The sequence below is a fragment of the Petromyzon marinus genome, chromosome 83 (assembly GCF_048934315.1).
Source record: "Petromyzon marinus isolate PM22_M1 ecotype Great Lakes invasive population chromosome 83, UKy_Petmar_22M1.pri1.0, whole genome shotgun sequence".
Lineage (NCBI taxonomy): Eukaryota > Metazoa > Chordata > Hyperoartia > Petromyzontiformes > Petromyzontidae > Petromyzon > Petromyzon marinus.
In genome coordinates this window covers 5,979,425-6,051,513 of record NC_133748.1, presented here as the reverse complement: position 1 = coordinate 6,051,513, position 72,089 = coordinate 5,979,425, and the positions used below count along the sequence as shown (strand labels likewise).

At 48.7% G+C, this 72,089-nt stretch overlaps 1 protein-coding gene across 1 annotated transcript; it reads left to right on the top strand.

The window, feature by feature from the left end:
• Window positions 1-31,951: 31,951 nt before the first annotated feature.
• LOC142907794 (tripartite motif-containing protein 14-like) lies at window positions 31,952-60,676 on the top strand. Its single transcript, XM_076057598.1, has 7 exons — window positions 31,952-34,053; window positions 39,505-39,727; window positions 49,033-49,128; window positions 50,913-51,146; window positions 52,211-52,233; window positions 53,299-53,435; window positions 55,418-60,676. Exons 1-7 carry the CDS (start codon window positions 33,701-33,703, stop codon window positions 56,023-56,025), a joined length of 1,674 nt encoding a protein of 557 aa, XP_075913713.1. The 5' UTR covers window positions 31,952-33,700; the 3' UTR covers window positions 56,026-60,676.
• Window positions 60,677-72,089: the final 11,413 nt, after the last annotated feature.

Sequence of the window (72,089 nt, the reverse complement as noted above, 5' to 3'; positions counted from 1 at the left end):
ACACTATATAATTTCACACAAACACACACTATAATTTATCCTCTCCGCGCTCCGCCAACTCGAACACTCGAATTCCCCTCAGCACCGTCCGCTCATACTCCTTGTCTCCCCACACAATCTCTTCTTCTCTCACCGCACACACAGTGGTTCTATCTCTATCTCCTCACACACAGGCACTTGTCTATCTCTTCACACGCAGTGACTCTGTCTATCTCTCCACACACACTGACCTGTCTATCTCCTCACACACAGTGACTTCTCTATCTCTTCACACACAGTGACTTGTCTATCGCTAACTCTCCCTGTACCTACCTATACCGTAATCTCCACTCTGCTAACGCTAACTCTCGCTATCGCTATTTATTGTCCTCTGGGTTCAGCTCTCAATCTATTTCCCACTAACACTTACCGGCTTCCACTCTTCGCATCTCTCTCTACCCGCTGCTGTCTCCACTTCTCGCCAACTCCCCCGCCGTCCAAATCACCTAGCATTTTTATCCCCTTTCCAATCAGCCTTAATTAATTGCCACGTGCCTCGGTGGCATTTTCCCGCCAGCTCCGCACCTGTCCAACGGCCCAGACTCCGTGACGCCGCCACTTAACACTTACAGCCTCTCGACCAATCACACGCCTCGTCCCTTGACTCCCTTAATTACTTTGGCTTGTTTATGCCACCCGTGACTTCATTACCTGCCCGACCTTACATGACCCACACTGTTTGTATGTACTGTATATGGCCACTATATCAGAACCCCCCCCCCCCCCCCCCCGGGATGAAAGAACCTAGCCGTCCCCGGCTACGCTATACTCGAATTGGAGTAGTGGAGTGAAGCGGACGGAATGATGATAACATATATACAGAACGCACTCGCAACACATAGCCATTTTGTACAACCACCCGACACGTACAACCCAACGACACTCACACAACACCTTTATACAGAATCCCCAAACCCCCCAAAGTCAACGTAGTGTACTTCTCCTGGAACGGGTTCCTGCTGCCGGCCCATCTCCCCTGCACGGGACACCCTGCGGTAAGGGAGGGCCTCGCTCGTCTCGCCAACGAGGGGCGCTCCTGGGCTCCACCCTGCACCCCTCCCTGTCCCAGCGACACTGCTGGAGGGGCTGTCCGTCGTTCCCGGTCGGGACGGACATCGGTCCGGATCTGTGGCCGTTCAGTCGGTGTCCGGTCAGCAACTCTGCCCAAAAGAGGCGATCCTGCAGGCACACGGGGGGCAGATCTCTGGGACACGCGCACTTGTGACCTCCCCACAGGTTCGTCGGACACATCCAATACAGGCCGCTCTCGGATGGGGGGATGACGCGTCATATGGTAACACAAATTTCTTCAGGCGCGATGGGTGAACAAACCATGTCCAACGACCGAATTTTATTCGCACACTCTGATTCCGTAAAACCTCCACAATATCAACGGGCCCCTACCAGGGGCGGTGAAACTTTGGGGACGTTCCCACCGGCACCATGGGGCAGTGCAACCAGGCTTTATCGCCAACACTCCATGGCTCTCGTGGCCGCTGCCTGCCGTACAATCTTTCGTTAGCGGCTTGTCGTCGTGCCGTATTTTTCAATGCAGCCTCCCGGGCTTTCCTCAGACGGTCTAAAGCCACCTGCATTGGAGCAGGCACCGTCGTAAATTTCTCTCGCTTCCGAATTCCCAATTTAACAATAGCCGGCGCTTCTGGTTCCCGTCCATACATTGAAAAAATGGCGAGTACCCCGTTGAGGCATGCGGGGCCAATCTATACGCGGCCAGCGTCGCTGCAACACGCAGGTCCCAATCATCTTGAGCGGTGTTTACTTCGTGACAAAGCATGGACGTCAGCGTCCTATGCAGCCGCTCGACCATCCCGTCAGTCTGCGGGTGGTATGGGGACGTCCGGATTTTTTTGGTCCCCAGCGAATCACACACGTCTTTAATCAATTTCGATGAAAATTTTTTGCCTTGGTCAGTAAGCAATTGTTCCGGGGCCCCGTTATCTAAGACATACCCTTTCAAGAAAGCCTCAGCGATCGACATCGCTGACTGGTCTACAGCGGCCATGCCATCGGCCAACGAGTTAAGTATTCCACCCCGACAAGTAAATATTTGTGCCCTCGTGGGGTGACAGGGAACGGACCCAAAATATCTAGTGCCATAATTTCGTTCACTCTCGAAACTTGAATCGTTTGCAAAGGGACACGATATGGCCGTGTCGGCGCTTTCCTCCGCGCACATTCTTGGCACGCTTTTACATGCTGTTTCACATCATTAAACATTCCCGGCCAGTAAAATTCATTCCCCACTGTCAACGCGGTCTTCTTCTCCCCCAAATGCATCAATTTCTCATGTATCTCGTTAATGAGTTTCCCCCGCAACACCCTCGGGACAACAATACAAAATTTTTGTGCTGCCACATCCCAGCGAACAAGCAACCCCTCCGTCAACATCAAAAATGGGCGATCCTCTGATCCCCTTGAACGAGAGGCACACAGCCTCATCCTGGTCAGCAAGGAATCCTCTACCTGCAGTTGCTTCCACTGTTTCAATGACAACCCCAACAATCCAATTTCTGCTCCAGGAATTATCCCTGGCACTCCCGAACCTGCTGCAGCGACCGTTTGCGGACCCTCCTGCAGCGGCGGGCCGCAACGCAGCGAGCCCTCTGCGCACCGACACGTCTCAGCCGGTCGCGGCAACCTCGACAAAGCATCCGCGTTTACATGGTGCGTTCCTTTCCTATGTTGGATCGTGAAAGAGTGCTCCTGGAGGGTCTCAAGTCAGCGAGCCATCTGCCCCGATGGCTGATCCACGCACAGCGAGTACTGTAGTGCTGCGTGATCAGTGCAGATCAAAAATTCCCTGCCGTACATATACGGTTGGTACTGCCGAACAAAATGGACAATCGCCAACAATTCTCTACGCGTCACACAGTATTTTTGCTCCGCCGGCGATAACACTCGGCTGCCATATGCCACCACTGTCTCGACGCCCTCAACCATCTGTGACAAAACCGCACCTATGCCCGTATCACTGGCATCCGTGTCAAGTATAAATCGCTTTGTAAAATCCGGGTATCCCAACGGCGGTGCATCCGCCAATGCGGCCCGCAATGCTTCGAACGATTTTTGTTCTGCAATCCCCCATTGAAACTTCACACCTTTCCCGGTCAGCGCATGCAATGGTCGAGCAATCGTGGCAAAATCCTTAACGAACCGCCGATAATACTACGCAAAGCCCACAAAGCTACGCACTTCCCCTGCTCTTCTCGGCACTGGCCATGTTCGCACACAACTCGTCTTTTCCGGATCAGTGGCCACTCCTGACGCGCTAACAACGTGCCCCAAATAATTCACCGATGTTCTTAACAATTGGCACTTCTTTGGTTTAAATTTCAATCCGGCGCGCCGCGCTCTGCCAAAAACGGCGCGCAGTCGTTGCAAATGTTAATCGAAATTCCTACTGAAAACAATCACATCATCTAGATATATCAAGCATGACTCCCACTGTAGGCCCGACAACACGAGTTCCATTAATCACTGGAAGGTCGCCGGCGTGGAGTGGAGTCCTATCGGGAGCACGTTAAATTGATACAATCCTTGTGATGTCCGAAATGCCGTTTTAGGTCTTGACTCCTCATCCAGGGGCAATTGCCAAAAGCCCGACAACAGATCGAGGGTCGAAAAGATTCTGGCGCCGGACAGGGCGTCCAGTGAATCATCAATTCGTGGAAGCGGGTACGCTTCCGCCACCAAAACTTTATTTAATTTCCGATAGTAAACACAAAATCGCATGGTTCCATCACGTTTTTTAACGAGGACAATAGGGGCTCCCCACGGGCTGGACGATGGGGCAATAATATCTTGCTCTAGCATTTCATCAACAGATTGTCGAATACATTCTTTCTCAAGCGGACCTACACGATGCGAATTTAACCTGATCGTAGGTGCGTTTCCTGTGTCAATACAATGCTGCAACAACGTCGTCCGACCCACGTCGTATTTCCCTGAACACATCTTTAAATTCCATTAGCAACGCATGCAAACTCGACCGTTGCACAGGCGATAACTCTGGGTTTTGTTTGTAAAGATCGCTTAACCATTCCGGATCGTCTTCCTCCCTTGACAACATTTCATCCTGTCCCATAGCAAAACACGTTTTCGTTTCTGGACCCGGCGCACCCGTCGCGTGCGCCAACATAGTGCCCTCTTGAATAACAACCTCTTTGTGTCCCGCATTTACAATTTGAATGAAAGGATCGCAATATGTTGCTATTATGATAAAAGCCCCTACCACGGTGGGCATTCTCGATACAGCATTTGAGGGTGTTAACAGCACTCCCTCCTGCAGCTCATCCCAAGGCAATTTCTTCTTTAACCATAGCGGCACCAATATTTGCGATGCAGGTGGGACGCGCACGGTGCGGCTCACCACGGCCTGCACCACAGCGTTCGCCACCGCAAATTTTGAAGGCGTCCCCAAAAATTTCATACATCTCCCCGACGGTAATTCCAAACAACCTTTTTCCATTAAAATCTTAATCGGCATCTTTCGCAAAAAATCCGTGCCCAACAAACACGGTACCGCCAAGGCCGTTGAAACCAAAACACTTCCCGTCACAATCACCTCCCCAATTTGAATTGTCGCAACCACGCAGCCCATAATGCCCAAACTACCCCCGTTTGCCGCTACGCATGGCCCTTCCACCAGCCCCAATGATCCAGGCGACATCGGCAGCGACCGAAAAATTTGCAACAAAATGACAGTCGCCGACGCCCCGGTATCTACAATAACCCATACCATAACACCTTGAATGCATGCCATCACATCCGATGATCCCTCGCGGCCCCCAACACACGATGTACCAATGCGCCCCACGTATCCCGGCCATGCGTACTATCCGAACTCGATGAATACGGGTGAGATAACGCGGATGAGTGAGGTGGATAGGGCGGCCCTGTATTGAATGCATCTCGACTCACCCGGGATCCTTGGTCTTGGGGGAACCGCCCACTGTAGTTATTCAGCGCCCTTGGAGGACCACCTCTCCGTCTCCAGCAGCCGCGGGCGAGATGACCCCTCCGCCCACACTCATAGGATGTCCGATGCACGCCGTCTCCATACACCCCGGGACGACGCCGTCGTTCTCCGGTCGACACCCCGGCCGCCGCTGCCATCGGCGTCGTCTCGTCCACCACCACCGCCACCACCACCGCCGCTGGTCCGTCTCGTATGGCAAGGTTGACTTGTATGTTCCTGGCGATCAGCAACGACGACACGTCGTCGTCATCGTCCTTGTCCGGGAGTGACAAGACGACTTTCAGCTCCTTCGCCAGCTCTAGCATCTTCTCCTGCAGCAGGGAGTCCCAGCCCTCCTCGTCCATCGCCGGGTACGCAACCTGGGCGAGGGCCAGCAAGGCGCTGCGGAATGCCAGGGGGGACTCCGTGGCCTCCCGTTTCCTCTGTTGAAATCGACGTTTGGCGACCGACCGCGGCTCGTAGACTTTCCTCATTGCCGTAACAGCACCATACAATGTTTTTCTGACAGCGGCAGGGAGTCCATTAAAAGTCGCCAAGGAGTCATCATCCAATGCCGTCGGCAGTGCTCGTAACGCGGCACTCTTCGTCCATTTCAGAGACTCATAAGCCGCACGGAATCTTCGTATGAAAGCCGTCCAATCTCCCACTTTGGCCTCAAATCGTTGTAAGTGTAGCCGTCGTGGCGGTCCCGCCGACCGGTCGTCTTCGACGTCAGAGTCCTCCACCCGCTCCGGCTGAACGGCAACCTCCAGCGGTAGACCCAGTACTGGTTGTTGAATGCGGTTCTCCGTCAAAAAGTTCCGGAACTCCTCCGACAACTTCTCCATCCTGGCCTCCCACTGGTTCATGAGGACTCGCAATTTCCTCTGGCGATCCCGGGCCCTCAGCACCACCCGAACCGCTGTCCCGGTCAGGAGTACTGCCGGCCATCTGGCCAGGCTGTACATCGTCGTTGTTGCTGTCACCGCCCGAGTCCACTGGCACATTTGTTTTCTTTGCTGCTTTTTTTGACATCGTGGCGTGTTCCGTACTTTTTCTGACACCAAATGTAATGCCTTGGAGTCACTCGGACGACAACCGCCTTTCTTCCACCGTCACTTTTATTTCCATCTTTCCGCACACACACACTATATAATTTCTCCTCTCCGCGCTCCGCCAACTCGAACACTCGAATTCCCCTCAGCACCGTCCGCTCATACTCCTTGTCTCCCCACACAGTCTCTTCTTCTCTCACCGCACACACAGTGGTTCTATCTCTATCTCCTCAAACACAGGGACTCGTCTATGTCTTCACATGCAGTGACCTGTCTATCTCCTCACACACAGTGACTTGTCTATCTCTTCACACAGTGACTTGTCTATCGATAACTCTCCCTGTACCTACCTATACCGTAATCTCCACTCTGCTAACGCTAACTCTCGCTATCGCTATTTATTGTCCTCTGGGTTCAGCTCTCAATCTATTTCCCACTAACACTTACCGGCTTCCACTCTTCGCATCTCTCTCTACCCGCTGCTGTCTCCACTTCTCGCCAACTCCCCCGCCGTCCAAATCACGTAGCGTTTTTATCCCCTTTCCGATCAGCCTTAATTAATTGCCACGTGCCTCGCTGGCATTTTCCCGCCAGCTCCGCACCTGTCCAACGGCCCAGACTCCGTGACGCCGCCACTTAACACTAACAGCCTCTCGACCAATCACAGCCCTCGTCCCTTGACTCCCTTAATTACTTTGGCTTGTTTATGCCACCCGTGACTTCATTACCTGCCCGACCTTACATGACCCACACTGTTTGTATGTACTTTATATGGCCAATTTACCCATGTGTATTTTCTACTCCACTATATCACCCCCCCCCCCCCCCCCCCCCCCCGTGATGAAGGAACCTAGCCGTCCCCGGCTACGCTATACTCTTATTGGAGTAGTGGAGTGAAGCGGACGGAATGATGATAACATATATACAGAACGCACTCGCAACACATAACCATTTTGTAGAACCACCTGACACGCACAACCCAACGACACTCACACAACACCTTTATACAGAATCCCCAAACCCCCCAAAGTCAACGTAGTGTACTTCTCCTGGAACGGGTTCCTGCTGCCGGCCCATCTCCCCTGCACGGGACACCCTGCGGTAAGGGAGGGCCTCGCTCGTCTCGCCAACGAGGGGCGCTCCTGGGCTCCACCTTGCACCCCTCCCTGTCTCAGCGACACTGCTGGCGGGGCTGTCCGTCGTTCCCGGTCGGGACGGACATTGGTCCGGATCTGTGGCCGTTCAGTCGGCGTCCGGTCAGCAACTCTGCCCAAAAGAGGCGATCCTGCAGGCACACTAGGGGCAGATCTCTGGGACACGCGCACTTGTGACCTCCCCACAGGTTCGTCGGACACATCCAATACAGGCCGCTCTCGAATGGGGGATGACTCGTCATATGGTAACACAAATTTCTTCAGGCGCGACGGGTGAACAAACCATGTCCGATGACCGAATTTTATTCGCACACTCTGATTCCGTAAAACCTCCACAATATCAACGGGCCCCTACCAGGGGCGGTGAAACTTTGGGGACGTTCCCACCGGCACCATGGGGCAGTGCAACCAGGCTTTATCTCCAACATTCCACGGCTCTCGTGGCCGCTGCCTGCCGTACAATCTTTCGTTAGCGGCTTGTTGTCGTGCCGTATTTTTCAATGCAGCCTCCCGGGCTTCCCTCAGACGGTCTAAAGCCACCTGCATTGGAGCAGGCACCGTCGTAGATTTCTCTCGCTTCCGAATTCGCAATTTAACAATAGCCGGCGCTTCTGGTTCCTGTCCATACATTAGAAAAAATGTCGAGTACCCCGTTGAGGCATGCGTGGCCAATCTATACGTGGCCAGCGTCGCTGCAACATGCAGGTCCCAATTATCTTGAGCGGTGTTTACTTGGTGACAAAGCATGGACGTCAGCGTCCTATGCAGCCGCTCGACCATCCCGTCAGTCTGCGGGTGGTACGGGGACGTCCGGATTTTTTTGGTCCCCAGCGAGTCACACACGTCTTTAATCAATTTCGATGAAAATTTTTTGCCTTTGTCAGTAAGAAATTGTTCCGGGGCCCCCTCATCTAAGACGTACCCCTTCAAGAAAGCCTCAGCGATCGACATCGCTGACTGGTCTACTAGCGACCATGCCATCGGCCAACGAGTTAAGTATTCCACCCCGACGAGCAAATATTTGTGCCCTCGGGGGGTGACGGGGAACGGACCCAAAATATCTAGTGCCACAATTTCGTTCACTCTCGAAACTTGAATCGATTGCAATGGGACACGATATGGCCGTGCCGGCGCTTTCCTCCGCGCACATTCCTGGCACGCTTTTACATGCTGTTTCACATCATTAAACATTCCCGGCCAGTAAAATTCATTCCCCACTGTCAACGCGGTCTTCTTCTCCCCCAAATGCATCAATTTCTCATGTATCTCGTTAATGAGTTTCCCCCGCAACACCGTCGGGACAACAATACAAAATTTGTGTGCTGCCACATCCCAGCGAACAAGCAACCCGTCCGTCAACATCAAAAATGGGCGATCCTCTGATCCCCTTGAACGAGAGGCACGCAGCCTCATCCTGGTCAGCGAGGAATCCTCTTCCTGCAGTTGCTTCGACTGTTTCAATGACAACCCCAACAATCCAATTTCTGCTCCAGGAATTATCCCTGGCACTCCCGAACCCGCTGCAGCGACCGTTTGCGGACCCTCCTGCAGCGGCGGGCCACAACGCAGCGAGCCCTCTGCGCACCGACACGTCTCAGCCGGTCGCGGCAACCTTGACAAAGCATCCGCGTTTACATGGCCCGTTCCTTTCCTATGTTGGATCGTGAAAGAGTACTCCTGGAGGGTCTCAAGCCAGCGAGCCATCTGCCCCGATGGCTGATCCACGCGCAGCGAGTACTGTAGTGCCACGTGATCAGTGCGGATCAAAAATTCCCTGCCGTACAGATACGGTTGGTACTGCCGAACAAAATGGACAATCGCCAACAATTCTCTACGCGTCACACAGTATTTTTGCTCCGCCGGCGATAACACCCGGCTGCCATATGCCACCACTGTCTCGACGCCCTCAACCATCTGCGACAAAACCGCACCTATGTCCGTATCACTGGCATCCATGTCAAGTATAAATCGCTTCGTAAAATCCGGGTATCCCAACGGCGGTGCGTCCGCCAATGCGGCCCGCAATGCTTCGAACGATTTTTGTTCTGCAATCCCCCATTGAAACTTCACACCTTTCCCGGTCAGCGTATGCAATGGTCGAGCAATCGTGGCAAAATCCTTAACGAACCGCCGATAATACGACGCAAAGCCCACAAAGCTACGTACTTCCCCTGCTGTTCTCGGCACTGGCCATGTTCGCACACAACTCGTCTTTTCCGGATCAGTGGCCACTCCTGACGCGCTAGCAACGTGCCCGAAATAATTCACCGATGTTCTTAACAATTGGCACTTCTTTGGTTTAAATTTAAATCCGGCGCGCCGTGCTCTGCCAAAAACGGCGCGCAATCGTTGCAAATGTTAATCGAAATTCCTACTGAAAACAATCACATCATCTAGATATATCAAGCATGACTCCTACTGTAGGCCCGACAACACGAGTTCCATTAATGGCTGGAAGGTCGGCGGCGTGGAGTGGAGTCCCATCGGGAGCACGTTAAATTGATACAATCCTTGTGATGTCCGAAATGCAGTTTTAGGTCTTGACTCCTCATCCAGGGGCAATTGCCAAAAGCCCGACAACAGATCGAGGGTCGAAAAGATTCTGGCGCCGGACAGGGCGTCCAGTGAATCATCAATTCGTGGAAGCGGGTACGCTTCCGCCACCAAAACTTTATTCAATTTCCGATAGTCAACACAAAATCGCACGGTTCCATCACGTTTTTTAACGAGGACAATAGGGGCTCCCCACGGGCTGGACGATGGGGTAATAATATCTTGCTCTAGCATTTCATCAACAGATCGCCGAATACATTCTTTCTCAAGCGGACCTACACGATGCGAATTTAACCTGATCGGAGGTGCATTTCCTGTGTCAATACGATGCCACAACAACGTCGTCCGACACACGTCGTATTTCCCTGAACTGAACACATCTTTAAATTCCATTAGCAACGCATGCAAACTCGACCGTTGCACAGGCGATAACTCTGGGTTTTGTTTGTAAAGATCGCTTAACCATTCCGGATCGTCTTCCTCCCTTGACAACATTTCATCCTGTCACATAGCAAAATAGTTTTCGTTTCTGGACCCGGCGCACCCGTCGCGTGCGCCAACATAGTGCCCTCTTGAATAACAACCTCTTCGTGTCCCACGTTTACAATTTGAATGAAAGGATCGCAATATGTTGGTATTATGGTAAAAGCCCCTACCACGGTGGGCATTCTCGATACAGCATTTGAGGGTGTTAACAGCACTGCCTCCTGCAGCTCATCCCAAGGCAATTCCTTCTTTAACCATAGCGGCACCAATATTTGCGATGCAGGTGGGACGCGCACGGTGCGGCTCACCACAGCCTGCACCACAGCGTTCGCCACCGCAAATTTTGAAGGCGTCCCCAAAAATTTCATACATCTCCCCGACGGTAATTCCAAACAACCTTTTTCCACTAAAATCTTAATCGGCATCTTTTGCAAAAAATCCGTGCCCAACAAACACGGTACCGCCAAGGCCGTTGAAACCAAAACACTTCCCGTCACAATCACCTCCCCAATTTGAATTGTCGCAACCACGCAGCCCATAATGCCCAAACTACCCCCGTTTGCCGCTACGCATGGCCCTTCCACCGGCCCCAACGATCCAGGCGACGTTGGCAGCGACCGAAAAATTTGCAACAAAATGAGAGTCGCCGACGCCCCGGTATCTAGAATAACCCATACCATAACACCTTGAATGCATGCCATCACATCCGATGATCCTGGCGCGGCCCCCAACACACGATGTACCAACGCGCCCCACGTATCCCGGCCATGCGCACTATCCGAACTCGATGAATACGGGTGAGATAACGCGGATGAGTGATGTGGATAGGGCGGCCCTGTATTTAATGCATCTCGCCTCACCCGGGATCCTTGGTCTTGGGGGAACCGTCCACTGTAGTTGTTCAGCGCCCTTGGAGGACCACCTCTCCGTCTCCAGCAGTCGCAGGCGAGATGACCCCTCCGCCCGCACTCACAGCATGTCCGATGCACGCCGTCTCCATACACCCCGGGACGACGCCGTCGTTCTCCGGTCGACACCCCGGCCGTCGCTGCCATCGGCGGCGTCTCTTTCACCACCACCGCCACCATGCTCCCGGCCCCGGCAGGGGTCGTCAGCGACGGCTGCGCCACCGCCGCCGCTGGTCCGTCTCGTATGTCAAGGTTGACTTGTATGTTCCTGGCGATCAGCAACGACGACACGTCGTCGTCATCGTCCTTGTCCGGGAGTGACAAGACGCTTTCAGCTCCTTCGCCAGCTGTAACATCTTCTCCTGCAGCAGGGAGTCCCAGCCCTCCTCGTCCATCGCCGGGTACGCAACCTGGGCGAGGGCCAGCAAGGCGCTGCGGAATGCCAGGGGGGACTCTGTGGCCTCCCGTTTCCTCTGTTGAAATCGACGTTTGGCGACCGACCGCGGCTCGTAGACTTTCCTCATTCCCGCAATAGCACCATCCAATGTTTTTCTGAAAGCGGCAGGGAGTCCATTAAAAGTCGCCAAGGAGTCATCATCCAATGCCGTCGGCAGTGCTCGTAATGCGGCACTCTCCGTCCATTTCAGAGAATCATAAGCCGCACGGAATCTTCGTATGAACGCCGTCCAATCTCCCACTTTGGCCTCAAATCGTTGTACGTGTAGCCGTCGTGGCGGTCCCGCCGACCGGTCGTCTTTGTCGTCAGAGTCCTCCACCCGCTCCGGCTGAGCGGCAACCTCCGGCGGTAGACCCGGTACTGGTTGTTGAATGCGGTTCTCCGTCAAAAAGTTCCGGAACTCCTCCGACAACTTCTCCATCCTGGCCTCCCACTGGTTCATGAGGACTCGCCAATCCTCTGGCGATCCCGGGCCCTCAGCACCACCCGAACCGCTGTCCCAGTCAGGAGTACTGCCGGCCATCTGGCCAGGCTGTACATCGTCGTTGTTGCTGTCGCCGCCCGAGTCCACTGGCACATTTGTTTTCTTTGCTGCTTTTTTTGACATCGTGGCGTGTTCCGTACTTTTTCTGACACCAAATGTAGTGCATTGGATTCACTCGGACGACAATCGCCTTTCTTCCACCGTCACTTTTATTTCCATCGTTCCGTACACACACACACACTATATAATTTCTCCTCTCCGCGCTCCGCCAACTCGAACACTCGAATTCCCCTCAGCACCGTCCGCTCATACTCCTTGTCTCCCCACACAATCTCTTCTTCACTCCCCGCACACACAGTGGTTCTATCTCTATCTCCTCACACACAGTGACTCGTCTATCTCTTCACACGCAGTGACTCTGTCTATCTCTCCACACACAGTGACCTGTCTATCTCCTCACACACAGTGACTTGTCTATCTCTTCACACACAGTGACTTGTCTATCTCTTCACACACAGTGACTTGTCTATCGATAACTCTCCCTGTACCTACCTATACCGTAATCTCCACTCTGCTAAGGCTAACTCTCGCTATTGCTATTTATTGTCCTCTGGGTTCGGCTTTCAATCTATTTCCCACTAACACTTACTGGCTTCCACTCTTCGCATCTCTCTCTACCCGCTGCTGTCTCCACTTCTCGCCAACTCCCCCGCCGTCCACATCACCTAGCGTTTTTATCCCCTTTACAATCAGCCTTAATTAATTGTCACGTGCCTCGCTGGCATTTTCCCGCCAACTCCGCACCTGTCCAACGGCCCAGACTCCGTGACGCCGCCACTTAACGCTAACAGCCTCTCGACCAATCACAGCCCTCGTCCCTTGACTCCCTTAATTACTTTGGCTTGTTTACGCCACCCGTGACTTCATCACCTGCCCGACCTTACATGACCCACACTGTTTGTATGTACTGTATATGGCCAATTTACCCATGTGTATTTTCTACTCCACTACATCAGTTTTCTTGTGGTTGTTGTTGTTGTTTGACTTGCATCCCACTGGGATTTAATGCACACAGCGTTGGTGTACGGTGCTTTTTTCAGGAATATTTTGCCTTTTTTTAATGGATTTTCTGTTTGTACAGGCACATAGTCACTTTAAGATGTTTTTTTCTTGTTCGTGTTTTAGTTTTTGTTTGTTTGTTGTGGTTGCACCCAATTCAAGAGCCGAATGGCTCACAGGGCTAAACCAAAATAAAGAAACTGAAATTGGTCTCACGCCCAGTCGGTTCAATGGGCGCCGTCGTTCGTTGCAGTTTTTCTGCCCTCACGCCTCGACCGTCAGAACGACTCCTCTCCTCGCATTGACGTCCATCAAGCGACTCGAGTCACGGTAACGCGATGGATAACCCCTCCATTTGTTTTTAAACCCCTCGATTGGTTTAATAACAAGTTGTGCACTGACCAACGTAATGGAAGGTCTGTCCCTGCGACTTGTAGATTGTGATAGCGAATGCGGGGAGAATGGGAAACCGTCGTCGTCATCGGTGGTGAGGGCCTCGTTCTCTCTCTCAAGCGTTCATCATATTCATCATATATAGATAGAGAAAGTTGTTTACGTATAATTATCATTTCACATCTGGGAATGCTTCATTGACAACAACATTTCGTATGAATTTTCTGTCGTATTAAACATTTCCGTTGCTTGGGGAGCGATTTAGAGCTCAAAGTTTTAACTGAACTCGGCCCCCTCAGATGGAGCCTGAATCCACGTGAGGCAACGATTGGCGAAGCTTCCCTCCAGCAGTGGACTGAGCATGGCTGCTGCTGGTGATTAATGGGGAGCGGTGGTGCAGCAGTTAGCGCGCTGCGATACGAACCCGGCTACCCAGTGACGATTATCTGAGCCGGGCCTGGTCCTCCCCTAGGTCGACTCGGCCACAAACAAGCGCCTGGTGTTATACAGTACCGTACATATATTTTATTAATGTATGAGTTACTAAACTTTTTGTGTGTCGTCTGCTGGCCTTCGCATGTCGTCTGCGGCTTTCGCAAAACTCCCAAATAATTCCCATTTTATTTCTTATGCCGAACCCGCAATTTATCGAAACCGCCATGGGGAAAGTCGCGATGCAGAAGGGTCGACTGTAGATCGAGTTCCTCAGACTAAAAAGGTAATTGTGTATAATATTTGTCTGAGTTTGCTTTCCCTACTGATTGAAGCAAGGGTTAGGAACACTGGCTTGGCGCATGTGGCATAAAGTAATGGCCACGTAAACATCAATCAAGGGATGTCACAGGGGATCATCGTGAACGTGACTGGGCCCAGCAGCAGCGCGTTTACCACTTGTTGGGGAGGTTGGCGGTTTGAATCCGGCAGGCCGTCCTGGTCATTACTGTGGGTGTGTGCAATTATACGCTCCGTTTGATTCAGAGTGGACATCAAAGATCCCCTGACACAAAGCCGTAGTAATAATAATATATATTGGTGGGGACACATACCCCCCATAATTAAATATGCTCAAAATGTCCCCCCCAATATATTGCTATAAAATAGATTTCTGTTTATATGATTGTGGTTATGGTTGTACTTTATTAATCCCGAATCTGTACCATTACATGCAATGCTGACGTGTATGTGTTTGCAGCCTATCACATAGGATTGCCTAGCGCCGACTGACCGGCCGATAGGCAGAGAGATAGACGTAGAACTAGCGTTATATTCTAAAATAGATCCTTGGTTGACGACCGAAAGTCAATATCAGTGTCGGTCGAAACGGAAAGTAAACCGAAAGTTAAAATTTTACTTTCAGCCAAAACCGAAAGTATGCCGAAAAAGGCCATTTGCCACCTTTCAGCGCTGAAACCAAAACCGAATTTCAGTCGGTCTCTACCGGCTACATTATCCACATTTTCTAAGTGTAAAAATGTACACTTGCATTTCTGACCAACACCACCTGACCAGTGAATTGAAAGATGTACATCTAGCCCTCAAGATGAACGGTTACTCTGACCGTATCATCCGCCAAGCTGTTTCTCCTACCATACAGAAGCAACCAATTGACACTCCGATCAAAACCATCACACTGCCATACATAGCAGGCGTCACTAAAAGGATTTCCTAAATTCTAAACAAACACAAGATCCAGGTTCGGTTCGATACAGTACACAAAATCCGTAATCTGATCCCATCCGTAAAGGATATCATTCCTGACTTAGAGTACCCCGGTGTTTACAAATTGAGTTGTATCTGTGGTGACTGCTATATTGGGAAGACGAAACGACATATTTCTGACCGAATTCGCGAGCACAAATCAGATTTGAAACATGGCAGAACGAATTCTTCTGCCGTGGCTGATCATTGTCTCAACACAGCGGGTTCTCATGACATTGTTTTCTCCGATACCAAAGTACTATGCAAACCTCCCGGTTATTACCAAAGATTTGTCCATGAAGCCATCCAGATATACAAACATAGACACAACTTCAACCGAGAGGATGGTTTTAAAATAAGCAACCACTGGAAAGATGTCATAAACCAAGTCAAAACTTCAGCTACCTTATAAGCGCACATCCTTTTTTTACCATTTTTCATTGCCCCCGTGCAGTGAACCACCGCTTCCCCCGAACCCTCAACATAACAAAAGACGGATTAACTTACCCTCATCGTCGTTCCCTGCTTGGTTCCCCCCCCCCACCACCACCTTAACCTGAATATAAGCTCGAGGGTCTCAGAGCTCACCACTTGATGCAGCTATCTTGCTATAACTGTTCCACTTGAAGACGGAAGCTTGTGTTGCCTCTGAAACGTCGTGATTTGATTTATTTGTTATCTTTTATTTTGATTTTGTTTTATCTACGTGACTTTACCGAAAAAAACAAAGAGTATGAATCCTTGCAGTCACGAAAGCTTCAAATCTAGAATGTAAAAATGTACCCACAAATTGCACAGCAACATCGCCCCCTGCTGTGAAACTATTGCAGCCTGTGTCTGTGAAACTTTGTGCCTTTGTGATGGCCGTCATGCTTGTGTAGTGACATAGAATCGGTCACGTAGCAGCATAGCACTGGCAGGGAAGGGGATCTGATAAACCGGAGAGTTATCTAGGCGAAAGGTTACGGGAGGGGCACATCAAGAACCCGCTAGTAGGTTCCGGGAGGGGGCGTGACCGGGGGCGGAGCCAGGCCATGCTGACAGTATAAGAGGGACGCCGGGAGGGGACCACGGGGCTGTCGTTTGGAGTGGGATCCCGTCATCCTGCTGGAGTCTTCAACGTCATCTCGGCGTCACCAGTCAGGCAGTCTACCAGCTGTCCTGACTGGGAACCATAGTTACCAAGTGTTAACTGTTAAGGCCGTTTTAATAAACAGTGCCCCCTACTCTTTTTATCTCTGAGTCAGTCACTACACATATGTAGTGAGTTCTTATGGAGACTTGAGACGTCTTTTTAGAGGCAACACGGCTTATTGTAACTTATTACAGAACTCCCTTAACTTCCCCTATCTAGGGAGGTACAGCCTCCAAGCTAGCGTGTCCTCACACTGGGTAACCTGGCTCTCAGCCCTCCGGCTATCTGTGACCTAGGGGAGGCCAACTGACCCGACGCAGCCAAGGTATGGGTTCCGACCACTGGTCCAAGTTCGGTCCGGCCCTCACAAGGATGTCAAGTTCGAGGTCCCAGGGTCCTAGCTAGGGAGGCTATTCTGACCCGACCCAGCCAAGGTACGGGTCCTGACCACTGGTCCAAGCTCGGCCCGGCCCTTACAAGGACGTCGGGCTCGAGGTACCAGGGTCCGAACCTAGCTGCTTTTCAGTCTTCAGTCTTCTGCCTTCATCTTCCATAGCACTGCCCCAAGCTGTGCTTGAGTTGCCCCTTTTATACACCTCCAGGGGACTCTCCGCCCCCGGTACCGTCCCTTTTCTGGAACCTTCCAGAGGATCCTGGAAGCCCCCCCCCCCAGCCCCCCACCTGGGGTAGGGGAGGGGAACCCAGCCTCACAAGGGTGCGGCTCTCTCTCTCTATCCCCTTGTACAGGCTGGCACCCTCTACAGATCTCTGGCTGTAACTGCAGGTAAGTGGATACAGGTGTGTGCATACGCATTTCCGACGCTATGACAACCGCCAATCGCCACTAAGTGGCGGTGACGTCACCACGACGCTTGTGCCACCAGGCCATGTGCACCTTGAGGCCACATGAAGCATCGAACGCCCGCTGGCAGGAGGTCACGGGACAGACCCAGGTGCCACGGGTCGACTGACTGAGATGCCCGAGATGACTGGCTGATGCACCACCTGTGCCCCCTACTGTGCCAACTTGCTGTGCTTTAGCCACCCGGCGCTCTGCTCTTTGTTGTGAGCATCGCTCCTCTGCCCTCTGTTGCTGTTGGAGGGTGACTGCCTCCAACTGCCCAGTAGCATCCTTCACGAGCCTCCTCCACAGAGGCCGATCTGGACACCGCTGGTACCAGTCATCGGCAAGTCCACTCAACTCCACATCCTCCTGTACCATGTCACTCCATCTCTTCTCTAGCCCGTGCCGCGCCCGTTTAGCCCCCTCAATCCGGCCGAAAAGTTGATTGGGCATGCGGGCTACATGGCCCAGCCAATGCAGCCTTGCCTGCCTGAGGTGCTCACCGATGGGAATTTGTCCAGATCTTTCAAGGATTTGTGAGCTCACACAATCCAGCCTGGTTAAACCCAGGATTGATGATAGGCAGGCCAGCCTAAATGTTTCTAATCGGCGAAGATGTTCATTAGGGGGGTCCACATTTCGTAAGCATAGAGAAGGGAGGGAATGACTGTGGCCGAGAAGACCCAAAGCTTCGTGCGGAGCGACAGACCAGGCAGTTTCCACACAGCGTCACGCAACCGATGAAAAGATAATGCCGCTCGACTGATTCGGAGTGAGACCTCTGCTGTTAAACCGGAGCCGGTCATAAGCACACTGCCCAGGTATGGGAAACTCTCCAATCTCTCTACAACTGCCCCATCACCAATTGGGAGTTGTGGAGGTGGAGTGCCCAATGGTACAAAATACCCAGCCAGGTGCTTCGTTTTGGTGGGGCTGATGGTAAATCCCACCTCTTAGTGGCACACTGCAGTTTCAGCAGCAGCGCCTCCAACTCCTCCTCTGAGTGAGCTGCAATTACCAGGTCGTCGGCATACATAATGTGGTTGACCAATAGGGAGCCATCCCTTGACCGCATTCGGGCATCGATCAGCCTACCATTGTATCTGTACCAGATGGAAATTCCTCCGGTACAGCTACTGAAGGCTTCATGAACTACGTGGTCGAAATAGATGTTCAATAATGTGGGAGCCCGAGGACATCCCTGTCGCACCCCAAGGTGTACAGAGAATGGCTCAGACTCCCGGCCACATAGTTTTACTCGGACCCGCAAACCATCATGAAGGTCCGACGCTCCACATACATAGATTCACACAGATACCCAAAGACTCACACAGATACCCATAGTTTATTGACGCCCCCGCACCTCCGAGTAATACGGTGGGCTACGTATGGTGCGAAAGAAGTTCAACATACGAACACAACATGCCGTACTATGCTATACAGTACAGAACTACACACTACACTACTATATATTACACGATATACTACTACACACTATACACTACACTATGCACTGCGACTGCATCCACTATACACTGCACTGTACACTATGACACTTATACAATTCTAGATTTGATGTTTTCGTGACTGCAAGGATCCATACACTTTGTTTTTTTTCGGTAAAGTCACGTAGGTAGAAAAATAAAAATAAAAAATGAAAACAACTTATAATCCCGATTAGTACTGCTACTGCGTGTTTAATTGAATAACAAACTATTTAACGTTCCGTTTCTCGGTATACACAATTCATTTTCGGACACACCCAGTACATTGCAGTCTATTTAGAGCACCTTCCATGAAATGCACGCGAGTTCGTGTTTGTGTGCCGAGTTCTGACGTCCGTGGATTTTACATTCCCAAACTGGTCCGACCGGGTCCGTAAGGTAAATATTTCACGGTTGCCTGGGTTAAAATGGGTTAGGTTTATTTGCCAATTATGCCCAGTTGGCTCAACACATCTAATAAATGAAGTAACACACAGAGAGGGACTCATAGAGACACCCAGCTATGCATAGAGGATTTGTGAAAAGTGGGCTAGTTTTTTCCCAGTCCTGACCCAGTTCTATCAACAAACTTAATAAGTAAATTAACTAACATAGAGATACATAGAGAGACTCATAGAGATACACAGAGAGACTCATAGAGATACATAGAGAGACTCATAGAGATACACAGACTCAGAGATACATAGCGATGTATAGAGATACATAGCGATGTATAGAGATTCAGAGATACATAGAGAGACTCAGAGATACACAGAGAGACTCATAGAGATACATAGAGAGACGCATAGAGATACATAGCGATGTATAGAGATTCAGAGATACATAGACTCATAGAGATACACAGAGAGACTCAGAGATACACAGAGAGACTCATAGAGATACACAGAGAGACGCAGAGATACATAGAGAGACGCATAGAGATACATAGCGATGTAGAGAGATACATAGAGACTCATACATATACATAGAGAGACTCAGAGATACACAGAGAGACTCAGAGATACATAGAGAGACGCATAGAGATACATAGCGATGTACAGAGATACATAGAGACTCATACAGATGCATAGAGAGACTCATAGAGATACAGAGAGACTCATATACATAGAGAGACACATAGAGATAAAGAGAGACTCATAGAGATACATAGAGAGACGCATAGAGATACATAGCGATGTACAGAGATATATAGAGACTCATACAGATACATAGAGAGACTCATAGAGATACATAGAGAGATTCATAGAGATACATAGAGAGACTCATAGAGATACATAGCGATGTATGGAGACTCATAGAGATACATAGAGAGACTCATAGAGATACATAGCGATGTAAAGAGACTCACAGAGATACAGTGAGGGAACAAGTATTTGATCCCCTGCTGATTTTGTACGTTTGCTGACTGACAAATAAATGATCAGTCTATAATTTTAATGGTAGGTTTATTTGAACAGTGAGAGACAATAACAACAACAAAAATCCAGAAAAACGCATGTAAAAATGTTATAAATTGATTTGCATTTTAATCAGGGAAATAAGTATTTGACCCCTCTGCAAAACATGACTTACTACTTGGTGGCAAAACCCTTGTTGGCAATCACAGAGGTCAGACGTTTCTTGTAGTTGGCCACCAGGTTTGCACACATCTCAGGAGGGATTTTGTCCCACTCCTCTTTGCAGATCTCCAAGTCATTAAGGTTTCGAGGCTGACGTTTGGCAACTCGAACCTTCAGCTCCCTCCACAGATTTTCTATGGGATTAAGGTCTGGAGACTGGCTAGGCCACTCCAGGACCTTACTGTGCTTCTTCTTGAGCCACTCCTTTGTTGCCTTGGCCGTGTGTTTTGGGTCATTGTCATGCTGGAATACCCATCCACGACCCATTTTCAATGCCCTGGCTGAGGGAAGGAGGTTCTCACCCAAGATTTGACGGTACATGGCCCCGTCCATCGTCCCTTTGATGCGGTGAAGTTGTCCTGTCCCCTTAGCAGAAAAACACCCCCAAAGCATAATGTTTCCACCTCCATGTTTGACGGTGGGGATGGTGTTCTTGGGGTCATAGGCAGCATTCCTCCTCCTCCAAACACGGCGAGTTGAGTTGATGCCAAAGAGCTCCATTTTGGTCTCATCTGACCACAACACTTTCACCCAGTTGTCCTCTGAATCATTCAGATGTTCATTGGCAAACTTCAGACGGGCATGTATATGTGCTTTCTTGAGCAGGGGGACCTTGCGGGCGCTGCAGGATTTCAGTCCTATTCGGTAAAGTCACGTAGGTAAAAAATAAAACAACAAAAATCACGACGTTTCGGCCACAACACAAGTGGCCTTCATCAGGTGAAGGGACTGTACTGTCCAGAGGACAGCGTTGGAGTGAAGACAGCCAAGCCCAGGTCGCGTCCTTTAAGTTGTGTGAATCTGTTTAGAATTCGGTGAGGACACAGCAGCAGAAGTGAGTGTGAAGGCGATGGGTATTACCTTGTGGTCGCGGCATCTTTTGAGGAAGGTTAGCGTCTCGATGAGCTGTGACTTCTTGTCTCGTCTGTTAAAAGCTCTAACAGATAGGTGAAAACCCTCCCCGTAGAGGCTATCAATTCTAGATTTGAAGCTTTTGTGACTGCAAGGATCCATACTCTTTGGTTCTATTCGGTAAAGTCACGTGGGTAAAAAATAAAACAACAAAAATCACGACTTTTCGGCCACAACACAAGTGTCCTTTTGTGTTGTGGCCGAAACGTCGTGATTTTTGTTGTTTTATTTTTTACCTACATGACTTTACCGAATAGAACCAAAGAGTATGGATCCTTGCAGTCACGAAAGCTTCAAATCTAGAAAGGATTTCAGTCCTTCACGGCATAGTGTGTTACCAATTGTTTTCTTGGTGACTATGGTCCCAGCTGCTTTGAGATCATTGACAAGATCCTCCCGTGTAGTTCTGGCCTGATTCCTCACCATTCTCATGATCATTGCAACTCCACGAGGTGAGATCTTGCATGGAGCCCCAGGCCGAGGGAGATTGACAGTTCTTTTGTGTTTCTTCCATTTGCGAATAATCACACCAACTGTTGACACCTCACCAAGCTACTTGTCAATGGTCTTGTTGCCCATTCCAGTTATGTGTAGGTCTACAATCTTGTCCCTGACATCCTTGGAGAGCTCTTTGGTATTGGCCATGGTGGAGAGTTTGTAATCTGATTGATTGTTTCTGTGTACAGGTGTATTTTGCACAGGTAACAAGCTGAGATTAGGAGCACTCCCTTTAAGAGTGTGCTCCTAATCTCAGCTCATTACCTGTATAAAATATACCTGGTAGCCAGAAATCTTTCTGATTGAGAGGGGGTCAAATAATTATTTCCCTCATTAAAATGCAAATCAATTTATAAAATTTTTGACATGCGTTTTCTGGATTTTGTTGTTGTTATTCTGTCTCTCACTGTTCAAATAAACCTACCATTAAAATTATATACTGATCATTTCTTTGTCACTGGGCAAACGTACAAAATCAGCAGGGGATCAAATACTTTTTTCCCTCACTGTACATAGAGAGACTCATAGAGATACACAGATAGAATCATAGAGATACAAAGAGAGACTCATAGAGATACATAGAGAGACTCATAGAGATACACAGAGAGACTCCTAGAGATACTTAGAGACTGCTTGAAAAGTGGGCTGGGTTTCTACCAAATTCTCACCCAGCCGGCTCAACGAAACTTAACACACTAACGAGCAAGTGTTTAGACGTCTGCTACAGGTTGCTTAGATGGTGGGGTAGCGTGTAAAGGTGGGAGTGGAGGTGGGGTAGGGTGTGAAGGTGGGAGTGGAGGTGGGGTAGGGTGTAGAGGTGGGAGTGGAGGTGGGGTAGGGTGTAGAGGTGGGAGAGGAGGTGGGGTAGGGTGTAGAGGTGGGAGTGGAGGTGGGGTAAGGTGTAGAGGTGGGAGTGGAGGTGGGGTAGGGTGTAGAGGTGGGAGTGGAGGTGGGGTAGGGTGTAGAGGTGGGAGTGGAGGTGGGGTAGGGTGTAGAGGTGGGAGTGGAGGTGGGGTAGGGTGTAAAGGTGGGAGTGGAGGTGAGGTAGGGTGTAGAGGTGGGAGTGAAGGTGGGGTAGGGTATAAAGGTGGGAGTGGAGGTGGGGTAGGGTGTAAAGGTGGGAGTAGAGGTGGGGTAGGGTGTAGAGGTTGGAGTGGACGTGGGGTAGGGTGTAAAGGTGGGAGTAGAGGTGGGGTAGGGTGTAGAGGTGGGAGTGAAAGTGGGGTAGGGTGTAAAGGTGGGAGTGGAGGTGGGGTAGGGTGTAGAGGTGGGAGCGAAGGTGGGGTAGGGTGTAAAGGTGGGAGTGGAGGTGGGGGTAGGGTGTAAAGGTGGGAGTAGAGGTGGGGTAGGGTGTAGAGGTGGGAGTGGACGTGGGGTAGGGTGTAAAGGTGGGAGTGGAGGTGGTGTAGGGTGTAGAGGTGGGAGTGAAGGTGGGGTAGGGTGTAAAGGTGGGAGTGGAGGTGGGGTAGGGTGTAGAGGTGGGGTCGGGTGTAGAGGTGGGAGTGGAGGTGGGGTAGGGTGTAAAGGTGGGAGTGGAGGTGGGGTAGGGTGTAAAGGTGGGAGTGGAGGTGGGGTAGGGTGTAAAGGTGGGAGTGGAGGTGGGGTAGGGTGTAAAGGTGGGAGTGGAGGTGGGGTAGGGTGTAGAGGTGGGAGTGGAGGTGGGGTAGGGTGTAGAGGTGGGAGTGGAGGTGGGGTAGGGTGTAGAGGTGGGAGTGGAGGTGGGGTAGGGTGTAGAGGTGGGAGTGGAGGTGGGGTAGGGTGTAAAGAGGGGAGTGGAGGTGGGGTAGGGTGTAAAGGTGGGAGTGGAGGTGGGGTAGGGTGTAGAGGTGGGAGTGGAGGTGGGGTAGGGTGTAGAGGTGGGAGTGGAGGTGGGGTAGGGTGTAGAGGTGGGAGTGGAGGTGGGGTAGGGTGTAAAGAGGGGAGTGGAGGTGGGGTAGGGTGTAAAGGTGGGAGTGGAGGTGGGGTAGGGTGTAGAGGTGGGAGTGGAGGTGGGGTAGGGTGTAAAGGTGGGGAGTGGAGGTGGGGTAGGGTGTAAAGGTGGGAGTGGAGGTGGGGTAGGGTGTAAAGGTGGGGAGTGGAGGTGGGGTAGGGTGTAAAGGTGGGAGTGGAGGTGGGGTAGGGTGTAAAGATGGGAGTGGAGGTGGGGTAGGGTGTAGAGGTGGGAGTGGAGTAGGGTGTAGAGGTGGGGAGTGGAGGTGGGGTAGGGTGTAGAGGTAGGAGTGGAGGTGGGGTAGGGTGTAAAGGTGGGAGTGGAGGTGGGGTAGGGTGTAAAGGTGGGAGTGGAGTTGGGGTAGGGTGTAGAGGTGGGAGCGAAGGTGGGGTAGGGTGTAAAGGTGGGAGTGGAGGTGGGGAAGGGTGTAGAGGTGGGAGTGGAGGTGGGGTAGGGTGTAGAGGTGGGAGTGGAGGTGGGGTAGGGTGTAAAGGTGGGAGTGGAGGTGGGGTAGGGTGTAGAGGTGGGAGTGGAGGTGGGGTAGGGTGTAAAGGTGGGAGTGGAGGTGGGGTAGGGTGTAAAGGTGGGAGTGGAGGTGGGGTAGGGTGTAGAGGTGGGAGTGGAGGTGGGGTAGGGTGTAGAGGTGGGAGTGGAGGTGGGGTAGGGTGTAAAGGTGGGAGTGAAGGTGGGGTAGGGTGTAGAGGTAGGAGTGGAGGTGGGGTAGGGTGTAAAGGTGGGAGTGGAGGTGGGGTAGGGTGTAAAGGTGGGAGTGGAGGTGGGGTAGGGTGTAGAGGTGGGAGTGGAGGTGGGGTAGGGTGTAGAGGTGGGAGTGGAGGTGGGGTAGGGTGTAGAGGTGGGAGTGGAGGTGGGGTAGGGTGTAGAGGTGGGAGTGGAGGTGGGGTAGGGTGTAAAGAGGGGAGTGGAGGTGGGGTAGGGTGTAAAGGTGGGAGTGGAGGTGGGGTAGGGTGTAGAGGTGGGAGTGGAGGTGGGGTAGGGTGTAGAGGTGGGAGTGGAGGTGGGGTAGGGTGTAGAGGTGGGAGTGGAGGTGGGGTAGGGTGTAAAGAGGGGAGTGGAGGTGGGGTAGGGTGTAAAGGTGGGAGTGGAGGTGGGGTAGGGTGTAGAGGTGGGAGTGGAGGTGGGGTAGGGTGTAAAGGTGGGGAGTGGAGGTGGGGTAGGGTGTAAAGGTGGGAGTGGAGGTGGGGTAGGGTGTAAAGGTGGGAGTGGAGGTGGGGTAGGGTGTAAAGGTGGGAGTGGAGGTGGGGTAGGGTGTAAAGGTGGGAGTGGAGGTGGGGTAGGGTGTAGAGGTGGGAGTGGAGGTGGGGTAGGGTGTAGAGGTGGGAGTGGAGGTGGGGTAGGGTGTAGAGGTGGGAGTGGAGGTGGGGTAGGGTGTAAAGGTGGGAGTGGAGGTGGGGTAGGGTGTAGAGGTGGGAGTGGAGGTGGGGTAGGGTGTAGAGGTGGGAGTGGAGGTGGGGTCGGGTGTAGAGGTGGGAGTGTAGGTGGGTTAGGGTGTAGAGGTGGGAGTGGAGGTGTGGTAGGGTGTAGAGGTGGGAGTGGAGATGGGGTAGGGTGTAGAGGTGGGGAGTGGACATGGGGTAGGGTGTAGAGGTGGGAGTGGAGGTGGGGTAGGGTGTAAAGGTGGGAGTGGAGGTGGGGTAGGGTGTAGAGGTGGGAGTGGAGGTGGGGTAGGGTGTAGAGGTGGGAGTGGAGGTGGGGTAGGGTGCAAAGGTGGGAGTGGAGGTGGGGTAGGGTGTAGAGGTGGGAGTGGAGGTGGGGTCGGGTGTAGAGGTGGGAGTGGAGGTGGGGTAGGGTGTAGAGGTGGGAGTGGAGGTGTGGTAGGGTGTAGAGGTGGGAGTGGAGGTGGGGTAGGGTGTAAAGATGGGAGTGGAGGTGGGGTAGGGTGTAGAGGTGGGAGTGGAGTAGGGTGTAGAGGTGGGGAGTGGAGGTGGGGTAGGGTGTAGAGGTAGGAGTGGAGGTGGGGTAGGGTGTAAAGGTGGGAGTGGAGGTGGGGTAGGGTGTAAAGGTGGGAGTGGAGTTGGGGTAGGGTGTAGAGGTGGGAGCGAAGGTGGGGTAGGGTGTAAAGGTGGGAGTGGAGGTGGGGAAGGGTGTAGAGGTGGGAGTGGAGGTGGGGTAGGGTGTAGAGGTGGGAGTGGAGGTGGGGTAGGGTGTAAAGGTGGGAGTGAAGGTGGGGTAGGGTGTAGAGGTGGGAGTGGAGGTGGGGTAGGGTGTAGAGGTGGGAGTGGAGGTGGGGTAGGGTGTAGAGGTGGGAGTGGAGGTGGGGTAGGGTGTAGAGGTGGGGAGTGGAGGTGGGGTAGGGTGTAAAGGTGGGAGTGGAGGTGGGGTAGGGTGTAGAGGTGGGAGTGGAGGTGGGGTAGGGTGTAGAGGTGGGAGTGGAGGTGGGGTAGGGTGTAGAGGTGGGAGTGGAGGTGGGGTAGGGTGTAGAGGTGGGAGTGGAGGTGGGGTAGGGTGTAAAGGTGGGAGTGGAGGTGGGGTAGGGTGTAGAGGTGGGAGTGGAGGTGGGGTAGGGTGTAGAGGTGGGAGTGGAGGTGGGGTCGGGTGTAGAGGTGGGAGTGTAGGTGGGTTAGGGTGTAGAGGTGGGAGTGGAGGTGTGGTAGGGTGTAGAGGTGGGAGTGGAGATGGGGTAGGGTGTAGAGGTGGGGAGTGGACATGGGGTAGGGTGTAGAGGTGGGAGTGGAGGTGGGGTAGGGTGTAAAGGTGGGAGTGGAGGTGGGGTAGGGTGTAGAGGTGGGAGTGGAGGTGGGGTAGGGTGTAGAGGTGGGAGTGGAGGTGGGGTAGGGTGCAAAGGTGGGAGTGGAGGTGGGGTAGGGTGTAGAGGTGGGAGTGGAGGTGGGGTCGGGTGTAGAGGTGGGAGTGGAGGTGGGGTAGGGTGTAGAGGTGGGAGTGGAGGTGTGGTAGGGTGTAGAGGTGGGAGTGGAGGTGGGGTAGGGTGTAAAGATGGGAGTGGAGGTGGGGTAGGGTGTAGAGGTGGGAGTGGAGTAGGGTGTAGAGGTGGGGAGTGGAGGTGGGGTAGGGTGTAGAGGTAGGAGTGGAGGTGGGGTAGGGTGTAAAGGTGGGAGTGGAGGTGGGGTAGGGTGTAAAGGTGGGAGTGGAGTTGGGGTAGGGTGTAGATGTGGGAGCGAAGGTGGGGTAGGGTGTAAAGGTGGGAGTGGAGGTGGGGAAGGGTGTAGAGGTGGGAGTGGAGGTGGGGTAGGGTGTAAAGGTGGGAGTGAAGGTGGGGTAGGGTGTAGAGGTGGGAGTGGAGGTGGGGTAGGGTGTAGAGGTGGGAGTGGAGGTGGGGTAGGGTGTAGAGGTGGGAGTGGAGGTGGGGTAGGGTGTAGAGGTGGGGAGTGGAGGTGGGGTAGGGTGTAAAGGTGGGAGTGGAGGTGGGGTAGGGTGTAGAGGTGGGAGTGGAGGTGGGGTAGGGTGTAGAGGTGGGAGTGGAGGTGGGGTAGGGTGTAGAGGTGGGAGTGGAGGTGGGGTAGGGTGTAGAGGTGGGGAGTGGAGGTGGGGTAGGGTGTAAAGGTGGGAGTGGAGGTGGGGTAGGGTGTAGAGGTGGGAGTGGAGGTGGGGTAGGGTGTAGAGGTGGGAGTGGAGGTGGGGTAGGGTGTAGAGGTGGGAGTGGAGGTGGGGTAGGGTGTAGAGGTGGGAGTGGAGGTGGGGTAAGGTGTAAAGGTGGGAGTGGAGGTGGGGTAGGGTGTAGAGGTGGGAGTGGAGGTGGGGTAGGGTGTAAAGGTGGGAGTGGAGGTGGGGTAGGGTGTAGAGGTGGGAGTGGAGGTGGGGTAGGGTGTAGAGGTGGGAGTGGAGTTGTTGAGGTAAAATAATTCCGCCACCTCTAAGGAAGTTGACTCCCCAGAGCAGAGTTCTGAGAGACCGCGCGTAGCGAGCAGGGGACTGGCGTTCTCCCTCTTCGGTGCACGGACATGGGACGACGATTCCATGACGATGATGATCATAGTGTAGATGCCCAGACACGGGCCCACGGGCCCACGGTTGTGTTTTAGTTGACAGCCTAAATAGTTGAACGTTTCAGCACGGTCCTGACTGCGAGGATCGTGCTGAGGTGGGACTGCATGAGTGGTGTACTCTGTGGGTGTACTGTACTCTGTGGGTGTACTGTACTCTGTGGGTGTACTGTACTCTGTGGGTGTACTGTACTCTGTGGGTGTACTGTACTATGTGGGTGTACTGTACTCTGTGGGTGTACTGTACTCTGTGGGTGTAGTGTACTCTGTGGGTGTACTGTACTCTGTGGGTGTACTGTACTCTGTGGGTGTAGTGTACTCTGTGGGTGTACTGTACTATGTGGGTGTACTGTACTATGTGGGTGTACTGTACTCTGTGTGTACTGTACTCTGTGGGTGCACTGTACTATGTGTGTGTACTGTACTCTGTGGGTGCACTGTACTCTGTGGGTGTACTGTACTATGTGGGTGTACTGTACTCTGTGGGTGTACTGTACTCTGTGTTTGTACTGTACTCTGTGTTTGTACTGTACTCTGTGTGTACTGTACTCTGTGTGTGTACTGTACTCTGTGTGTGTACTGTACTCTGTGTGTATGTGTACTGTACTCTGTGTGTACTGTACTCTGTGTGTATGTGTACTGTACTCTGTGTATGTATGTCTACTGTACTCTGTGTACTGTACTCTGTGTGCATGTGTACTGTACTCTGTGTGTACTGACTGTGCACTCTATATACTGTGTGGTCTACTGTGTGTGTACCGTACACACTCTGTGTAGTCTGTGTATACTGTGTGGTGTAGTCTGTGTGTACTGTGTGGTTTAGTCTGTGTGTACTGTGTGTACACTGTGTATACTGTGTGGTGTAGTCTGTGTGTACTGTGTGTACACTGTGTATACTGTGTGGTGTAGTCTGTGTGTACTGTGTGGTGTAGTCTGTGTGTACTGTCTGTACACTGTGTATACTGTGTGGTGTAGTCTGTGTGTACTGTGTGTACACTGTGTATACTGTGTGGTGTAGTCTGTGTGTACACTGTGTATACTGTGTGGTGTAGTCTGTGTGTACTGTGTGTACACTGTGTATACCGTGTGGTGTAGTCTGTGTGTACTGTGTGGTCTAGTCTGTGTGTACACTGTGTATACTGTGTGGTGTAGTCTGTATGTACTGTGTGTACACTGTGTATACTGTGTGGTGTAGTCTGTGTGTACTGTGTGGTTTAGTCTGTGTGTACTGTGTGTACACTGTGTATACCGTGTGGTGTAGTCTGTGTGTACTGTGTGTACACTGTGTATACTGTGTGGTGTAGTCTGTGTGTACTGTGTGGTGTAGTCTGTGTGTACTGTGTGTACACTGTGTATACTGTGTGGTGTAGTCTGTGTGTACTGTGTGTACACTGTGTATACTGTGTGGTGTAGTCTGTGTGTACACTGTGTATACTGTGTGGTGTAGTCTGTGTGTACTGTGTGTACACTGTGTATACCGTGTGGTGTAGTCTGTGTGTACTGTGTGGTGTAGTCTGTGTATACTGTGTGGTGTAGTCTGTGTATACTGTGTGGTGTAGTCTGTGTGTACTGTGTGTACACTGTGTATACTGTGTGGTGTAGTCTGTGTGTACACTGTGTGTACACTGTGTATACTGTGTGGTGTAGTCTGTGTGTACTGTGTGGTGTAGTCTGTGTGTACACTGTGTATACTGTGTGGTGTAGTCTGTGTGTACTGTGTGTACACTGTGTATACCGTGTGGTGTAGTCTGTGTGTACACTGTGTATACTGTGGTGTAGTCTGTGTGTACTGTGTGTACACTGTGTATACTGTGTGGTGTAGTCTGTGTGTACTGTGTGTACACTGTGTATACTGTGTGGTGTAGTCTGTGTGTACACTGTGTACTATGTGGTGTAGTCTGTGTATACTGTGTGGTGTAGTCTGTGTGTACACTGTGTATACTGTGTGGTGTAGTCTGTATGTACTGTGTGTACACTGTGTATACTGTGTGGTGTAGTCTGTGTGTACTGTGTGTACACTGTGTATACTGTGTGGTGTAGTCTGTGTGTACTGTGTGTACACTGTGTATACTGTGTGGTGTAGTCTGTGTGTACTGTGTGGTGTAGTCTGTGTGTACACTGTATACTGTGTGGTGTAGTCTGTGTATACTGTGTGGTGTAGTCTGTGTGTACACTGTATACTGTGTGGTGTAGTCTGTGTATACTGTGTGGTGTAGTCTGTGTGTACACTGTATACTGTGTGGTGTAGTCTGTGTGTACACTGTGTGTACTGTGTGGTGTAGTCTGTGTGTACTGTGTGTACACTGTGTATACTGTGTGATGTAGTCTGTGTGTACTGTGTGTATACTGTGTGGTGTAGTCTGTGTGTACACTGTGTATACTGTGTGGTGTAGTCTGTGTGTACTGTGTGGTGTAGTCTGTGTGTACACTGTGTGTACTGTGTGGTGTAGTCTGTGTGTACACTGTGTATACTGTGTGGTGTACTCTGTGTGTTGACTGTGTTTACACTATGTAGACTGTGGTGTATTATTGTGCGTGTGAACTGACTGTGTACACTGTGTACTGTGTGGTGTAGTCTGTGTATACTGTGTGGTGTAGACTGTGTGTACACTGTGTATACTGTGTGGTGTAGTCTGTGTATACTGTGTGGTGTAGACTGTGTGTACACTGTGTATACTGTGTGGTGTACTCTGTCTCTGCATCGTGTGCATACTATGTGTACACTGTTTATACTGTGTGGTGTGCTGTGTTTGTGTGTACACTGTTTATACTGTGTGGTGTGCTGTGTTTGTGTGTACACTGTTTATACTGGATGGTGTAATCTGTGTGCACTGACTGTACACTATTTATGTTACATGGTGGACTGTATGAGTGTATATATACTGTGTTTACACTGTGTATACTGTGTGTGCACTGACAATGTGTACACTGTGTATACAGCGTGGTGTACTCTGTGTATGTGCTGGCTGAGTGTACTTTGTGTATACTGTGTGGTGTATTGTGTGTGGACTAATGTGTGCACACTGCATACTGTGTGGTGTACTCTGTGTGCATTGACTGTGTGTACACTGTGTATACTGTGTGGTGTAGTCTGTGTGTACTGTGTGTACACTGTGTATACTGTGTGGTGTAGTCTGTGTGTACTGTGTGTACACTGTGTATACTGTGTGGTGTAGTCTGTGTGTACTGTGTGGTGTAGTCTGTGTGTACACTGTATACTGTGTGGTGTAGTCTGTGTATACTGTGTGGTGTAGTCTGTGTGTACACTGTATACTGTGTGGTGTAGTCTGTGTATACTGTGTGGTGTAGTCTGTGTGTACACTGTATACTGTGTGGTGTAGTCTGTGTGTACACTGTATACTGTGTGGTGTAGTCTGTGTGTACACTGTGTATACTGTGTGATGTAGTCTGTGTGTACTGTGTGTATACTGTGTGGTGTAGTCTGTGTGTACACTGTGTATACTGTGTGGTGTAGTCTGTGTGTACTGTGTGGTGTAGTCTGTGTGTACACTGTGTGTACTGTGTGGTGTAGTCTGTGTGTACACTGTGTATACTGTGTGGTGTACTCTGTGTGTTGACTGTGTTTACACTATGTAGACTGTGGTGTATTATTGTGCGTGTGAACTGACTGTGTACACTGTGTACTGTGTGGTGTAGTCTGTGTATACTGTGTGGTGTAGACTGTGTGTACACTGTGTATACTGTGTGGTGTAGTCTGTGTATACTGTGTGGTGTAGACTGTGTGTACACTGTGTATACTGTGTGGTGTACTCTGTCTCTGCATCGTGTGCATACTATGTGTACACTGTTTATACTGTGTGGTGTGCTGTGTTTGTGTGTACACTGTTTATACTGTGTGGTGTGCTGTGTTTGTGTGTACACTGTTTATACTGGATGGTGTAATCTGTGTGCACTGACTGTACACTATTTATGTTACATGGTGGACTGTATGAGTGTATATATACTGTGTTTACACTGTGTATACTGTGTGTGCACTGACAATGTGTACACTGTGTATACAGCGTGGTGTACTCTGTGTATGTGCTGGCTGAGTGTACTTTGTGTATACTGTGTGGTGTATTGTGTGTGTGGACTAATGTGTGCACACTGCATACTGTGTGGTGTACTCTGTGTGCATTGACTGTGTTTACACTGTGTAGACTGTGTGGTGTAGTCTGTGTGTATTGACTGTGTTTACTCTGTGTAGACTGTGTGGTGTACTCTGTGTGTACTGTGTGTACACTGTGTGGTGTACTCTGTGTGCATTGACTGTGTTTACACTGTGTAGACTGGTTTATTATTGTGTGAACTGACTGTAAGTACACTGTATACTGTGTGGTGTAATCTGCGTGTGTGTACTGTGTGTGTGTATTGACTGTGTGTGTACTCTGTGTATACTGTGTGGTTTACTCTCTGTGTGTGTACTGACTGTGTGGACTGACTGAGTGTGGTATACTAACAGTATATATTCAGTGTGTATTGTAGTTTTGTATCGTTGTCGATTTAATTCTCTGATCCATAACTCTTTACTGGACATCTGAAACAAAGAGCTTCATAGCTCCATCCGGATTACTCCTTCAGTTGATAAATACAGATCCTCATATTGTCTATAACAGCGGCGCCAACCCGATTGGTCGCGTTAACCAGTAAACCCCAAGGAATCATAACCTGGCCAACAATTACGTGGCCTTGAGGGGGGTGGTGGCTTTGACGGCTTCTTCGTTCTGTGGCAGGGTCAGATTTCGGCCTCGGCTAAGTGAGCTACAGCTAAGTCAGCCTGGCATTCATTAACGACGGGGGCCCTCTTAAGTGTGAACAAAACTTATAATCGTACACACGTTCTACTTTTTTTTACATAGCCCGTTGAAAAATAGAAATATCTTAGGGCCCCAGCATTGTCATAAATCGCCCATGCTTGGGGCTCTGCGTATCTCCACTTCACGGTAGCTACGTAGATGTTGACTACCTCGCGCGGGGTACAGGAGGTCGTGGGTTCCATCCCGACCCTGACGATGCCTGCTGCTGTTTATTTGTAATTTTTGTCTCTCCCCGTGGTTGTCACTGCGTGGATTTTTCTCCGGGTTCTCCGGTTGTTCCCTCCCCTTCAGAATCAACGTGATGCGTTTAGAGTATTTGGCTGCAGCTTTAAATCTCCACATAATGGTGATGATAATGAGCCACTTCGTTGAGCTATAATTTGTGGTGGCCAGGTCGCTTCTGAAAAAGATCTACACAGCTCAGTGGACCTTACCTGGTAAAATTAACATAGATTAGTCTATATGTATCTCTGCATTTCTATGCATCTCTGTGGTGTCTCTATGGGTATCTGTGTACTGTATTTTAATTCCGATATGATGGGGCCTCTTAAGCTCGACGTAGCTTAGGGCCCCAGCATTTTCATAACCTGGACCTGTTCCACGGTGACATCGATCAATTAATCAGTCTTTGTTTTATTTGCTAATCTCGCCCTCAAGCAGGCACCAGTGCAGATTTCCCCGCACCTCCATGTAGCATGGTTGGCTATTTACGGTGTGAAATAAGTTTAATAAACATGCATATAAACCTGTATGGTTCTCATTGCATATCTGTGCGTCTCTATGAATCCCTAGGCATTTTGATCACTGTAAATTTGGACGTGATGATAAGCTACTTCTTTGAGCTATAATTTGTGGCCTGGTTGCTTCTAAAAATAACTACATAGCTCGGTGAGCCTTACCTGTTGAAATAACGAAAAAATATAGTTTAGTTGAAATAATTTTTAAACGGGAAATGAAATAAATAAAGAAGCAGATACAGGGTAGACGAGTCTGACCAGGTGCGTCTTGCACAGAGCACGATTATTGAGCGCTATGCTCGACACGTTTTGGATGTCGCTATTGCAGATACGCAATTGCCCTTCGGAAGAACAAGTTTGAACTTAAGTTCAGCCATTCCGCAAACACCCTCGTGCTCAGCTGTTGTCGAGTCGCCCCACTTTTCCGGAGGACAGAACACAACGCAGAGATACACCTACTCAAAATTGTCTCCAAACTTTATGATTTTGTTGTTGTTGTCTATTTCGGCCACCTGTCCCACCTCGTTAGGATTTGCGGGAGCAGAGGGACAGCAGACCGGATCGGCTCCACTCAGCATGGCAGCGGCGGCAGCAGCAGGTGGCCGGGACCGGGGCCTGGAGGAGGAGCTGACTTGCTCCATCTGCCTGCACCTCTACGTCGACCCCGTGCTGCTGGGCTGCCCACACACCTTCTGCAGAGAGTGCATCGTGAGCGTGTGGCGCGACGGTGCCTGCGCCTGCCCCGAGTGCCGCAGGGTCTTGCCCTTTGGCTCCAAGGAGGAGATGCGGAAGCAGCTCGAGAAAAACTTCAAGCTGGCCAGCATCGTGGACAGGTTCTGTTCCCGGGAAAAGATAGTTAGTTGGTTAGTTGGTCGGTTAGTCCATTGGTTTAGTGAATTACATTTGTTGAGCCAGCTGGCTCGGATTGGGAAAAATTTAGCCCACTTTTCACAAAGTCTCTGTCTATCTCTATGTGTCTCTATGTAACTCTGTGAGTCTCCCATGTGTCTATATGTATCTCTATGAGTCGCAATATAGCTCTATGAGTCTATGTATCCCTTTCTTATTCTTTTGTATGGCATTTTTGGGGACAGCAACAGATAAATTGATTTCGAGATTTGATATTGATTCGACTTCTCCAGGAGTAGCCGCATGGATTTGTTTCAGATCGCCGTTGAATGATCTGATATGTTGCACGGTCTGAGATCTTGCACCACAGTCACAAGTGTCCACATCTTCCACGGAGTGTCCGGATCTGATTCAAGGAGGACCAGATCTTCTTCGGTAGATGAGATCCTGTTTGGAGGATTTCAGGGTCGCTGATGATGTATTTCTGCAAGATTTTGGTGTTTGCCCAGGTTTCCTCTCATCGTGCTTTGGTGGTCTTGTCATCATCATGTATGTTCCTTGCATATTGCCAGAAAAGTTTTCTGGATTTTGAGCCTGTGTGGTGGGGGCATGGAGATGTCTTTGTTTATTGGGAGGTTTGGATTTACGATGGCCTTGCAGTACTCCGTCACAGATGCAGCATCGCGACAGAGCTGCGCAGGATCGATATTTGCGAGGACCGAAAGCCACTGCAACGGTGTGCTCTTTAGCATCCCTGAGATGATCCTCATGGATGCATTTACCTTTGTGTCCACCAACTTTGCACGCTTTTGTTCCAGGCTCAGGCACAATATCCTGCCGCAGAGAAGACTAGTGCTGTGGGGGCCGTCCGGAGGGTTGTTGCAATTTGCTCCCCATGTTCCGGCCAGTTTATGAACGAGATTAACTCACAATTTTGTTTTTACAGCAGTATTCTGCAGGTTTTGTGGAAGGTGAGGCTGCTGGCAAGAGTTACACCGAGGTATTTGATGTACTTGTCGTGCTGGACCTCTTCGCCACAGAAAGTGACGGCCAGTTTCTGGTCGGCGCTTGTATTGTTCAGGTGGAATAACGTTACAACAGTTTTCCTTGGGTTTGGGCGGAGCCTCCAGTACTTGAAGTACGTTTCAAGTTTCTTAAGGTCTTCGCACAGGTCATTTTGCACCTCAATTTTGAGTCGTTCTTTGGACGGCAAGTGCTAGGTAATCGGCGTAGCCAAATTTCCGGCCGACGGTGACAGGGAGGTCACTTATATCTATATGTTAAAAGTGCCACAGCAAGCACTGATCCTTGTGGGAGCCTGTTACTGAGGAAGTGGGCTCTGCTGACAGTGTTCTCTAGGTGGACATGGTTTGGCCGGTTGCACAGTAGCGATGATAGAAGTCTGAGGGTTTGCTGGGATCTGATGACCTTAGAAGCTTTAGCATGAGGCCTTCCCACCATACTGTGTCATAGGCCAGTGATTGGTCGATGAAGCGGCCCCTGTGATGTTTTTGCACTTGTAGCCAGCTTCAATGTGTGTGGTGAGTTACAACACTTGATAGCAAATGCTGTGGCCAGGGCTGAAGCCAGCCTGTTCAGTTGGTATAGTTTCCTCGAAGATCGGTGACATACAGGTCAGTAGCATCCTCTATAGGAGTCTGTACACTGTAAAAAGCAGGGATATGAGGCAGAACTTATTTGGGTTTGCGGTTGATTTCCAGAATGGCAATGACCTTCATTTGTCGCCATTTTTTGGGAATTTGCCTAAGGAAATAATGTCTGAAAACAATCTGGCCAGCCAGTGGCATCCTTTTTGGCCGAGGTGTTTAAGGAACTCTGGATGAATCCCATTTAATCCTGTGGCCTTTCCTGATCTGTTGGCTTTCATGGCATCATTGACCTCTTCTTCATTGAAGGGGGATAACAAGGCTGTTGTCGGTGCACATTCCACTATTAATTGGTGGAGTTTTCATTTCACTCGCTGTCTTGTTTGCCGATCTGTAGAGATCTTTCCATTCAATAGCATCTGTGTGGCAATGGCATTGATGGGTACATTGGCGGTCTTGTTTCTCGGTGGTGGTGCCGCTCCTTGGTATCTCAGGAGGCACCAGGCTTTATGGCTTGAGTGCGTAAAATCTAATGACTGCATCGCTTCTGTCCACCTTTGGCTCCTGGATTCATTTAGGGAGTCCAGGAGAGCTTTTCCACACTCTGGGCTTCCTGACTCTGTATTTCTGGAGCAGGAACTCGCTTTGTCCTTTCCAGCATGGAGTGTCTTCTGCCCAGTAACCCCATGGAATTTGTGAGTGGGCTGCTTGAGGACAATCTTGGTGAAACGTTCATAGTTTTCTGACTTTGGTGGATTCTGGTAGACAGTGCACACGATGGCTTCAATAAAAGTTTCCCAGTTGCACTTTCTTAAGTTGCATCGTGGCACAGGGGTTGACGTGATCATCAGAATTTTGACCCTGATATGCACCAAGCCTGGCCTGTGCTAACTGTTCGGGAATTGTCCAGAACCATTCTGGAAGCACACGGCAGTTTACCCAAACTTGAACACGACACAAAGCACAGGTAAAGGTTTGAATTCTTCCTCCATCGTGCGGAATGGATGGTGCCTTCATCTTTAGCGTCAAACAGAATGAACAGGTAACTAGTTGCTGCCCAGTCGATGACCTATTCACCGGCGAAAACCGCGGGATTGGTCACAGCAGGCAGCATGTTTGGGCTCCATGTGGTTCTTGGAGGTTTATATACATTTATCACAGATACATAATTGATTTTGACGATGATGATGCCTGTCAGTATGTTGTTTTCTGCGTTCATTGTGGTGAGGTCCTTGAAATGGAATTTCACGTGACGTTGGTAGTCCCTGCTTAGGATGGTGGTAGCTGGCTCTCGTCGTCGGCTGTACAGGAAATTATTGGAGCAGGAGCGCGTCGAACCACCTGGATTACGAGGAAACGTCCCAGCAAGTCGCACTTGGGCCTTGATAGGTGCCTCTACGTTTAGATGGCAAACACGTAGTGACGGCCCTATTCTGCAGTAAGTTTGGCCATGAAAAGGATCTTTGGTGTTGTAATCCTGATCAGGAGGGCCATTTTGGCATTCAATCGCTGGGATGATAACATTAGTTTGTGACAAGCACGTAACAGTGCAGACCATGGGAAGATTGCCATCTTCTCCACCTATATATCTCTTTTAGTCTCTATGTATCTCTTAGTCTCTGTATCTCTATAAATCTCCTATGTGTCCCTAATGAGTCTCTATGTCTATGAGTCTATATGTATCTCATCTCTATGAGTCTGTTTAACACGTAGGCTTTCGCGCCCAATATCCTCCATAATACATGATTTTTGGGTTAGATCACGTAAATATATAAATGTGTCGTTAAACCCGCCACCACCTAACACAGCCAATTTAGTAAGGTTTGTCACGTAGACAGAACATGCCAATTCGTTACTAGTACAGCACACAGCATTTACAAGTTGAGTACTCAGATTGTCAATGTTGTGGTTTTGCTCTCCAACACACCGGTGTGCTGTATTAGAAGAAAATTGGCATGTTATTTTTAATTGACAAACCTTACTAATTGGCTGTGTCGGGTGGTGACGGGTTTAACGACATATTTATGTATTTACTCTATGAGTCTCTATGTATCTCTAAACATCTCTATGTATCCCTGTGAGTTTCTGTGTATGTCTATGAGTATCGAAATATCTTGATCTCTACGAATCTATACGTATCGCTACGTATCTCTATGAGTATGTATCTCTGTGGCTCTGAATCTCGATGTATCTCTATGAGTCTGTTTGTTCGTGTTGCTCACCTTACATTAAAACTGAGAACGTTTCAGAATAAGAGTTTAAATTAAACAACATTATTTCCTATGATATGTTAATTCGAAATAGTTATTTTCTCTCTCTCTGTATGGCACTCTGAAGCCCTATTTTTGGGTCTGCTGCGCCTTATAAATACGAACAGAGTAATAATAAAGAGTGATCAAAGTAAAAGTAAGAAAACGGTTGCACCAAAGAAGAGAGACCACCTAATGATGCAGGCATTGATGGGAAGGAAACTGGCACTATTTGGACACAACAGAATGTTTTAAGTGTGGTGTTGTTGTTTGAGGAAAAATGAGAGGAACTGGAAAGAGTGAAGGACCAAAACAGAGAATGGCTTGACGACGTTATAAGAGATTGGTGCTAGAAAGATATGGTACTACTTGAGTCATATTGGCACTACAAGACAGAGAAAAGTGGAAACTAATGACAATGTGCAGTGGCCACCTACTATGTGGGCTATCAGCCCATGGATCATAATGATAAATAATTACAAAAGGCATCAAGCTACAGAGGTAGTCTTGTGACATTGTTCGTGATTGTGTAACACGTTGTGGATTTACAGAGCAGGCATGCTGCTACCACATCTTAAGACGCTGCTGTGCAGAAACAGAGCGAGTACACAACCCACAACATGCTGTATACCATAACCGAGGTTTTTTTGGGTTAGATCACGTAAATATAAATGTGTCATTAAACCTGCCACCACCCAAAACAGCCAATTAGTAAGGTTTGTCACGTAAACAAAACATGCCAATTCGTTACTAGTTCAGAACACCGGTGTGTTGGACAGTAATTCCACAACATTTACAACATACCATGTATGTATGTTGAACCTCTTTCATACCGTACATAGCCAACCATGCTAATTGGAGGTGACGGGGGAAGGACAACAAACTAAACTCAAAAAAGGTCCCGGTCTCTGGAGTTGTCATCTGGTTAAACAAAATATACTTGAAACATGAAACTGTCTTTTGTCTTGCGAGTCCCTACTCACGTTTCATGACAGTACAATACTAAACTAAACTATTTTACATTTTACCAGATAAGGCCCACTGAGTTATATAGCTCTTTTTCAGAAGTGACCTGTCTATAACAAATGAATGCTCAACCAATTCGCTTATCATCACGTGGAAATTCATAACAGAAGTCAAATACTCTAAGCGCATGATTCTAAACGTGGAGTGGGAAAAATGGAGGACCCGGAGAAAAATCCATGAAATCACCATGGGAGAGGGAGGCAGACTCCAAATATACAGAAGCAGCCATTGTCAGGGTATGGGATTGAACACGACCTCCTGCATTCCAGGCGAGGTACTTAACATCTCAGCACCGCGGTACCCCAGTGTTTATTATAAATGCAGAGGAAAAAACTTGACAACAAGGGAAACATCCATAAGATCACAGGGAGAATGAACACCCACACTCTAAATGTATAGCAGATATCGGGGTCGGGATCGAACCCACGACCTCCTGTGCACCAGCCAAAGTAGTTAACATCTTGCCACCGTGGTGCCCCAATGTGGACAAGTGAGCTACGGGAGAACCGGCCACTATTCACGGTCGCTCAGTGAAGACGGTTTGTACCCATAGGTTCTCAAGTCTCAGCACGCAAGGGGAACGGCCGCTGAAGGAGCTCAACCCGAGCTTGGCACGAGTGAGGCTCCTGAATCTGGACCTCTGTGCTCAGCATGGCAAGGCACTCGCCATGTTCTGCCGGGAGCACAGTGCGTTTGTGTGCACTGACTGCATCACGAGCAGTGCGCACCGGGGCCACAAGATAATGTCAGCAGAGGAGGTTGGTCGGCAGGCAAAGGTGAGGTGCTCTGAGCGCGGCGACCGCGTGGTGATGGTGGTGGTTGTGGTGATGATGGTGGTTGTGGTGATGGTGGTGGTAGCGATGGTGGTAGTGGTGGTGATGTTAGTGCCAGACGGTAAAGCTATGGTGAGCAGTGCCATGTAGGGACGGCGAATTTACATTGGCCATTCCCCTCATCGCGTTTGTAGCCACCACAGCATCCAAAGTGTGCTCTAGACAGGTGCGAGGGGCTGGTAACCCCTCCACCTTCAATTATCACTAATCCACGAAAAAAATATACAGCTAAGCTTGTGCCGGAGGCCCCGGGGGGATAATCATCTATGATGTCTCCTGGCCAAACGACATTTGGCGGAGCCAGGAGATTGAATCCTTACCCTTGGCGTTACTCCAGAAAGAGCAAAAAGCCACTACGGGTGGCCACGTGGAATGTTCGAATGCTCACTGCGGAGGAGAGGCTGTCACTCCTCTGTCGGGAGCTCGACCAGTACCACCTGTATCTCTGGTATTCAGGATGTCCGGTGGACCGGCTCTGGGTCCTGCCTACCATGAGGGGTAGACAGTCCTGTACTCGGGGCAGGAGACTGCCAACAACCGGCAGTGGCTCTTCTTCTGCATAAAATAATGAAGGAGGTGTGGGAGCATGGCAGTGAGGTGTGGGAACCTGTAAGCCCCAGGCTACTTCGGGCTCCCCTTCCTATAAACCAGAGGGGAGGAGTGGTGGTCGTGGTTACTTATGCCTCCACCAAAGATGAACATCAGTGGAGGGATGCAGGCAAGGCCGATGAGTCAGATGCCTTTTATGACCTCCGGTCACAAGTGGCCCCTCAGGATAGTCATCCTGTTGGGTGACTTTAATGCCCGAGTTGGTCATGATGCTGGCACTTGGTCTGAAGTGATGGGAAGGCATGGGCCGGATCAGCTCAATAACATCGGTAGGAGGCTGCTGGCTTTTGTGCAGCCCATGATCTTGTAATTACCAAGACGCTTCTCCGGCATCGGCACATCCACCCAACATCATGGATGCACACCAGGTCAAAGCAAGAACATCTGCTGGACTATATAGTGACAGAACAGTGGATGCAGACCCATATCCTTGGTACCAGGACCCACTGTGAAGCTGATCTGCCCACTGACCATCGACTTATCATCTGTAAGATGCACCTGCCATTCTTCCACTCTGCTTTTGGGTGGATACCCAGGACCCCATTCAAACACACAATGACCTGATCTGAGCTAGCTGATGAAAGTTGCAAGCGAGAATTTCATCATTGCTTGCAGCTGAGGTTGACCTCGTCCCGGACTCCTCATGATGCTGAGAGGAAATGGTTGAGATTTAGGACTGTGGCTCATGCAGCTGCAATGGCTGCTTTAGATACACGGTCCAAACCTCCCAGAGACTCTGTTGGACAGAGAAGGTATTCAGGCTGGCTGAAAAAAGCGCCAGGCCCACTCTCACCATCTATAGCATCCCACATCATAGAATGAGGAGGCTTACCGCAGCTTTCACTCGGAGGTTCGGAGAGCCGTGAGGAGCTGCAAGGACGGGTGGTGGTCGCGGGTTGCTGAGGAGATGGAGTCTGGTCAGTTGCTCGCGACCACAAATCACTCTAACGCCATCAAAAACGTCATTTGCAGTGCCACAACTATCACCATCATTAGAGGAAAGAACGGTGATCAAATCTCCGACCCCCAGGAACAGGTTTTCAGATTTGCTGAACATTTCTGTGAGGTCTTGGGGGAGAGGAAATCCCTCAGCCTGGAAAACATAATGGGGCAAAGTGGGGATGACCCTGCTGAGGCTGCAGTGTCTTAAATATTGGAAGACGTAGTCACCCCCTGTGAGTGGCTGGCTGAGGTGCCATCTGTTAAAGAAGAACAGAAGGCAATCCAGAGTCTGAGACCGGGAAATGCACCAGGCAGAGATGATCTCCCAAGGAAAATGCTGAGGGAGGGTTGCGTTTGGGCACAGACTGCCCTACATGACATCATAATAACAAACGGGATCACTGGACAGGTTCCACAGGATTGGAAGGATGCCCTGGTGGTTCCTCTCTTTAAGAAGGAGGACCGCACAGACTGTAACAACTACAGGGGCATCTCACTCCTCTGTGCTGGGAAAGGTTCTGGCAAGGATTATTCAACATCGCCTTGCAAGTCACGCTGAGGAGAGACTTGCGGAGCCCCAATGTGGTTTCAAGGCCTATGATATCATTAAAAGGTTATGGCTCTGGGCTGTTCTTCGTGCTTTCGGAATCCCTTAGTCTCTGCTCACAATCATTAAGGACCTTAATGATGGTGAGCGAGCCCCGGGTTAAACTACGTGGCCGGGAGTCGGAGCCATTCCCTTTTCACCTTGGGGTGCGACAGGGATGTCCTCTGGCTCCCACATTACTTAACATCTATTTCGACTATGTAGTTCGTGAAGTTTTCAGTAGCTGTACTGGAGGAATTTCCATTTGGTACAGATATAATGGGAGGCTGATCAATGCCTGGGTTCGGTCAAGAGATGGCTCCCTATTGGTCAACCATGTTACGTATGCCGATGATCTGGTGATTGCTGCTCACTCAGAGGAGGAGTTGGAGGCACTGCTGCTGAACCTGGAGCGTGCAACTAAGAGGTGGGGCCTTACCATCAGTCCCACCAAAACTAAGCACCTGCCTGGGTATTTTGTACCATCAGATACTCCACCCCCACAACTCTCAATTGGTGATGGGGCAATTGTGGAGATAGTGGAGTGTTTCCCATACCTGAATAGTGTGCTCATGTCCGGCTCTGGTTTGACAGCAGGGGTCTTACTCCAGATCAGTCAAGCGGCATTAACGTTTCATTGGCTGCGTATCACTGTGGAAGCTACCTGGTCTGTTGCTCCACACGAAGCTTTGGGTCTTCTCTGCCACTGTCATGCCCTCCCTTCTCTATGCTTGCATAACGTGGACTCCCCTAATGAAACATCTTTGCCAGTTGGAAACATTTAAGCTGGCCTGCCTACGATCTATCCTGGGTTTAACCAGGTTGGATTGTGTAAGGAGCTCACAAATCTTTGAAAATTTCGGACAATGTCCCAATGGTGAGCTCCTCCGGTAGGCAAGGCTGTGTTGGCTGGCCTAACCAAAAGCCACCGCATGCTTTTGGTTAGGCCAGCTAAACGGGCACCGCACAGGATAGAGAAGAGATGGAGTGATGTGGTACAAGAGTATGTAGAGCTGATTGGACATGCCAATGACTGGTACAAGCGGTGTCAAGATCGGCCTCTGTGGTGGAGACTCGTTAAGGACGCTACTGGGCAGTTGGAGGCAGTCGCCCTCCAGCAACAACGGAGGGCAGAGGAGTGACGCTCACAACAATGAGCAGAATGTCGGGTGGCTAAAACATAGCAACTTGGCATAGTAGGGGGCACAGGTGGTGCATCGGCCAGTCATCTCAGTCAGTCGACCCATAGCACCTGGGTCTGCCACGTGACCTACTGCTGGCGGGTGTTTGACACTTCACATAGCCTTAACATGCACATAGCCTGGCACAAGTGCCGTGGTGATGTCACTGCCACTTATTGGGACATGGCGGTTGTTGTTGTTGGTGGTGGTGATGATGGTGGTGGTAGTAGTGATGGCCGTGGTGTGGCTCAGAGGTCAGATTGGAATCTGGGTTTGGGCCAAGCATGGTTGTGACTGGCCTCCTCAATTGATGCGACTTCGTGGGATGAATGTGGTCGCGAAGCAATAAAACGTTGTAGTTTTGCACTCGAACTTTGTTTTAAACTCGACTTGTGAATGCCCACTAGTACACGCAAAACTAAAAAAAAAATCCACATTGAAAATAAATAACCTTGCCAAAATCGACAGTGTTGTTTTGAACACTCCTCGCGATGTTTCAGGACTGTGTGCATTTAGTAAACGATAATCTAACAAAAACTACAAGCTTTTTAATTTTACCAGGAAAGGCCCTCTTAGCTTATACAGCTATTTTTCAGAAGCTACCTGGCCATCACAAATCATAGCTGAAGCAAATTGCATATCATTTGGATATTTATAGTAGCAGTGATACACTCTAAACAAGTGATGTTTATTCTAAATGTGGATGGAAAACTGGAGGACCCAGATTCAAATCCACACGACTGAGGGAAGAGAAAGAGGGAGAGACACGCAAACTCCACATATACAGCAGACGTCAGGGTTGGGATCAAACCCCCTACCTCCTGTATACCAGGCGAGGGAGATAAGACTTCCTAGCCGTTCGTGAGTAGGCTGTATGAATCCTGGTCTCCTCCCGCTCCTCAATGAACCATTCAATATGGGATTTGTCGATCGCTCATAACGCAAGACCTTCGGGAGAAAGCCTTGGGAAATCAGCGGAGGGCTTCCCATGGGTAAATTATCATCACGATCCATGGGACAGATAGCCCGTAGTAGGTGTCCACTGCACTTTACGTCACTCATTGCTGTTTTCACTTTCGTTTCTCTGTCTTGTAGTGCCAATATGGCTCACGTTATTGGCACATCTTGGTCGTGTAGTATATCGTGTAGTGCATAGCAGAGTGTATAGTAGTGTAGTGTATAGTGTAGTATATAGTAGTGTAGCATATAGTGTAGTGTATTTTAACATAGTGTATGGTAGTGTAATGTAGGTATAATGTAGTGCAGTGGTTCTTAACCTTTACTGCAGCCTTGCACCCCTTTGGTTTTAAATCGTGAAAATATCTCTTCTCTCTTCTTTGGGGTTGTCCATTGTATCCGATGATGACCTTCCACCTCTGCCTCTATTTGTGGGATTTTGTGTGACTGTGAAGTCCAATCCTCAACCCACAGCGTCTGCTACAGACAGAGCAGGCAAAGTCGCTGATTGGAGGTGTAGGTATGGTTCTGGCTTCACGTCTCTTGAGATGCTTTCTTTTCCGTAGCTCACTTCGGTCCTCTTCGAGCTTCGACACTCTTTGCTGGCACAGCTGGCTCCAGATGGAGCATTCTGCAGTCATGTCCTCCAGCTGGCTAGGGTTCAGGCTGCACTTTTCCATGGCCGTCTTCAGTTGGTCCTTGTAGCACCTTTTCTGGCCCCCTGTAGAGCGGTGGCCTAGGTGCAGCTGGCCATACAAGACCTTACATACAAGATGCTCCTTTGGCATCCTGATGACGTGACCGAGCCAGCGGAGTGTGTGCTGGATGATGGTAGCCTCCATAGTGATGCAGTTGATTTTGCAGAGTATCTCATTTTGGGGCACTCGGTCACACCAGGTTATCCCCATGATGCATTGAAGACACCGAATATGGAAGGCCTCAACCATCCAGATGTGGCGACTGTACAAGGCCCTGGTCTCACAGCTGTAAAGGAGTGCTGTGATGACCATTTCCGGGTAAGCAGATGTTTTAGTGTATAGGCTGAGGTCCTTGTTCTGGAATACCCTTTTGCTGAGCCAGCCAAAAGAGGATGACACCTGCTTTACTCGGTTTTGTATTTCCCTTTCAATGCTGCAGACGCCAGACAGAAAGCTGTACAGGTACATAAAGGATACCACTATTATGAGTGGTTTCTCAAAGACGGTGATGGTGGGCGGATAAGGTGGATTAGTAGATGCCCACTGGCATACTACTTCAGTCTTCATGATGTTCACCAAGAGACCCAATCTATGATATGCACTTGCAGCAGCTGTAAGCGTGGCTTGCAGGATCTCTGGTGTGTTGGCCACGAGCGTGCAGTCATCAGCATACTGCAGCTCGATGACAGGTTCAGATGTAATTTTTTTGACAGCTCAGAGCCTCCTGATGTTAAAAAGTTTGCCATCCAGCCTGAAGTCCACTGTAACACCACTATTCTTCTCAATCTCCTTGTGCAGTAGCGTGTTGACACATAGGAGGAAAATGTTGAAGAGTACCGGAGCAAGGACTCATCCCTGGCATATGCTGGTGCACATCCTGAAGGGCTCGGACTCCTGGCCTCCTATGGTCACCCCTGCCATCATCCCCTCATGAAATTGACGCAGGATATTGACACATTTTCTTGGACAGCCAAACTTCAGCAAAACGTCCCCCAGAAACTCCCTGTTAACTGTGTCGAAGGCCTTCGGCAGATTGACAAAAGCCATGAAGAGGTCCTGGTGCTGCTCTCAACACTTCTCCTCGAGCTGCCATGCTGTGTTAACAGGAGCACTGTCTACAGTGCTCCTGTTTAGCCTGAAACCACACTGTGACTCAGGCAACAGCTCCTCTGTGACGTTCTGCAACAGTCTGTGGAGCGTTACTTTGGCAAGGACCTTGCCAGCAACAGCCAGTCGTGAAATGCCACGGCTGTTGCCACACATGGACGTATCACCCTTGCCTTTGTAGATGGTGATGATGTTTGCGTCCCGCCATTGCTGGGGGATGATTGCATGCTCACAAACTTGAGTGATGAAGAGGTGTAGTGCTCGGATGCAAAGGTAACCTCCTTGTTTGAAGATCTCCGCAGTGATTCTGTCAGGACCTGGGGTCTTGTTGTTTTCAAAAAACTTTACTGCTGACTGTACCTCTGTGAAGGTCGGTGGGAGATCCAGGTCTTGAATAGTGGGGCAGTCAGGTAGTTCATCCAGAACAGAGTGGTCTGCCGGGGAGGGTTGGTTGAGAAGGGCTTCGAAATGTTCGGCCCATCTCTGTGTGATCTTTTTCTGGTCCTTTATGAGGGTCAGGCCATAAACCGATTTCAGGGTAGAGACAGAGCAGTTTCATGGGCCATAGATGGTTTTCACTGCACCATAAAAGTTGTGCATATCATTTTTGTCGGTGTAGGATTGTATTTCGTTCACCTTCGATACCCAGCACTCGTTCTGCAGGGCACACATTGTAGACTGCACCTCCTTTATTAATGCTCGCCATCGCTGCTGAAATGTGTCTGATGTGGGGTTGTTGATTATAGCACTGTGACCTTTGTGCATATCTTTGAGTAAGAAAGTTATTGATGCAGAGTTTTAATCGAACCAATCCTTGTGTCTTATGCGCTTGTGGCTGAGGGAGTTGGCTGCTGCCTCATAGAGCCTTGAGCTGATAGAGGACCACTTTCCATCAATGGAATCATCTGCGCTTAGGAGAGGCTCAACGTCTTCCAATTTCTCAGCCAGAGATCATCAAAGGTCGTTTCGGACCACAGCATTTCAGAGCCGGGCACAGTCAAGTTGCTTCTTTCCTGACTTTTAGAGACAGGAGGGCGCACTCTCACCTGTAGTTTGATCGTGATAAGTCTGTGATGTGTCCAGCACTTAGCACCTCTCATTGCATGGGTGAATAAGACATTTTATATCAGAACGTCTCACAATGATGTAATCCATTAAGTGCCAATGTTTGGAACGTGGGTGCTTCCAGGATGTCTTATATTTGTCTTTTAGTTGAAATATGGTGTCCGTGATGGTCAAGCTATGTTCAGCGCAAAGGGTCAATAACCTCATGCCATTTTGCATAAGCTTGCGCAATGCCATGCCTACCAATAACTCCACTCCACACCTGGTTGTTTTTTCCCACTCTAGCATTGAAGTCACCCAGCAAAAATATATCATTGCTGGGGATGCGACGGTGGGCCTCATCTAGTGCTTGGTAGAAGCGATCCTTAACCTCGCTCTCTGATGGTAAAGTCGGTGCATAGCCACTTATAAGTGTGGCATAGCCCTTCTTTGGTAGCGAGAAGCATACCGTAATGAGTTTCTTACTCATGCCAATCAGACTCTCTGTGAGATTGGGTAGGAGACTGTTTTTTATTGCAAATCCCACACTATGTCGATGTTGTCCTCTTTGGAGGTATCCGTTCCAGAAGAAGGTATAACCCTGGCCGCCCTCCTTCAGGGAGTCTTCATCCAGGAGTCTTGTTTGGCTAAGTGCAGCAATATCAATGTTATATCGCTTAAGTTCCGCTGCAACTACAGCAGTTCTTCGATGGGGTCTCTCAGTGTCCCGGTCAGCATCCAATAGGGTTCTTACATTCCACGTTGCCAGTTTAACGGAGATTATTTTCTTATTATATTATTGGGTCTTTCAGTAAAGTCACTTAGATAGGTTCAAAGAAAATAACCTATCTACGTGACTTTACCGAAAGACCCAAGAATATGAATTCCAGCAGTCACGGAAACTTTAATTCAAGATTTATATTCTTATTGTGTTTTCGACTGCAGACTGGAACAACCCTATAGGTGCGGTTACCTATCCACATAAGTTTGAGTTTGCAATGTTTAGGCCACCTTTTCAAGGCCCCTCCCCATGGGTGATCAGTGCGGATCCTATATAGGACTACTCAGTCACACAGAGGTCTGCTGAGAGCAGCTGCAACTCAGCCCCAGCTGCTAGTGACCAAATGCCCTGTGCCGCTGGCGTGCAGGGGTCTGACTAGGAGCTTCGGATATGTTCGTACCTACTCCCGTCGCCACACCACTCAACGCCGCCAGACTTTTGTCCAGTTTTCCAGATGCTAGATTCACAGAGGCAGAAGTGGATACCTGCGCAAAGAGTATATTTAGAGTGCGGTTGAGGGTGCGTAAGTCCCAACAGCACTTCTTCACTGCAATAGGGTGGAATCCAGTGCAAAGGGAGAACCCAGGATGACTGGCCCTCTTCCACAGTTGCAGGAGGCTGCCGGAGCTCCAGTCTATCGGAGGACCGCCTTTCGCGCGCCACCAGCACGTTGCTTTAATCTCAGGGTGTGCTCCCCTAGCTTTTGTCTTCCCAGACTTATCCACAAGGCAGCGGGAACACGGCTATAGACACAAAGACAGATACAACATTTTTTTTATTGTAATAATGTTAATAAATACATAGGTTTGAAGAAATATAGTAGTGGGACTTGCGTACCTGTGCTTCATTTGTGTTCAACGATTTAGCTTCTAAAAACATCTGGCATGTCTCACACCCCCAGAAAGGGCATCTCGCACCCCCAGGGGGTGCGTGCACCCCAGGTTTAGAACCACTGGTGTAGTGTATAGCGTAGTGTATAGTGTAGCGTATAGTCGTGTCATGAATAGTAGTGTAGTATATCATCATCACGATCCATGAGGCAAGATAGCCCGGAGTAGGTGCCCACTGCACTTTTCTTCACTTGTTGTTTCCACTTTCTCCTTTGTCTTGAAGTGCAAATATGGCTCAAGTTAGTGGCTACATCTTTCTGGCATCAATCCCCTGATGACGCCTTCTTCAAGCCATAATTTTCTGTGTTTGGTCTTCCTCTCTTTCTGGTTCCTTACATTTTTTCTGAACAACAACAACAACCCTTTTCATTTAATGGGTAAATATCGTGTATGATTTAAATCGTTTTGCTATAGGCTTTTTTTGTTTGGTTTGTTTTCTGCTTCTTAAAACAGGAATCCCTATCGCGTTCACTCCAACAACTTATGACACATAATGGGAAAGTTGCAGCAAGATTGAATATACTGAAGAACACGGAAGCCAATGTAGAGGTGAGACCCAATAACACAATAACACAAATTCCCATGAAATGAAGATGATTGATGATCCAAATAATCGGCTTTATTACCCTTCCTGGCAATGATAATAATAATCATAGAGTTGATGTTTACGATGTTCAAACAGCAAATAGACACCAATTATATAATTCACTGTGTAACAAAATTAGTTTTTTTGTTCCTGGGTAGTAAGTAAGCAACGTTTGTGGGGAATAATAGCCATTTTCTATACTTTTGAGGCATAAGCAATTAGAAAATAACACTACCCAGGAACAAAAATCGTGTTACATCGTGAATTATCACGACAAGGCATGATCAAGTCTGCACCAACCACAACATCACACTTGTGGTAAAACGTAAAAACAAAAGTGCTTTGATAGTAACATACCCACTAGCTTTGAAACAGAAAAAAGGCAGTTATATTGGCCAACCCGAGCTATTGATACTTTGATATTTGCATTGTCATCGTGCTGTGTTCGCCTTTTGGCGTTATACTCTGGTATAACACCGGGACCCATTTTTTTACCAGTATCACTGATTGTCGTGCACCAATATCAGGATGATCACCTTGATACATCTGATGGTCATCTTGAAAAATCTTGATTCTGGTTGCAGGTCAATCAGTTCCAAGGAGAATGCCTACTTTATAATCAAAGCAGTTTTTTTTGCATATTTTACCACAAGCATGGTGTGTGGTTAATGCAGTCTTGATTAGGCCTTGTAGTGATAGTCGCCGTCCATTTCGGTTTTTGGGTGCCCTCGTAGCTAGGAGATGTTATCTCCCATGCCTCGTATGCAGGAGGTTGTGGGTTCGATCCCGACCCTGACGATGCCTGCTGCTGTATCTTTTGAGTTTGGTTCTGTCTCTCGCTCTTCTCATGGTTGTGTGGATTTGTCTCCAGGTCCCCTCTTTTTCCGTACACATTTAGAATCAATGTCGGGCATTTAGGTTATTTTACTGCTGCTTTAAATTTCCACCTGATGATAATAAGCTATTTGGTTGAGCTATCAAAAAATATGTTTGAACATCTTAACACCTCGTATTCTTATCAGAAACAGTAAAGCCTATTCTTACGTAATTCTGTCCTTCCTCCACGAATTCCTTTGTTTAGATCAATACCTCACATGCTCATTTTCGTGCTGCCCTTTGATTCAACACATTAATACCGATTCCACTTAATGCCGATATCAAACCGGCCACCACCCGACATAGCCAATTAGTATGGTGGTTTGTCATGCCAATAAAACGTGCCAATTTGATATTTGTTGGAGAGTAAAACCCCCCACAACATTTGCAATTCATATACTGATGTTTGGCCAGTAATTATAAACAACCAGCCATATCAGGTGACAGCCAGAATTGTGGAGAAAACCTCCTGTTTCGGTCTTAAATATAGGAGAAATAAATGTGATGTCAATTGTGAACCAATCAGAAGAGAAGAGGGGGGGTTAATATATTAATATAAGTTGCAATAGACATCTACTATTGGTTGGGTTTTTGCAAGCTGCCGTCATGCTGGTGTGGCGCGTTGCTGATGCTCCTACCAGCTAACTTTTGGCGAATTGAGCGGCAGCTCCGTCAATTGTTCTTTCTCGCACGCCACAGCATGTCCAATGCCCCTTCGCCTCCGCCAACCCACACTCTCATCCACGTGGCGAACTTTGGACGAATGACAGCTCGCAACTCACGTGGGTCATGCTCATCCATGCAGCGGTGGTACTTGTAGCTAAAACTGTAATCTTTTCACGCGGAAAATTAGATTCTCGTCCCATTTCAGGGAACGTCGGCAGCTTTTGACAAATCCATAGACGACGCTTTTAACACTGCAATCAAGTCCCTCGAGGAAGAAAGGGCCACACTCAAGCAGTTGGCGCATGCAGAGCAGAGTAAACTATTGGGCCTAATCCATGGCCAGATGGCGCCCCGAGAGAAGATGGTCGCTGAGATGGTGGCTGTCACCAAAGAGGTGCAGGCGGCTTTGCAGGAAACGAATCACGTGCGGGCTATCCAGGTACGTGGAGAACAGAGGGCACCAGTAGTGTGGAAATCGTCAATAGCACCTTCTGCTACTGCTGCTGCATTGGCTGAACGAATACAGTGTTAAAAGGTCGCGTTCATGACACACACACACACAAAGTGCCTGCCACGAATGAACCACACAATACTTTTGGTGATCTCGTCAAGGAGCTGTATACCACCATCACGCGAACTCCTGTCATCCTCGCAGCAGCAGCAGCGGCGGTTATTGGCTCAGCCGTCGAACAAAAGCGGTCAACTCTTCATTTCGTGGCATTTTCAAACACGCTGCTTCTGCGGCCATCTGGGAAAATGTTTTCTTCTGATATTAGGAAGCCACTGAGAGCTACGATGCACCTTTACATCATCTAGATTGACAAACCCATTTCTTTAGTTTAACACGTAGGCTTTTTTTGTTGAAAGAGAAACCCTATTTTTGACTTAAAACCATTAAATTTGTATTTCAATTTTTTAAGTAAAGTCTTAGGCTCGCAAACCAACTGACCTGGAAGAACTAAAACATGGTATTGTGAATGCTGAGTCATCATGCGTGCCTACAGCTGTGTTTTAATTTTTTTTTTCTGAACGATGGGCAACATATACAAGTTTATTAATAATTCGAGCATATCTAATCAATACCATAACATTAAATAAACGAAAACGTAAATGTCTATTACGTGCAGCATTCATATTAAATTCATATCAGCATCTCGAATGACAATACAGATATTCTTGATTCTTTCGGTAAAGTCATGTAGTAGGGAAACAATTAAATAATAAAAATATAAAACAATAAATTCTCACGACATTTTGACTGCGACACAAGCAATCATCATCAGGTGTGAAAACCTTCTACGTGACTTTACCGAAAGAACCAAGAATATGAATCCCTGCAGTCACGAAAGCTTTAAATCAAGACAATACAGATATTCAACTTTTTTTTGGTGTAGTATTCATTTTGGTACACTCCGTATATCAACATGAGATGAGGTTACCCTGAGATGGTGACCAGCTTACCAATGGATGTCTCACGCGTGCACCCCTGTCCCTCTGTCGCAGGTGAGCGGTGAGTTGGAGAGAAGGTAGGTCGGACACCTTCACGTCACTCCACCGCCACTCAACTCCCCAATCCCAGTTTAATTGAACATTCAAGATCCATGTTTTACTGGTACCACGATGGTGAATAAATAATATGCTCACTTTATCCTTCCCCGCAATGATAACACCGGAGTTGTATTAATATGTCGAGACACCTACGATCACAAGGCCATCATCAAGTTGTGTTCACCCGCACATCATGCTTGTAGTGAAATGTGCAAACACACTTCCATCATAATAATCTACGCATTGTCCTTGGAACTGATTGGCCTACACCAGAGCTACAGTCTCCTTTATGGCCTTGTCATGAAGGAAGCTGTATTATTGCCATACTTTTATTTATCATCATCATGATAGTACCGACCCTGACGCCTGCTGCTGCATATTAGGAGTCTGCATGTCTCTCTCTGTCCTGGTGGTTGCGTGGATTTTTTCTCCGGGTTTTCCCTCCACATTTAGAAACATGCATCTAGACTATTTAGATTTTTTTTGCTGCTGTAACCGTCACATTTCTAAGCCACTTTGTTGAGTTATCATGTGTGTCCAGGTAGCTTTAAAAGAAAAGTTATTACCTCGGTGGGCTTTGCCTGCTAAAATCGGGTTGGTTTTGTTTTATTTGTATGTGTTTGGGTCATTTGTTTTTTACCTTTTTTGTACTTTTCACTGCGATCATGTATTTTTGTATTGTTTGTTTTAACGTTGTTACCCGTGCCTACTGGACATCTGTGAAAAAGAGCTTTATACCTCATCGGATTCCTCCAGGAGGCTGTTGCTCTGGTGCAGGCCAATCAATTTTGAAGACAATGCATACATTATTATTATTATCAGTGAGCGTGGTGTGGTTCACGCAGACGTGATGATGCCTTGCAATAAAGGGTGTGTCTATTTAGTGTTTGAACATCTTAACACAACTCCTGTATTATGATTCTTATTCTTACCGGGAAGGGTATTGCAAGCCTATTCTTTGTAATCATCTTGATACTGGCCAACAAAGGTTTTCCCATAGATCCACGATGTTCTTATTCCTTATTTGTTTCTTCCACGTTCAGGATAACGGCCGCGATGATGAAGAACCCGCCAAATGACAACATCGTGACTAGAGACCTATTTTCATCCTTGCATGGCCTGCTGCAGAGTCTCTCCCCCAGAATCTCCAATTGGAAGACAGAAAACGCGATGCTCAGAAGTAAGTTTGTGTGCGTGCATGCGGTGGCACAGTGGTTAACGAGTGGCTGCGTTGCGAACCAGGCGACCCAAGTTCAATTCCTGCTCATGGCCACCAACACCAGTGATGATTATATGAACCGGTCCTGGGCCCCCAGCCCCCACCCCAGCTCAACTCATCCTCAAATGAGTACCTGGTGTGGTGTGTAGTATACATCGCCACTGGGGAGACAAATGTGCCTGGGTCTGGTGATAGCCAACCACCCCCTCGGCGCTGCTCGATAACAACACTTGCCCCTGCAGACTGCTACCGGCTATACAGGGGATATTTTTATTTGGCATCAAAGTTGTGGAATAGAGAACACACTTAATAATAATATAATGAATAATAATTTACAATTGTAAAGTTCTGCATTTAATCTGTAGATCCACCAATGCGCCAAATTACCCATTCACTCACCCACCTCACTCACCCACCCACCCACCCACTCACCCACCCACTCGCTCACCTACCCACCCACTCACTCACCCACTCATTCACTCACCCACTAAATTGCTCACTCACCCACTCACCGAATCACTCACCCACCGTTCCTGTTATCTATTTTGATAACGATGAAAACGCTAATAAGTGGTACATCTGATGATCGAATCTAATTAAACACGTATATTTATATAGCCCTTCACTCCAGGCGCTTGATGAACATGGCTTACAACATGGTGACACAGAATGGAATGGTGTAGTAGCGGGCTACCAGGTGGTTCTACTCAGGGGATCACGAAAGGGACTACAGGGGAGGGAAGGAGTGGAGGGGTGAGGAGGAGGGAAGAGGACGAGAATGGGCAATGGAGAAGAGGTGTTGAGGCTCTAACCACCCTCCTGCTATCCGGAGGCTCACTGCCATGTGGGGGAAGTGGGATGCCCAGATCGCGTGCTGACTGAACACGGCAGGTGCAATCAGCTATTCCGCAAATGGAAATATATAAATGAAGGGAGTTACCAAATGCGTCAAACACGAATCTCACATTAATGTGACTACGTCTATGTGACCACGCCATCCAAAAACAAAGGAAAGCTTCTGCCGCCTATGAATTCAGAGTTTGGGAACGAATGACTGTGACGACGTGAAGAGGCGCAAGAGAACGGGCGGCAGCGGTCCCGGCGAGCTACAGGAGGGAGAGGGGTGTTCCGTCAGCACGCAAACGACCTGCTGTGGAACACACCGAATCACAAGCGGGGGGTGGGGGGGGGACGCTGGTAGACAACTTGAATGGACACTCGAATGGGGCGCAAGTGAGCGTGGAGAGGTCGCATGCATAGAATTGCACTGAGAGACAGAAAGGGTGCCGTACGCATTACAGAGAAAAAATGCAAAGGTTAGTGGCATCATCTTGACTTGGCAGGGAAACTTTTAGGGGGTTTGGGCAGTTTACGTCGACTAGCAGGACCGATGGGTGATGTTGCAGACGAAGAGACAGAATGGCAGCCCAAGGTGGAAATGCACCTAAAAGGACACTCTCGCATGGAGATAGAGTGATAAGTTATCAGTTTGTGTGATGAAAAAAATTATATGCATTATTACCCTTTCTGTAAAAAAAGAATAATACTACAGGAGGTGTTAAGATGTTCAAACACCAAATAGACACACCTTTTGCAAGGAATCATCAAGTCTGCATGACTCACACATCCTGTTGGTGGTAAAACATGCAAACAAACACGCTTTGATGATGTACACGCTGTCCTTGTGTATATAGTTAAGAGACAACCCAACGGTTATGTTTTTTGGCGATCGCACTCTTCGTACACCCCCCGAGTACCCGGTGTAACCACGGGCAGGTGAAACCTCTACTTAAACCCAAGATCTGAAAGGTGGCAGTGCAGCTGTTTGGGATTCTCCAGCACCGTTGTTTGTCATTGTATCAACAACAGCAGAAGCAGTCCACCAGCTAAGGGAGCCGATGACTAACCGCTGTCCTTTCCGCGTGCGTTCTATGACCGAGAAGATTTCAGGAGCCCAACCCTTGATGAAGATACACTCCACTACCAACTGGACGCCGACGACTGTGGCAAGGCCCTGAGCCTGTCTCGGCCCCTCAGGAGGCGGCGGGACGTGACGGAGGGCTGTGAGGCGTTCTCCTACTGGAGGCAAGCGCTGTGCGAGGAGGGCTACACCTCCGGGTTGCACTACTGGGAGGTGGACGTCAGCGAGTGCGTCGAGTGGTGTGTGGGCGTCTGCTACGGGTCGATGGAGCGGAGCGGCAATACCAGCGATGCGGAGCTGGGTGAAAATGCCGAGTCGTGGTGCATCAAATACAGAGACGATGATGACGACGACGACGATGGAAATCTGAGTGCCTTTCACGATGCAGAGCAAACCGACATTGAAATCAGCTGCGATGGTGGCCGTAGTGGCTGGCACATCGACAGGGTGGGCATTCTGCTGGACTGTGACATGGACCGACTGTCATTCTATGATGTTTCACAGGCACGGGTCCACTTGCACACCTACTACTTTGTGCAATACGATGGTCCACTCTTCCCTGCGTTCAAAGTGCTAGACGGCAGCATCACAATAGCCACGTGTCCACGCTCCTGCGCTGGCCTCTGCTAGGCTTCTCAGGAGAGGTGACGTGGACCCAACATCAGAGCACTCTGTGAGCATTGCTGTTTAGGTTAGCCGTTCTGGCACTGTTGCTCCCCTGGTTGATTACTGTCATAGATGTGCACTGTTCACGTCACCGTTGAGATAGATTTCTATAGACTCGCATAACTATCCACAACCTTAGTTCAACACAAATAGACTCAAATATCGACCTATTGATACCCACAGATGCAAATAGATACGCATAGACTCACATACATACTTATAGACTTGTATACGTACCCACAGATTCACGTACAAATCTACAGACTAATATAGATAAGCAGATATTTAGATGAACCCATATACTCACATAGATACCCACAAAATCACATATAAATTAATAGACTCAAATATAGACCCATATTCTCGCATAAATAACCACAGGTTCATGTAGAAATCAATAGACATACATAGATACCGATATATTCATATAGATACCCATAGACTCGCATAGATACCCATATACTCACATAGAAAACAATATAAACTCATGGCGTCATACAGAGCCTCATATACCTACGTGGGAAGTTGTGCTTATATGGTTGGAATCTCGGTTCCCAGGGACAATTATATTACGTGTGTTTGTGGACCTAATGGAATGTTTCGTTGTGGATGAGAGGCTCCCTCTCCTCTGTCATGAGATGGACCAGTACTGCCTGGACCTCTGAAATACAGGCGGACCGGTGAACCGGTTCTGGCTTCAATAATTATGAGGGGTCGACAGCTCTCCACTTGGCGTAGGAAACTGCCAAACAACAGGGATTGCCACTTCTTTTGAACAAAATAATGAAGGGGGTGTGGGAGCGTGGCGGTGATGTCTAAGAAGCTGTAAGTTACAGTGTTGTATATATAGCCCTTTTTCCAAAATTGATATTAAGAATGATTTTGCCAATATATATTTTTTTAATCATTGATGGTGTCGCTTGGGGGCGAAAGGGGGTGAGATAAACCCCCCCTCCCCTCACAGCAGCTGCCTCTCACACTGGAACCAGGCAGCCGGAGATAAGCCATAAAATATAATAAAACCCAAAAGAAAAGAGAAGGGGGGGAATTACTAATGAGACACGGGGGAAATATACGTAGCCTCAAAGGCCCCCGTTTTAAGAGCACAGACAACCAGGTGCCACGAAGGAACAGGCAAATTCTACAATAATGTGCCTTTTCGTTTCTCTTAATACAACGGTTAATGTTCAGAACTTAGCGACAAAATGAGTCGACATAGACTGACAACACAATCACTCCGATTAAAAACAAGACTACAGTCTACATAGTGGATTATTACTTAATTCTATTACCTTTTGCCGTCTACATGACTTTACAAAAACCAAGGGATATTTATTCCAGCAGTCAAGAAGCTTAACTGAAACTTAGCTATACCTCTAACCTCAGGACATCAAAATATAACTCGAGTTTAACAGCACAGATCCCTGGATACACACGGGGGAACAAACGTTAATAAACCCTATGAACACACGTGAAATGACAATGTTAAATCACGAACGTGGAAAACATAAACCAAATAATGATTATAAAGAGTTAAGCCAGGGGTCATCCAGGGGAGATGGGGCGAGGTGGGTCGATCACGTGACCAAGAGAAAAGGATTCCATAGATGAAGCCTCCCGGCCGCCTTGTCTCCTAGCAGCATGGGGCAGCAATAAAACCACAAAGGGAGAGACCACGACCCCCATTGAGATAGACAAAGGTGACACCCGACCGCGAAGGAAGGAGCCAGGCCTTGAGGAAACAACTTATCACCCCAATAAGTAGAACAAACATAAATACCCAGACGAGGGATGACAAAAACTCAGCAACAAGAATATGCAAACATTATAGACTGCCAAAACACTCACTCCGATTAAAAACCAGACTAAAATCTACACAGTGGGTTATTCTAAAACATATTATTAATACTAATGTTATACTTGGTTCTTTCTTTCACGTAGAAGGGAAACAATAACATAATAAAACTGTATGTCCAGAATCCCTGGCGTCTACAAACTAAGTTGCCTCTGTGGTAGTAGTTACATTGGAGAAACCAAACGACATGTCTCAGACCGCATTCGTGAACACAAAGCAGACCTAAAACACAGTAGGACCAACACCTCGGCCGTGGCAGATCACTGTTATAATTCAGTAGGCTCACATGACATTGACTTCTCCAAGACAGAGGTTCTTTGCAAGCCATCTGGCTACCATGAGAGATTCGTTCATGAGGCTATCCACATATACAAACAAAGAGACAATTTCAACCGAGAAGATGGATTCTGGCTTAGCAATCATTGGAAGGATTTGATAAACCATTTCGAGTCTTAATTGATTGTTCACGCTTATGGTGGCTTTCAGACCGCATCCATTATTTTCGTCTCCCCCCTCTTTTCCGAACATGGATGGACTCGTCCATCTGAACAAACTGTCAAATCGCTCTCCGTGGTGCTAACGTTAAAAAACGCCACTTTTTTCAAATTTTCTTGCTGCGGTTTTCACACCTGATGATGATTGCTTGTGTTGCAATCGAAACGTCGTGAGATTTTATTGTTTTATATTTTCATTATTTTATTGTTTCTCTTCTACGTGACTTTACCGAAAGAACCAAGAATATGAATCCCTGCATTCACGAAAGCTTTAAATCAAAATACTAATGTTATTCACCTTAAATTCTCTTACATCTTGCCGTCTACATGACTTTACAAAAAAACAAGGAATATGAATTCCAGCAGTCAAGAAGCTTAACTAAAACTTAGTTATACCTCTTAACCTCAGGACATCAAAATATAACTCTAGTATAACAGCACGGATCCCTGGATACAGACGGGGGAACAGAACTTAATCAAACCCTAGGAACATACGTAGTAATACAATCTTAAAACACGAATCGTGGAAAACAAACCAAATAATAATTATGAAGAGTTAAGCCGGGAGTCATCCAGGAGAGATGGGGCGAGGGGAGTCGATCACGTGACCAAGATAAATGTATTCCATAGAGGAAGAGTCTCCCAACCACCTTTGTCTTCCAGCAGCACATGATAGAATTGCATACGCAGGCAGAGGGCATCTCTTATAAATAAAAATCAAATGCCACGATGGAAGCACTGTAAACACTGCCACAAACATACCTTGAGTCACGTACAGAATCATAACTATAAAGTGGTACGGTATCAAGCTATAGGAGGTCAAATAAAATGTTTAACTTCAAAAGCCTCAACACACCCCTTTGTGAGAGGCAAAAGAATGTCACACCTGGAGGGAAGAGAAAAGGGGGGAGGGAACTCCACCAGACAGGGGAACCCCCCCTCCTTCCAGATTAATTATTGCAGAGGGTGGAGAAGAAGGACGCACTCGGGAGCAATCTGGAGCATCTGTTTCCCTTTGATGGTGGGATAGCTGAGGAGGGGGACAAGAATCAAGCCAGGGTGAGACTTAGCCAATGGCTTAATAAATGAGAACACACACACATGGACACACGTACAATCCTACCCCCCCCCCCCCCCCCCGCAGCATAGAGTGAAATCAAAGGAAGTTCCGGTCCTTTGGGCGAGCCAGAGGAAGAAATTTTGGCATAAAAAACAGACACGAGCCATACATCGCTATCACAGCTACCAGTGGCAGAAGACGGCGATCAACTACAGAAGATGACCAACCACAGAAGATAACAGCCAGCCACCGAGGGCGATCAGTCACCGAAGAGTTCTGTGACGGCGGGAAACGTCAAGCAATCAACGTCGAGAAAGGGCGGAAAGCGCCAGGCATCGACCAAGCCAGCATCGCAGAGAACCAGCTGCACGCGCAATCGACACTGCCAGAGAGACGGAGCAGGAGAGAGCACACCGCAGCGTCACCAGCGCCACCAAGCAAGGGTGTCAGCTGCCAGCGGACGAGCTGCGGGTGCTACCTGACGACAGGATCATCGCGCACCGATGGCGAGCGTCGTGCCAACTCTTCTACCCAGCTGTGGACAGAACTACTGTAGACCTGAGGAAGAGGGAGAGCCAAGCTGCCCGTATGATACACACACACCCACACATTACAACGCAAAGAATTGATCAAGAAGACAAACCAACCACACACAACACATACCCGGACTAATAGTAAGAAGACTCATGATAAGCGCGTCAAGTATCAACTGATAACGAAGAACACGGCTGCCATTGGGTTACGGGGAAACGGTCACTTAGAAGTATTTTAGTAGTTATTTTTCTTTTGATTTGCATAAATATTATCAATGAATTCATCGATGAAAACTAAACCTTTAGAAACCTAGGTTACGAATCTACACACTCACAGGGAGAATATTGTGTTGAAATCTTTCTTTTGAGCACAGAATCTGCCCGCGAATTTATTGAAGCCTTAGCCAATTGATAAGTATTTGCTGGAGCAGGCATACTGCCGCACACCATTGTTCCAAATATTTCGTTAATTATGTAATCTTCCCCATGAATTCATTGCCGTATATGTTTTGCCTTTGGGACATGTTTCTTTATTGCCTTCGTATGAATATCGTTGCATGAATTTTTTTAAAGGACTTTTTCCTCTCACCGTGTATGCTCGCTAACAGTACAATCGAAGAATAATCGATCGTACTGTTACCCAGTTAACAAACGTGATCATTGAGGGTTAAATGTATGGATCAAATTAAGAGAACATCTCCAGGAGTACTGTGTTGACAATTCCAAGCATAAGAGTTCACATATTAGAGTGTTAAGGTTTTGTTTAGAAATTTAAATTGCTTAACACAGAAGTGTCTGCGTGGTGCCTTCCTAAGTTCATGCATAATAATCTTAATTATTAGAACTGTATCCTGCGGTGAGATTAGAATTTGGAGACCTGACATAAAAACACTAAGACATAATCAGTAAATGTTAAGCGAGAATAATTGTATTATACAGATTGATAATACGAACCTAGACAACGAAGCCAAGCTTAATCTAGCATACTTACAGCACACCTGAAAAACTGCATACAATTGTATGATCCCGATTTATAATACTACCCTCGGCAACGAGGCAGGGCATAATGATCATAACGGTGTGCATTAGCATAATCGCAAACTTCATACGATGATACATTTTGAATTAGCATTATTTATGCACATAATTACATAAATTATCATAAATTAGGATAATTACGCATTTCCCCAACTTTATTTTTGGATTATTTTCAAATTTTTAAGACCCGGCATATACAACAACAGGCTACTGTGGACTCGCCTCCCTGTCAACAATAGGTGAGAAATGGTAATGGTTACTTACGCCCCCACCAAAAATGAGCATCAGTAGAGAGATGCAGACAAGGCCGATGAGTCAGATGCCTTCTTAAACCTCCTGTCCAAGGTGCTAGCTAAAGTTCCCCCTCAGGATGGAGTCTTCCTGTTGGGTGACTTTAATGCCCGAGTGGATCATGATGCAGACACCTAGATTGGAGTGATCGGAAGGCATGGGCCAGATCAGCTCAATATTAACACTAAGAGGCTGCTAGACATCTGCGCAGCCGATGGGCTTGTAATTACCAACACCCTGTTCTGGAATCGGCGCATCCACACAACATTGCGGATGCACGCCGGGTCCAAGCAAGAACATCTGCTGGACTATATAGGGCCTACCGTGGAGCTGATCTGCCCACTGACCATTGGTTTGTCATCTGTTAGATGTGCCTGCCAGTCACACACAGTCGCCTGGTATCAGCTAGCTGAGGATAGTTGCAAGCGGCAATTTCAACATCGCTTGCAGCTGGGGTTTGCAGCTGGGGTTGGCAGCATCCCCCATCCTGATGCGGAGGGGAAATGGGTGAGGTTCATGACTGTGGCTCATGACTGGCTCATGCAGCTGCAATAGCTGCATTGGGTATGCAGTCAACACCTCCCCAGAGACCCCAGCTTAAGAAGGAAGTGTTCCAGCTGGTTGAGAGAAAACGACAGGCTGACTCCCGTTGTCTACAACATCCAATATCAGAGAATGAGGAGGCTTACCGCAGCCTTAGCTCGGAGATTTGAAGAGACATGCAGTGCTGTAAGGATGAGTGGTGGCTGCGGGTTGCTGACAAGATGGAATCTGCCTCAGTAGTCCGAATCACGAATAACTAAATCCATCAATAAATTAATTTGCAGCACCTCACCTATTACTATCCTTACGGGAAAGAACGGCGATCCAATCTCTGACCCCTTTGAACAGGTCTGTAGGTTTGGAGAGCATTCCTGTGTGGTCTTGGGAGAGAGTAAGTCCCTCAGCCCAGACAACATCATGGGACGAGGTGGAGATGACCCTGATAGGGTTGCGGTGCCTAAAAAATTGGCCAAATTAGCCACCCCTTCTGAGTGGTTAGCTGAAGTGTCATCTGTGGAGGAAGTACGAGGAGTGATCCGGAGTCTGAGAACAGGAAAAGCGCCGGGCAGAGACGATCTCCCAAGTGAAACGCTGAGGGAGGGTGGCATCTGTGTGCAACTGCCCTACATGACATCATCACAAATGTGTGGACCACAGGAAGGGTTCCGCAGGATTGGAAGGATGCTCTAGTTGCCCCCCTCTGGGAAGGATTATTAATCAACATCTTCCCAGGCACGCTGAGGAGATGCTTGCAGAGCCCCAATGTGGTTTCAGAAAAGGGTGGTCCTGCACAGATGCCATATTTTCTGTCCGTCTGCTGCAGCAGAGGCGTAGGGAATTCCCACAAGACCTACATCTCTGCTTTATTGCCCTGGTCAAGGCCTATGACACCATTAAGAGGCCTGGACTCTGGGCTGTTCGTGCTTTCGGAGTCCCTGACTCTCTGCTCACAATCATTAAGAGCCTTCATGATGGTGTGCAGGCCCAGGTAAAGCTGCATGGCCGGGAGTCAGAGCTGTTCCCAGTACACCTTGGGGTGCGACAGGGATGTCCTCTGGCTCCCACATTATTTAACATCTATTTTGACCACGTAGTTCGTAAAGCCTTCAATAGCTGTACCGGGGGAATTTCCATTTGGTACAGATATAATGGGAGGCTGATCGATGCCCGGTTTGAGAAGCTTTATATGGCTGTACCAAAGAAATTTCAATCTGGTACAGATACAATGGGAGGCTGATTGATGCTCAGGTGTGGTCGAGGGATGGCTCCCTATTGGTCAACCATGTTATGTATGCCGATGATTTGGTAATTGCTGATCATTCAGAGGAGGAATTGGAGGCCCTGATGCTTGACCTGGAGTGTGCTACTAAGTGTGCTGCTAAAAGGTGGAGCCTTACTATCAGCCCCAGAAAACACTAGGCACCTATACTCTTTGGTTCTGGGTATTTTGTGCTATCAAACATTCCACTTCCTCAGCTTCCCATTGTTGATGGGGCAGTTGTGGAGAGAGTGCAGAGTTTTCTCTACTTGGGCAGTGTGCTTATGACCAGCTCCGGTTTGACAGCTGAGGTCTCACTCTGAATTAGCCAGGTGGCACTATCTTTTCATCAGCTGCATAATGCTGTGGGGAAGCTACTTGTTCTGTCGCTCCACACAAAGCTTCGAGTCTTCTCGGCCACAGTCATGCCCTCTCTTCTCTACGCTTTTGAAAGTGGACTCCTTTATTGGAATATATGTGCTGGTTAGAAACATTCAGCTTTCCTGCCAACGATCCATCCTGGGTTTAACCAGGCTGGATTGTGTGAGGGGCTCACAAATCCTCGAAAAATCTGGACACATTCTCATCAGTGAGCTCCTCTGGCAGGTAAGGTTGTGTTGACTTACGTAGTCCAAATGCCCAGCCACCGCATGGCCAAGAAACTTCTGTTTGACCAGATAGAGGAGGCTCAACGAGCATTTCACGGCCTGGAGAAGAGATGCACTAATGCGGTTCGGGATGATGTTGCACTGATTGGACTTGCCAAAGACTTGTGCCAGCAGTGTTAAGATCGGCCTCGATAGAAGAGGCTAGTGAAGGATGCTATTGGGCAGTTGGAGGCAGTTGCCCTCAAACAACAACGGAGGACAGAGGAGCGATGCTCACAACAACAAGCAGAGCGCCGGGCGGCTTAAATGCAGCAAGATGGCACAGTATACATCTTCCAATTATCTCAGTCATTCAACCCATGGCACCTGCGAGCCTTCAACACTTCACGTGGCCTTACAGTGCACCTGGCCTGGAACAGGCGCCATGGTGACATCACCATCAGTTTGTGGCGAATGGCGGGTATTGGTAATAGTATAACAAACTGTGGGGAGCGGTATTGTAGCGGTTAACGACCTAAATTACGAACCCGGCGACCAAGGTTCGATTCCCGCTCAAGGCCACCATCAGTGATGATTATTTGAACTGGTCCTCGGCCTCCCGTAGGTTGACGCAGTCTCAATTGAGTACCTGGTGTGGTGTATAAATACTTCCACCAGGGAGACAAAGGCGGCTGATGTGGTGCTCACCCACTCCTTCATGTGCCGTGCTTGTCCTCATGCTGGTCCTCATACGTGCTACTCACCAACACCACTTATCCCAACAGTCTGTTGAAGGCTACACGGGGTCTATTTGTCTTTGTAATGGACTAACTACCTGTGATACAACCGCTGCATTCAAGCTCTCCGAAGAGTTTTTGTTTTGTTTTTCACTCATTTTTTTAAGCACGATGTTAAATTTTGGTTTTAATTCCAAGATTATACTCTCACGACCAGTGCTGTATTGTGATTCCAGCTTAACCAGTTTATTGTGGGTGAGATCTTCTTGTGTAGATATAAAGTACAAAAATAAGTTAAACTATAACCCTCCATCGCCACCCGACAGTAGAGGAGATCAAATCAAGGAAGTTGTTGGCCAACTTTAAACTAAAACTATTTTCCCAGCTAAGGGACACTGAGCTATGTAGCTCTTTTTTAGAAGCTACCTGACCACAAATGATAGCTCAACCAAGTGGCTTATCATCACGTGGAAGTTTATAGCAGCCAAATACTCTGAACGTGTAATTTTGATTCTAAATGTGGAGGGAAAAACCGGAGAAAAATTCACCCGACCACAACAGGGACAGGGAGAGACACTCTCGCAAACTCGACATATACAACAGGCTTCAGGGACGGGATTGAACCCACGACCTCCTGCATACCAGGCGAGGGAGATAACATCTACCTTGCCACCGCGGCGCCCCAACTGGGATTTTTTTTTTTATTCCCCACGTTTCGTTGGAGATTGCACACGGCATAATGAGACATACACAGCAGCTCTTTTTCGCGTGAAACAGCTTCCAGATCCACGTCAGTCAGTATGTGCCATGACGTCACAATGACAGCCATGTGGTACATTCTGATCTATTTTTATCAATGCGTCACAAGTCAGGGCCTTGAATAATCATGATGTAACTTTTATTATTATCTCCCGTTTTATCTCAGATGCCAGGCTACCTCATTCCACGAAGCACCGTGATGAGCTCACTAAAATAAAATTTCCTTCAGCAGATCGGAGAAAAAGGAACTCTATCCTCTCTACACAATATTGAATATGATCAATATTTTGTTGTCATCTGGAGGGAAAATTTACCTTCCATTTGTCTTTCCCATTATCAATGGCGTTCAAGGTTACTGCTTTTAAAGTGTAACCATTTTCTTTACGATATTCAGTTGGTGCCTCACGGTGCTTTTAAAATTAACTAACAATAATAGCCAACTTAGGCACTGCAACAACAGTGGCCCGGATAGATTTTGGGGACCATTAATGAGATTTAAGAAAAAGCTATTTTATTTTTGATGTTCAACCGTATATGCTGTTTATTGTCTCTGAACTGTCATTCTTAAACATGTTTTCTAAGTTTTGATGTTAGGTTAGTAACACGGAGTTAGTCTGTTCTGCTCTCCAGTTTCCTTGGTGAAAAGTGTTGCCCAATCCTGGCCATCTGGCTCAAAAACTTGCTGAAATAACGAACAATAATCAGAGTTGATTGCTGGCTGATTGGCTGTGATTGGCAGGTTAGGTTAGTGGTTTGTGATTATATTGAAGTGTATTGTTTGTTATAAAGCTGACGTTTTAATGCCAGTATGACTTTAGTTTAGTGTTAATTGGTTATTAATAGGGTTAATTTAATAATTGCTTTGGTGATTATCATTGAGGGATGAGTGATACAGTTTTATTGAAGAGGTTGTGTTTCTTTGCTATAATACACGATCAATTGATTTATCTAAAATGGCTGGAGTTATTTGTTCCCATTGTGAATTTAGTGCTGAATATTCTCGCGGTTTCGTGCCAAGTTTATCGAGGTACAGAGGTCGGCCAATTGCACCCCCTGTGGCGGCTCGACCATTGACGGTTGACCGCGAGATTTGTGGGTGCTACCGTCCCCCGCCATCATCGAATTGTCGGGGCCGTTGTCTCCCGACTTCCCCGCTACATTCGTCCCACTACCCCCCGGCTGTTCTGTGAGGTCCGGGCTACCGGACTCCACTTCCTCACCCCCCTGTACCCCCGACTTGGTTGCTGACCGCGTCGGCATGTTTCAATCGGTGAGGCTGCCTGCTCTATGCTTACAACGCGCTACGCTGTTCAGTGGCGGCGTGCCGTGGTGAGCGCACTCGCAAAGTAAAACCCAGTCCCGCACGTGAACAAACAGGTATGGCGCGCTGATGCGTGATTCCCTCACACACACGCTCTACGCGCTCAGGCAATAACAAACACGACGCTGCTACCTGCCGAGTCCCATGCACCAATCACACGCGAGGGAGTGGGGAGTCGGGGGTGGGAGGCCACTGGTGTCTGCCGTGCGCGTGCTGCTGATTGGAGGGGGTCACTTCGCTCCGATTTAAAGGGCCGTTTAAACAGCCGCGCGAATACGCGCACGCCAGGCGCTTAGCTCGCTACCTCGCTATAGACAATTGCGCAGGCTCGCGACCGCAACACAGTCACACAGGCACGCGAGCGCTAAGTGCTACTGTAAACAATCGCACAGGTATGCGAGCGCTAAACACTACCGAAAACAGTCGCGTAGGGACGCGAGCGCTAAGCACTACTGTAAACAATAACACAGGTATGCGAGCGCTATATACCACCGAAAACAGTCGCGTAGGCATGCGCACGCTGAACACTCCGCCTCGTGGTAAACAACCGCACATGCACGCGAACACCAAGCACGCTCTACCCTCCTCTTCACACTCCCAAAGACCACACGACACAGTTTATCCCCCTACTAGTTATTTTATTTACCGCGAGTAACCCGTTAAACTATGTGTGATTGTGTGAGTCAGTAGGCCCTCCTAGCCTTATCCTGCCTATCGCTCCGCTCTTTACCCTCGATTAAATCATTCACACTCACCTCTCTCTTACTTATGCTTACTTCCACTCTGCTGCGCTGAAAGCTGTAGACGGGCGAGGCTGTGGGTCGTCTCCGTAGGGGGTTGAGCCTGGCTGCGCTGAAGCTCGTCACACGGACGTCTCGAACGGCTGCCTCTCCTGCTCCGTGGACCGCGATGATTTGAAGAACTCTGCCTCCGCATTTTATCCACCCTATCACGAAGGCATTCCGTGGTGCTTGTACTCGCCCACCCGTGCCCTTTCATATTCGGGTCTATAATCCCACCTATGACAAAAGGCATTCAGATGCTTCCGCACCCGTGCCACCCTGTCCATTCAGAGGCTTGGCTATTCTTGTCCCTTTGTTATCTAGATCCCTAATTCTGCCTAGAACAAAGGCGTTCCACTGTTCCCACAACCCGTGCTGCCCTGTCCATTCAGATGTCGGAATGCTCCTGTCCCGTTGTTATTTGGATCCGTAATCTCACCTATAACAAAAGGCATTCAGATGCTTCCGCACCCGTGCCGTCTGTCCATTCAGAGGCTTGGCTATTCTTGTCCCTTTGTTATCTAGATCCCTAATCCTAACAAAGGCATTCCGATCCGTGTGTGTGCGGTTTCACTCGCGGTGGCTCAACGGCCTCTGCCGTGACCACGTAACTTTAATATCAGGTCACGGCGCTGCGATGCATGTCAGCCTCGGGGGTAGATCGCCCAATTGCCCGGCCGCAGGAAACCATGAAGGCTTTCTTCAATTAGCTCAGAAGAGGCGACTCTCTGCTCCCACTCAATGTTCATTCACACGTGATGGAAGGCATATGGGTCAAAACGTTGGACATTGTGCAATTCACAAACTCATACTGGAGAGCTGCACAGCACAGCCACTGAAACCTGTGCAGTCGTAATGGCTACATTGGTTGAAGTATCCTTGCTGCACCACATGAGGAGCTAAAAAGTTGCCTGGCACGCGTTCGTATCAAGCCGGCTGTCGACTGCAGGCCACGGCGCACTGGAAGTTTTTGGGAGCTACCGGAACGCCATCTTTCCTGCAGATGCTTATCCTGGATCCCCACTCTGGCACGACCCAGCCGGTTTATACCGGTGTCGAATCCGGTCCTCCCTTGAATACCTTTCTTTTCTCCCCTAGTCCATCATCATCATTGTCCTCCTGCTGCTACTACCACTCTCTGCCCCCGGCTCCCAGCTATGAACAGGCCTACGCCAACCCCTATCACTACCCCTACCACACTCTCTATGATTACCCCTACTCTTATAACACACCCTATAACTACGCCAACCACTATCACTACCTCAACCCCGATCACTACCCCAACCCCTATCACTACCCCTATCACTACCCAAACACCTATCACTACCCCTACTGACACTACCAAAACCCCTATCAGAACCCCTACTAACACTACCCCAAACCCCTATCACTACCCCTACTAACACTACGCAAACCCCTATCACTACCCCTACTAACACTATCCCAACCCCTATTACTACCCCTACTAACACTACCCAAACCCCTATCACTACCCCTACTAACACTACCCCAACCCCTATCACTACCCCTACTAACACTACCCCAACCCCTATCACTACCCCTACTAACACTACCCCAACCCCTATCACTACCCCAACTGCTCCTTAACCACTCCTGCCTGTTCTCCTGTCACCATAACCACACAACCACCACTTGTAATCCCCCGTATTTATTATCTCAACCACTATCATCTAATGTACAATTTAATAACTGCTGTAAAACACCTTAGATTAAGGCGCTGCTATGTAGTCATTAATATAAACTATAAGAATAAGGGGCTGCTATACATAAATTGTGGTATTCCAGTAACTTATATAGCAGCACCTTTTTCTTATATCCTCTATATATGTCAGTGCCTTATTGTTATATTTATATATTTATATACAGCAGAGCCTCATTCGCATATCTTATATAGATTGATATATAGCAGTGCCTTATTCTCAGATCGTTTATATATTAACATATATCACCGCCTTATTATAGCTTTTAAAGGTTTATATATAGCAGTGCCTTATCTTTATACCCTATACTGTCCAGCAATTATTGGTTTAAGGGTTATAGCAGAGAAAGCAAAAAGAGAAAAAATAGGCTCATTCACATCTGTTTCAGAGATTTACAGAAAGCATTCGATATGACTAAATAAGATAAAACGTCGGCAACACTAATATGCATTGGAGTTTATCAACAAGATCTTATATCAATAGATAAATTAACCTTGATATGGTATCCTGAATTTGAGTTTTTTTATTATAAAGTTGTCATGCACTGAAGCGTTTCATGCTTCATTGGACTAAGACTTATTTTTACTCCCCCCCCCCCCCTTGACAATTTTCCAATGTAGAACCAATTCACCCTTGATTTAAAGCTTTCGTAACTGCAGGAATCCATGCTCTTTGGTTCTTTTGGTAAAGTCACTTAGTTAGAAATAAAAGAAAATAAAACAAATCACGATTTTTCGATCACAACACAAGCGGTCGTCATCAGACAAAGGAGTCAGCCTCTAAAGGCAAACTGTTTATAAGGGTTTGTGGATGGGCGTAGCCCAAGTGCACCAACAACAACAGCAGATGCACGGGCGGTGCACGAGTGCCAATGCAGCAACAATGCCAATGCAGCAACAATGCCAATGCAGCAACAATGCTAATGCGGCAGCAATGCCAAGCGCTGGGGATGCGGGGGGGGGGGGGAATTAACTCGGAAAAACAGACTAGTACCCAGCAGATATGATGGAACAACCATAAACAGTTAAGGTTTGACCTGGTTACTAACACCCTTCCAATGATTGCTTAATTTGTATCCATCTTCTCAGTTGAAGTTTTGTCTATGTTTATATATCTGGATGGCTTCATGAACAAATCTTTTATAGTAGCCCGTAGGTTTGCAGAGTACCTTGGTCTCAGAAGCAGCAATATCATGCGAGCCCACAGCATTATAACAATGGTCAGCCACGGCAGAGGTATTGGTTCTGCCGTGTTTCAGATCTGTTTTGTGTTTGCGAATACGGTCCGAGACATGTCGTTTCGTTTCCTCAATGTAACTGCCACCGCAGGTACAACTCAGTTTGTAACCAACGAATGTGTGGTACCACCGCGGCGGAGCAGCTCCGTCGGAGGCCGTATTCACCACTGTGACACCGCCACCGGGGAGTGACGACGCCGACGCGGAGCGCCCCTCGCCCCCCCCCCCCCCCCCCCACATGTATACACACACACACCCCACGTAGGGCCGGGAGGGAAGGTCACCTGGCCGACGGGTTTTTATCCAGAAGCCCCTAATGGGATCAAGCTTCATGGTTTCCCGCGGCCGGGAAATTGGGCGATCTTCCCCAGAGACTGACACGCACCACGGCACCGTGACCTGACATTAAAGTTGCGTGGTCACGGCAGAGGCCGTTGTGCCACTGCGAGCGAAACCGCACACACACGGCACGGGGCGTGGGAACCGCGATATGCCTGTGGTTATAGATGGAATTAGGAACTGAATGCCTGTTGTTATCGATGGAATTAGGAACTGAATGCCCTTGATTATAGGTGAGCTCCCGGGTCCAAATAACAACAGGATAGGAGCATTCAGGCCTCTGCATAGACAGGGCGGCGTGGGGCGGAAGCATCTGAATGACTTTTGTTCTAGAAAAGGTCACGGATCAGCATGTGAAAAAGGACGAAAATAACTCAGCCTCTGAATGTACAGGGCGGTACGGAGCGTGGGAACCATGGTACGCCTTTGTCATAAGTAATATTACAGATATGAATATGAAGGAGCACGGGTGGGCAGGCGCCAGAGCAACGGAATGCCTTAAGGGTGTATAAAATACGGAGGCTTAGTGTAGCAAGAGAGAGTTCCTCTTCAACATCATCGCGGCCCACGGAGCCTTGGAGCCGGCCGTTCGGATCGTCCGTGTGACGAGTTTGAGCGCAGCCAGGCACGATCTGCTACGGAGACGACTCACAGGATCGCCTTTCTACAGCGTTCAGCGCAGCAGAGTGGAAGTAATCGTAAGTAGAGGAGAGGTAAGTTTGGGCTATTTAATCGAGGGTAGAAAGCGGAGCGATAGGCAGGATAAGCTGAATCTGGGATCCTCAAGGGATAGGCTAGGAGGGCCGGCTGACTCGCACAGACACACGTAGTTAGCGGGATACTCGCGGGGAACAAAACCGCTAATAGAGGATAAAACTGTGTCGTGGTCGCTGTGAGTACGAGGGAGGCGGAGTGTTTTTGTGCTCGTGCGCATACGCGGCTGTTTGCGGCGAATACGGGAGTGTAGCGTCTGGTGATCGCACGCACGCACGGTTGTTTACATCGAGGTGGAGCGCTTAGCGTGCACGTGCCTACGCGCCTGTTTACGAGCGTGCTTGGTGTTCACGTACGTGCGCGGTTGGTTAACACGAGGAGGGCTGTTCAGCGTGCGCGTGCCTAAGCGACTGGTTTCGGTGGTGTTTAGCGCTCGCGTGCCTGTGTGACGGGGTGGCGGTCGCGCACCTGCGCGATTGTCTAAGAGCGAGGTAGCGAATTAAGCGCCTGGCGTGCGCGAATACGCAGCTGTGTAAAGCAAAGTAATCGCGGCGTGTTTGTTTTTGCTTAAGCGCGTGGAGCGTGGGTGGGAGGGAATCCCACGGTGGCGCGCCGCACCTGCTTATTCGGGGGTTAGCGGTATGAATGGAATGGGGGAGTCGGTGGGCAACGGCCCCGACAATTCAGTGATGGCGGGGGACGATAGCCCCCACAAATGTGACATCCATGTACATCCTGAAATTGATCATCTGAAGTAAA

What these genes read in the sequence shown, in the direction of transcription:
- LOC142907794 (XM_076057598.1), top strand. Translation starts at nt 33,701, where the DNA reads ATGATTTTGTTGTTGTTGTCTATTTCGGCCACCTGTCCCACCTCGTTA. An exon ending in AGGTTGGTCGGCAGGCAAAG is followed by an intron (nt 39,728 to 49,032) that starts GTGAGGTGCTCT and finishes TTCTTAAAACAG; the next exon opens with GAATCCCTATCGCGTTCACT. An exon ending in ACACGGAAGCCAATGTAGAG is followed by an intron (nt 49,129 to 50,912) that starts GTGAGACCCAAT and finishes GTCCCATTTCAG; the next exon opens with GGAACGTCGGCAGCTTTTGA.